General features: G+C 37.1%; 4 protein-coding genes and 2 long non-coding RNA genes across 6 annotated transcripts in view; 4 read left to right on the top strand and 2 right to left on the bottom strand.

Moving 5' to 3' along the window:
- Nucleotides 1-675, top strand: part of LOC129283489 (uncharacterized) — a 1,464-nt gene extending 789 nt beyond the window's left edge. Inside the window, exons 2-3 of the long non-coding RNA XR_010292738.1 lie at nt 123-197; nt 529-675. This is a non-coding gene — a long non-coding RNA (uncharacterized LOC129283489). The remainder of the gene's footprint in view (nt 1-122; nt 198-528) is intronic.
- A 6,127-nt stretch (nt 676-6,802) lies between these two features.
- LOC129254600 (ATP-binding cassette sub-family C member 10-like) lies at nt 6,803-25,578 on the top strand. Its single transcript, XM_064112507.1, has 19 exons — nt 6,803-6,983; nt 10,198-11,742; nt 12,265-12,390; nt 12,895-13,125; nt 13,517-13,673; nt 14,176-14,414; nt 14,576-14,827; nt 15,433-15,531; nt 15,764-15,953; nt 16,172-16,420; nt 17,447-17,594; nt 18,029-18,212; nt 18,700-18,915; nt 21,086-21,213; nt 21,707-21,876; nt 22,190-22,350; nt 22,925-23,178; nt 23,613-23,856; nt 24,379-25,578. The coding sequence occupies exons 2-19, from the start codon at nt 10,237-10,239 to the stop codon at nt 24,586-24,588; spliced, it is 4,764 nt and encodes a 1,587-aa protein (XP_063968577.1). The 5' UTR covers nt 6,803-6,983; nt 10,198-10,236; the 3' UTR covers nt 24,589-25,578.
- Nucleotides 25,579-29,036: 3,458 nt separating this feature from the next.
- Nucleotides 29,037-31,940, bottom strand: LOC129283477 (F-box only protein 39-like). Its single transcript, XM_054919276.2, has 3 exons — nt 31,650-31,940; nt 30,001-30,873; nt 29,037-29,408 (listed from the first exon to the last, which is right to left on the bottom strand). The coding sequence occupies exons 1-3, from the start codon at nt 31,938-31,940 to the stop codon at nt 29,037-29,039; spliced, it is 1,536 nt and encodes a 511-aa protein (XP_054775251.2).
- A 2,209-nt stretch (nt 31,941-34,149) lies between these two features.
- LOC129254599 (ester hydrolase C11orf54-like) lies at nt 34,150-53,166 on the top strand. The gene is made up of 8 exons (XM_054893101.2): nt 34,150-34,342; nt 37,806-37,904; nt 39,037-39,110; nt 43,062-43,163; nt 44,178-44,342; nt 45,797-45,949; nt 48,193-48,306; nt 50,386-53,166. Exons 1-8 carry the CDS (start codon nt 34,270-34,272, stop codon nt 50,557-50,559), a joined length of 954 nt encoding a protein of 317 aa, XP_054749076.2. The 5' UTR covers nt 34,150-34,269; the 3' UTR covers nt 50,560-53,166.
- Nucleotides 53,167-57,500: 4,334 nt separating this feature from the next.
- LOC129283463 (cytochrome P450 2C30-like) lies at nt 57,501-65,951 on the top strand. The gene is made up of 6 exons (XM_064112525.1): nt 57,501-58,328; nt 59,055-59,341; nt 59,650-60,009; nt 62,025-62,163; nt 63,071-63,280; nt 63,861-65,951. Exons 1-6 carry the CDS (start codon nt 57,872-57,874, stop codon nt 64,070-64,072), a joined length of 1,665 nt encoding a protein of 554 aa, XP_063968595.1. The 5' UTR covers nt 57,501-57,871; the 3' UTR covers nt 64,073-65,951.
- A 4,653-nt stretch (nt 65,952-70,604) lies between these two features.
- The window catches only part of LOC135157334 (uncharacterized), a 7,680-nt gene continuing 6,195 nt past the window's right edge, over nt 70,605-72,089 (bottom strand). The window contains exon 3 of the long non-coding RNA XR_010296341.1: nt 70,605-72,089. This exon is cut by the window's right edge and continues 2,085 nt beyond it. This is a non-coding gene — a long non-coding RNA (uncharacterized LOC135157334).

The raw sequence follows: 72,089 nt of genomic DNA on the forward strand, positions 1-72,089 counted from the left end.
CGAGCATTAGGTCCAAGTGCTCGTTTCAAAACAGAACATATTATTTCGGAATATTTAGAATACAGATAACTTTATTAACTTATTTTTTCCCTATCGTTCTTTGTCACTTTATTCATATGCAGAGAAGCAGCTGAGGGAGAAATTCGTTCTATCAAAGCACTGAACTGCCGCTTGAATATTGACATGCAAGTAAAATGGTATGATCATTCGAAGTTACTTTTGAAGATTTCGATCGAGGTCGGTTAATGCAATGATTTTGGATATATGCCACACTTGAATTATCATTAACAAAGAAAGTTATGATCATGTATAACTAAGTCACTGATAGGAAAACTACTCCTGATTTCTTCAAGCTTATTCTTACATGTATATTCATGCATTTTGAACACGTGATAGATTTATTTTTTCAATCATTTTTGTTAGAATACACATCACTGTTTTGTAATAAATGCTAATGGCAGAGAACAAATAATTTTATAAAATAAAAAATTAACAAATGAATGGAATTCATGACCATTATCTCACCAGCGATGCGCTTACCAACCAGAAAGCAGAATGCACTCGTCTCCAAACGGCTACATACGATCTGCAGCAGGTTAACTGGGATCTGAAACAGAAACTCGCGGATGTCAAGTATAAACTACAAACAGAGAAACAACTACGAAAACTACTCGAACAAAGGTGAGAGAAAGAGGGAGAGAGGGAGTTAAAAATTAATAGAGAAATAGGAATAACAGTTAGGGAAAGGGAGACAGAGCGTGAGAGAAAGTGAGGCGGAGAGATTTACAAAACTCCTTATTTTTCAAAGTGAATAAAAATAATAGATGTTTTATCGAAATGGGTGCATTATGTTTCTTTTGTTTGATGTGTCTAATTGCAGACATGATGACGAATTGAATGACATCAAGATGAAGTCAAGTTTACTGGAAGATCGGGAAAAGGACAGAGGAACGCTTCACAGGTATAGCCACTATATTTTCCTCCCCATATTAATGGAAACGATTTATTATGAAATGTGTTTTGATGATTGTGGAGTATGAATATATGAATAAGTAAATGTTGTTGTTTATAAAGTTCCATATGGGTTTGTTGATTATTTTATAAACTCTCAGATTTGCTATTCCCCTAGCATTTGATTTCTAATTTCTCTTTCTATTTAGCATTCTCCTTCGATGCATACTTTCAACTAAATTATTTGTAGCACCAAATACATTGAAGTCTTGGAACTACTCATTATATCTGTGTCTCCATATAAGTATTCTATAGTGTTTTATAATGATGTATTGATTAATCAGCATTACTAACAAATTCCCCATTTGTTCATAACCTCATAATGGATTCCACATTTTTTGCTGGAAAAAAGATATATACTTATGAAGAGACTAAATCCTAACGTTACTCTTTCTAACTCGCTTACTAATTTAAGCAAAGAGATTCAGAGAAAGCTATCCAGACTAGAGCAACGTCTTCAGAAACAAGAAGTTCAACCAGTTAATATATCTGACGATCAGAGACAGGTACGCTACGAATACAACTTACCAATAATTTGACTATACTGGTAACAATGTTATACCAGTTCATAAACCATGCAGGCAACATTTTTAAAGTGGCAACATTTTAGATGGTGGTGATTTAAAAAAACTGATTGCTAAGAAAGCATGAATACTTGTAAGCAAGCAACCAGAGGACCGACGTCTTAAAGTCCTTCCGGGGGGCCTGGTAATGAGGATTAATGCCTTACCAAAGGGCACTACACTGCAAATACTCCGGTGTTGATTTAACACCAGCCCGGAATCTATTATATTCCGGGCCGGTGTTAAATCTATACCAGAGTTTTTGCAGTGTACACTAAATATTGGGTAAAAATGACCCATGAGGGTAATTATGTGTCCAACCAACATTGGGCATTTCTTTTGGGCATTTTTATTTATCCAGTGTGATGAAAATTTTGCCCATTCTAAAGTAATTGCTGCTTGTTTTTTACCCTTACTGGACATGCTTTCCGCATTGGGTAAAATACTGCCCAAAATTGGTTGGACACAATACTCTCATGCTGGTTAAAATTTTACCCATTTTTTTATACAGTGTAGCGCACCAAGTGGGAATCGAACCCGGGTTCCCCGAATCTGGAACCCTCGCTCTACCTGTGATGTGATGAATTATTTCAGAAAACTTTGCGAGCGAGTGACACGATTGAAATTTTACCAGATTCTGATAAAAGAATTAATGATATTGATATTAATATATTACATGTATGTTATTTTTTCATAGTAACAGTATTAATGATTAGAAGGTCTCGTAAAGTGCTCATATGCTTGGTTTAAAAAGAGACTTTATAGGCCTGATATTCAAGAAAATCTTTGATGAGCTAACTTTTGGATGCATTGTTTGTAAAGAATGCATTCGAGTAAAACGAGAGTGCCCCCGAAACCTTGAGCTTTTAAGAACAAGATTGATGATCATGATCATTGTGATAATAATATTGTGCATTACGTTATATTTAACGTCATTATATCATTATTTCGTTCAATCTTAGATTAATGGTTTGAAGAGCGAGATTGATAAACTCGGCACCCTTCGTGATCTTGATCGTCAAGCCCTCGATGGACTCACCGCCGACCTAGGCGCCATTAAAAGTTTGATGGCCTCTGAAATCCATCTATCGACCAATCAAAACAGCTCAAACCAGTATGTTTGTGAATATTCATTATCAAATTCATTTGATACTCCCTTAATATAATGGTGTGATGTCTTATAATGATTACATAACATTTCCTTAATATCTAATTCCATGAATTATGTACAGTATGATTGCATTCAACTAAATTATCATGATTATGTTCACCTTAATATAGAACAAGCTATTATTTAAAAAAGGGAGAATGCTTTGAAATCACATATGCAGAAAGGAATTTTGCTAGATATTTCAGGCTTTTGTAAATCTGTAATATATAGATATTACTCCCAGTTTAACATGAATAATCTCTCATTAATTTACAATCAATCTTAGTCTATGATGAGATGGAATTTTTTTCATGAAATATTTCCCTATATTTCTTCTAAAATACATGACGATGAGTTATTGATATATTTGTTAAAACTACCACTATATTGACAGTTGCTCTTGTGAAAAGAATATCATTTGAAATACCATTTGATTATGCAGGCAGAGTCGTACCGAGTCTCGCGCCTCCCGTGTCCAGCAAGCGCTCAGGAAGGCGGAGCTTAGTGCAATCAGGATGACGTCATTTTCAACCACCCAATCAGACGTGCCTATTGGTAATCTGCTTGGACTCTCCGACGAATTAGCAGACGTTTCGAAATCGGACAGTTGATAACTTTGAGTCTTCGACGAACAATATTAAACTCTGTTCTAAAGACAAGATGCGAGCCCCCCCCCCAAAAAAAAAAAAGTAGCTTTTTTATTGCAAATAGCAGCAAAGGGGCAAACAAATTTTGAACCAAAACTGTTATCCGATGACATCGAATACTAAATATTCATAAACTTGTTACTTAGTACTGATAACTTCTATTTCGGTACAAGCTAAAACAGCAATTGTATCGTTTTACGATTTTGATAGATAAAGTGATTTATTTCAATACAGAAAATATGAATCATTGGAGATGATGAATATTCGGATACCTCTCTCGTGAAAACCGTTTCCTTTTTGCAGAGACAGAATATGGTCTGTGATGATGAATATATTTCCGAATCATTAAATGTAATTACTAGAAATGTTAAAGCTGAAGTTCAGCCCATTTCCCGGTGAACGTAATTATGCCGACCATGATTTATCAAATTTAAAAGCCTTGAAAAAGTAAATAGGTCCGAAAATGTGCCTTCTGTAGTATGGATGTACGAAGGTCTATTATATTTATTTCTATTAAAGTCTTAACACATTCATATCATCAATAAACTTCCGATTGAAATTCTAGCTTTATCATCTCCTGTGTGTTATTTTTTCTCCTAAGTTGCATTGATTTTTTTCTTTTTTTTTTCTTTCTCTCCAAACATTCCCCCTTTTGTCACTCACTACTTACACACATTTATTCTCTATTTGTTTTTGCCTAACTTGGGTTGTATTGTTCTTTTGCAGTGAAGGGAATGCCTACTTATTTTCGACAAGAGGGAACTATCGATTGTCTGTTCAAACTTTAGTTCAAGCAGTAGACCTATATGAATAGACTATCAAAATTTCAAAAAAAATCTTTATATAAAGGCAAGCGCATTTTGTTGGTAGATTGCTTCCGTGCATGCTCATCAGAAATTGTATATTCAAGAGAAATTAAAAGACATACGTATTGCAACATACACCCTTGCAAATACCAAATAAACGTAAAGCGGGGAAACTAGGGGGAAAATCGATGAAGAACGAAGTTGGGGGCATTTTTCTCTCTGTTTCGATATTTTTAACTCGTGTGTTTACGATTTCATGTTCTGTCTAGATATCTTGTGAATGTCTATTGTGTGTAATTATAATCCCACCGTAAAAACATACCATCATCAATATCTATATTCGTGGGGTTCATTATTCAACAGTACAATAATAGGGCTACTTATGAATAACATAAAATTCTAAAGATAAAGACCCGACGGCTCATTGACCGATCCAAGGCATTCAAATCCTATTCATTCATGAAGATCGAGACGGTGAGCGACCACTCCAGCCTGTTTTCCCAGGGACCTTTTGTTTTGGATGTTGCTACGAAAGCCCGAGCGATGATGTAATTGCCCAAATCGTATATGACTGGAGGTGCATTTGTGCGAGTGCTTTTAGTCGGGATTTTACATGTGCAATTCTTTCTATAGTAATTCTTAAATACTTGAAACACCCCGACCCATGCATGAATAACTGATACTGCAGCAGTCTTGTAAATTTAAGGTCCGTGGTTCAAATCCCCTTTCTGATCAGGTTGATGTAGCCATTGCTCTGCTCCCTTTAATTAAAGACATAAATTCCTTAAAGAGAACTTCAAAATTCGATTGTCTATCCAACATTAATAGGGTTTGATAACTAAGCAAATGAAAAAGATTGATTATTGTTCAAATATCCAGACTCTGTATAGTACATGCACATTTTCTCCTACCGTATACATTATATTTCTTCTTCGAGAAGGGAATGAACTGGTGATCGATATCGCGTTGATTTAATTTCTTTTCAATTTGAACGTACGAATCAATAATAATGGCAGTACAAATCAAGGAGCAAAAAAGAAAAATAAACGTATAATTAAAACGGACAGTGTTATTATTTGTAGGCCTATTTGTGATTCACAAAGTCAATACTATATAGATATTGTAATTATCATTCAACACGAATTGGAAGAGGTATAGGGGTACATTGGACACAAATAATATTCAGCTGTATTTGGTTCCAGGGGCCTAGTGTGTTTCTTGTTACTATACGGGTTGAAGCTATTCATGGGGTATGATGTAATCGTCCCATTGAGCATATTACGTTGTGTTCGATGTGAAGGAGAAAACTATCCCCAGAAAATTGTACGAATTTATTAATTTTTGTATCTAACAGATGTAAATTAGGCCAATTTACTGAAAGTATGTAAATGTTTTTTTCTGTGTCAATGTATTGGCAGCTAAATTTTGATAAAACGCTTAGAACTTGGGATAACATTCATCTCCGATTTTTTTTCCGACTAAACCCCTTCCCCCCTCTCTCACCTTCACTCATCTCTCTCCCACACACATTTCTCCACAATGTTGTTTCTTAGTATTCAAAACATTTTTTTTGTATGTCTACTCGATATTTCAAATAGAAAAAAAAAATCAGAGCAGAGTACGGAGAAGATGGGGGGGGGGGGGAACAGATCAAAGACTAAAGAAGGGGGATATAATATATGCCTATACACTCTAGATTTTAAGGGATCTAAGATAAATAGGGACCAGCCGAATATTGGATTTATTTCTAATCTTTATGATAAACTTATTAAAATCTTTTAGCCTTATATTTCAATCCACAAGTTTAAATATAAATCTAATATTCGAATTATAATATTATGCCTATACACTATAAATATGAAGATCCAGATCGGTTGTGAATAGGGACCAGCCGAATATTATTTTGATTCGTTTCTGATCTTTAGGATTAACTTATTCAAATCTTTTATTGAATCCACAAGGTTAAAATGTAGTATTCGAATTGTCCCTATTCACATATGGGGGCCGTTTCATAAAGCTGTTCTTAATTTAAGAGCGACTTTAAGAACGACTGGTGAACCCTTATACGCGCTAAACAATAGCCAATTCAATACCATGTACCACAATAAAGGATCACCAGTCGTTCTTAAAGTCGCTCTTAACTTACGAACAGCTTTATGAAACACCCACCCGATCTGGATTTATTTTAAATCTTCTAAATTACAGAGAGAGAGAGAGAGAGGAGAGGGGGGGTGTGGAGAGGGAGGGGAATATAAGACAAAGTTAAGCGGGGGGTCGAGGGAGGGGGTTTTGTGAAAGCGTTTTCTTAGTGTGAAGTCCCTGAAAGAGAACTCCGTAATATATTCGCGTAGATATCTGCCGCACACCACAAAAATAAAATAGTTCATCATACCCCCATTCATAATAACAAGGGGGGCATTCCCTTCACTTCTACGGTTCAGTGCTCCGGCGCGCGCCTCTTGTCGGCCGGCCGGTCTGGATTCCCGTGGCAACAGGGTAACACGGGGAGTGATTCACCTGATCATTGTCTGCAGTCGGAGGTATTACGTAATCGTATTTGAACTCCTCTCTGTGTCTCGAACTCGAGCTAAATTTGGGATCTCTCATCATCAGAGAAGCCCGGGAATCTCCAGCAAAATGGTGTTGATAGGTGGATATAAAAAAGAGGGCTGGTCCGGTGGATCGGAGATCACATTCCATTTCAACTTTTTCCTCATTGGTGATTCCAGCTGCTTGCTTGCATGGGCTTCACCGAAGAGTTTCAAATTTTATTGAAAACGGAACAGATTTTCATCGTTATATTTCGGTGAGTCACCTGTCCTTTCGTATTCCTGCTAGAATAAAATTACCTCTTGGATTAGTCAATCTTCTATTTATAAATATGCTTTTAGATATTAAAAAATCCGAAGCCGCTCAAAATGAAGATATGATCGTAATTATGAATAGGCTTACTTATCTATAGAGACTTTGAATTTGTTTTTCCATTTATTTAAAGTATATATCTCATAGTATACTTGACTTTTCTCTTATTCATCAGTATATTTCACGATTTGTCTGTTAATTTATTAATGTATTTTGAGACATACATTTTCAGGGGACAATTTCTACCTCAAATCAATTAACGTGATTTATCTATACTTATTTATTAATTTATCATTTGAATTATTTGTCTATCCTTTCGTTAATTTGCTCGTTCATTCATTCATTCATCCATCCATCCATCCATTCATTCTTTCTTTCATTCATTCATTCATTCATTCATTCATTCCGTTTATTCGTTTACAATCCTACCCATCATTATTTTATCTTGAAAGGAGTATTATTATATTGTAGTGATATTGGTAGTTGATGCAGAGACATCGATCTTAGGGACGGGGGGGGGGGGCAAAATATCTTATTATCCCAACTATCCTCTTAATATTCATTGGAAAGTGTGCCTTGATAATATTGCAAGTGATGTTTACTTTTGACAGTGGACAACAATTGCACTCTCAAATACACCATCTTATTTTCGTTCGCCACGAATTATATACCATAATAGCAACAACAAATTGTACATTCGGATGCATGAATGCAATTAGTCCTGTATCAATTGAATCCATTGTACTGGTATAGTGATATACTGCTATACCGGTATATTTCATTTTCTGTATATCTTTGGAGTTATTACAATTTTGAATAATTTCCTTCAACCTCTCCTCTCCGCTCTGTCGTGATTTCACAAATAAGCACAATTGATTCATATTCAATTTATTATTTAAACCCAAGTCATTTAACATTTTATGCGTAGACCCAATTTAAATGATAACGGAAGAAATTAATTGACAATGAATTTTGCAATTTGATATGTATAGAAGGCTATGTACATGTATATACATTTTGTAAACATTTACGAATTTTAGTGGAAAGTTGATGCATATTGCTATTAAGTAATAGAATCACTAAATATCTTCATGTTGTCTGCCCTCCGTAAATCATCTCAAGATTCTGAGTGTAATAAAATCTGGTGTTAAGTTCTCTTCAGTTAGGTTAAAGAGACGATGGATCAGATGTGGTAGGGAAAACTGAATTGAGCCCTATTTTTCTTTCTACAGTATTCCTACCTATAGTCAGAATATGCTCACGTTTTACGCCGTTTTTGTCTCACCTGCATAGCAGAGTGAGACTATAGGCGCCGCTTTTTTGACGGCGGCGGCGGCGTCAACACCAAATCTTAACCTAAGGTTAAGTTTTTGAAATGACAGCATAACTTAGAAAGTATATAGACCTAGTTCATGAAACTTTGCCATAAGGTTGATCAAGTATTACTGAACATCCTGCCTGAGTTTCAGGTCACATGACCAAAGTCAAAGGTCATTTAGGGTCAATGAACTTAGACCATGTTGGGGAATCAACATCAAAATCTTAACCTAAGGTTAAGTTTTTGAAATGTCATCATAACTTAGAAAATATATGGACCTAGTTAATGAAACTTGGACATAAAGTTAATCAAGTATTACTGAACATCCTGCTTGAGTTTCACGTCACATGACCAAGGTCAAAGGTCATTTAGGGTCAATGAACTTTGGCCAAATTGGGGGTATCTGTTGAATTACCATCATAACTTTAAAAGTTTATGGATCTGATTCATGAAACTTGGACATAAGAGTAATCAAGTATCGCTGAGCATCCTGTGCAAGTTTCAGGTCACATGATTAAGGTCAAATGTCATTTAAGGTCAATGAACTTTGGCCAATTTTTGTTTGTTTGTTGAATTACCATCATAACTTTGAAAGTTTATGGATCTGATTCATTAAACCTGGACATAAGAGTAATCAAGTATCACTGAACATCCTGTGCAAGTTTCGCGTCACATGATCAAGGTCAAAGGTCATGTAAGGTCATTGAACTTTGACCATTTTAGTGGGTAATTATTAGATTGATGTCATTACTTTCAAATTTTGTAGATATAGTGTATATATAAAATGTGGATATAGGGGTAATCAAGTTTCACTGACAAGTTTTAGGTCACATGATCAAGGTCAAATGTCAATGAACGTAGTATTTTTTCATTATATAAATGGTGTTTTTGTGAATAATTATTTGATAGTAGTTTTCAAAGTCAGCACTGCTGCTATATTGAATTGCGTGATGCAGGTGAGACCGCCAGAGGCATTCCACTTGTTAGTGCTATAAATCAACGTCTGTTGAAAGGGGAAGTTCACCCAGAAGAAAAGTCTTGTGTAAAAATTACCAGAAAAAGTAATAGTAAACATTGGTGAAGGTTTGAGGAAAATCCATCAGAGATTATAAGAAAGTTATTAGAATTTTAAGCTTTTGATTTGTAACGTCATGTACGAGGAGAGCTGCCCCATAAAATGTAATATAATGATGCAAAACAAAATCAATATTTTAGTAGTTCGTAATTTTGTTTGCTCTCAGGAGCGGGTGCGAAATAACTTGTCTGTTGATAACTAAATGTACCATCATCACCATCATGTATCAAACCATTTTCATTTTTTTAGTGAAAATAACATTTCCTTGATTTTTTTTTACCATATGATGTGTGGGGAAGCTTCCCACATAATGACATGCATGACGTCACAAATAAAAATTTCTAATCTTTGATGGCTTTTCTTCAAATCTTTACCATTTTTTAAATCATTATGTTTGGTGCTATTTTTTATAATAAACTTTTTTGTCAGGGTGAACTTCCCCTTTAAGATAATATTCAAGTGAAACTTGCGCTGATACAGGGTTCATAAAAAGGGACACATAAAAATGGGAAAAGCTTTTACTGAATTTTTTGGTGAGCAAAGAAACAGAAAGAGGAGTTCCCAATATCGAAAACCGACTTTTCATCCCACGTTACTAGTAATATAAAGGAAGGGGGCTCCTATCATTTTATAAAGGAACATTTCTCACGGAAAGGGTATTCCCAATTAAAGTACATGTTCCTGTGCCTCTGGATTGAACGATATGTAATTTGAATTATGACTATAATCATATTCATTTTGTTTTATTTCGCTTCATGATTCCAGTACCTGTAGGACCATCGGGCGTCACCAAGTGCCACCAAGATGGCTTCTCCAGTTGTGCTCTTCTGCTGGAGGAATATCAATAATGACACCCCATGGTATCAGAAAGAGAACCTTGGATACTGTTCGTACAACAGCATCAAGAGCGAGTGGATGTTCCATTTTGGCAGTCATGTCTTATTGGCACTTGTCAGTGCGCTGTACGTCTGTCTTGACCACACTGACCAAAAATCAACAAGCTCTACTCTAAAGAAGTCATCCATTCCGGATGTTCGCCTTGTCATTGCGGTCTTGTCTGTACTGGTGCATACCCTGGGTTTCCTGCGGATCACCTCAATCGCAAGATCAGGTCCAGATGACATGCTGCTCGATGGAACATCGGCTTTTGCCTGGCTTCAGTTGTCAATCTACACGTGGAAGCTAAGACAGCAGAGTGTTCGGCTGGCCCGGACACACAAACCGTTGGTATTGGTGTGGTCGTTGACGTTTGTATCCCAGTGCATGCGTCTTAGTATGGTGATCAAACAGCTTCTGAACAACACCTCGACTACCTTTGAGCAGGAAGGCGTAATTGTAGCATCAGGTATGCTTCAAGTTCTGTATCTCCTGAGCCTCCTGCCACCACCAAGGTACACTGTTTTATTTCAAGACAAAGTTGGACGTTCTACCGGTCAAAGCATCGACGATGACACTTATGAAGATACCAAGTCTTTGGAGAAGCCTTCGGCTGGTGCCGACCACCTTGGTATTGCTGCGGAGCATGCTGGTTTATTATCTAGGCTTACTTTCAGTTGGGTCCAGGATATAATGCGTAAAGGTGCTGCAGGTCAGCTCAAGAAAGCCAGCGATGTTTACAAGTTTCCAGAGGATCAAAGAGCTAGTCGAGTAGAGGATTATTTTTCTCGTTTCTACCAACAAGGGTCAACATCATTCGCTGAAGACGTTTTCGATTCTGAGGACTCGGTCAGTATCAAGGATCTCACAACGACCAAGAACGATTCGATCAGAAGCAGACGAGGTAATATACAAGCCCGTTCTGTGTTTCAGGAGAAAGCCGAAGATCACGAAATGCCACGTTTCGACAATGCAAAGAGAATCTCTCTTTGCCGGGCCATTCTGCGAGCTTTTTGGTTCCAGATTTTCACCCTTGGTATTTTCAAACTCGTGTCCAACACATGCAAGTTTGCCAGTCCTTTGCTGTTACACGCTCTCTTGTCCTTTCTTGAGAACTCGGATGAACCCGTCAAGAATGGATACTTCTATGCCTTTGGCCTGTGCGTCGCCACTGCACTTCAAACGATCGTTAATAGCCAATTTCACTACCGAATTATAGAACTTATGATGAAGCTGCGGGTAGCTGTGAAGACTTCGTTGTACCGGAAGACCCTTGCGGTTGGGGCCAGATCTTTGTCGACTTTCACCATGGGTCAGATCAACAACTTGATGAACGTGGATGCAAATAGGATCTCCCGGATCTCCCACTCCATTAATGATGCATGGAGCGTGCTCTTGGAAACAATCGTGACACTGTTCTTGCTCTACCAACAGGTACATGTTACCATGCCTTTGATTGAAGGAGAAAAATTGAACATTCCAGTCCAAATCCATGTTCCACTTCCAATTTTAGATTTTGAAATTGAAAATAATTAACGAAAATTTATAGGGGGTTTAACGGATATCTCCCATCGCGAAACCTCCACCGCGACCACGAGTGCACAATAAAGTTAGTTTATGATAATTGATCACGAATAGATTGACATAAACCAGATCATAAATATAACAAAAATGAATTAGGGGTGTTTGTAGTTGGTAGAGTTGTTATGCTGAAAAATGTTGTCTTATTAACAACAGAGTCCCTTCTCATGAATGCACTGTCCTATAATCTGCTAATACCAACAGTTTCGATCCAATAAAATCATTAATATTGGAAGATATGGTTAATCTTTAAAAACTCCCTCGGTAATCTGTGCATGTTTTGAATAAAAAATATTGATATCCTTGAAGTGGCAGGGGGTGGGAATGGGGGCAAGGTCGAGACATTTAATGTACTCTCTGTCTTTTTCTTTTCAGGTGGGCGTATCCTTCCTCATTGGAGTGGGGTGTTCCTTCTTAATCGTGCCTTTATCCAAGTTCATTTTGGCAAAGATCGTTCGGTACCACCGGAAACTGATGAAACAGAAGGATAGCAGAGTAAAGGTATACTGTTAAGAACGGGGGGTCCCAAAAATGTGCCTTTTGACAATTTCATTCACAAGCTTGGCTTCTTATGCTGTTAGGGGACCTAAAGCATTTCAAGTATACACTTATTATATCTGTACCATTTATTTATGGTATTTGTATTCATGTCTTTGGTTTTATTCAAATAAACATGAACTTGAACCTACAAGGTTATGACTACAAAATCGGTTAGTTCTCCTCCCCCAAATAGGGGAGAGATCTTTACTCCACTTTTAAGACTTCCTAGTCCCATTTTAATGCATTGTAGCTAGATTGTAGCTAATGTCGGTTTTAGTTGATTGGGGAGTGTTTTATGAAAAGCCTCCTTTACACTTATTAATATGTCATTAATCAGTCATTGATTAAGATGAAAGAATTTCACCATAGCTTGCAATTAAGTTGTCAGGAGGGATTACTGACAAGAATCTCTTTGAAACATGCATTTCTCCAAAATTCTACATTTTGTGTCGTGTGATTTTCTAGATGATGCACGAGATATTAAATGGAATGCGTGTCATCAAGTTCTTTGCCTGGGAAGGCCAGTTCAAGAAAGAGATCAATGGACTTCGTTCTGAAGAGCTTCGTAGTTTGAAGGGCATCAGGTACTTCTGTGCCTTGAATCATTATGTCTGCTCCACCTCACCGATCCTCATAGCTTTGCTGACTTTCACCTCCTACACGCTGCTTGATGGCAATGAACTTACCGCTGCGAAGGTGAGTTGGGAGAAAGTGGGTCAAAATGATATTTGGTACGGAGGTGATATGGTCTGTATTTATTTACATTATCTAGGGTATGTTTCATAAATCTGTTCTGAAAGTTACAAACGTCCTCCTATACATTTTCCCTGAAGGAAAAAAATATAGCTAAAATATAGGACCGTTGCTATTTTCCTTGCTTATCGAATCTTATGCAGCTAATTACCAAGCTAATCCCACTCACCCAGAAGAATTTGGCCTACGAAATATATTCATAATTATATACAAACACTTTGTGGTCATTCTATTTGTTCTTGTTATAATTTATTTCGTGATCATAACTCATAAAGTGAATTTACTCTATCTTAATTTGCTCTATCTATTAAACTATCCCTTTCTTGCCTTTCAGGTTTTTACAAGTCTTGCCCTCTTCTCAATGCTCCAAGGACCAGTCAATGAAATCCCATGGGTCTTGAATTGTCTTCTCGAAGCTTGGGTTTCCTTTAAACGAATCCAGAAGTACATGGACATAGAAGAGACAGATCTCACTTCTTATTACTTATCAGGTATGACGAGTTTCATTATTTCCGAAAGGAGCCAAGTCCACTTTTGTTTAAAAGTAAGATATCAGTTAGGCTTATAACTATTAGTTTTAAACTAATTATGCTCACACAATTAAAAAAATGTCAAAAATTTTCAGAGCATTAATGAATGCACCTCCTGATAAAACAATTCTACTAAACGCTTGTCGAAAATTGACGCGATATTCCATACCCGTGTCTATAGATTCGGTGTATATAACTTTTTTTTTATATTGATAATGGTAAAAAGAATCTTTTGATAATTATAATTGACATGTTTTCAGTAAAAAAAAAGTAATGAAAATAATGATGGGTTCACGGTTAGGAATGATATCCTTGCGTGTTACTCTAATTGGTTTTCATAGACGTGTCTAAGATTCTCTCGGAATGACTTTGTTCGTCGCGTACCATCCGACGTAAGGAAACAAGAATGCATTTAGTCTTTTTTTAGAGATCCTGGTAATGTTTCTCAATTTTTTCATTACAGGCAACAAACATTCATCAGAAAAGGACAAAGCAGCAGCTCTGAAAATCAAGGATGGATGTTTTTACTGGGAACATCCAATGAAGAAAGATGACGACAAGAAAGATGGAGAGAAAGGGAAGGATGAGAAAAGGGGCGATAAAGAAAATGAGACCAAGGATAGTGAAGGGAACGAAGGACATGACGTGGAAGAGCATCCCAACCCTGTCAAACTTCAGGAAATTGATTTAAATATCTCAAAGGTAAATAAAACGATACAGACTCCATAGAAGGGCCATATGTAGCGGGCTGGAATATTGGTGGGAAGGATGAATGTTCCTTTAAATTTTCAAGCCATGTATATACAAAAATGTAAACTATGCAACATATCTAGCTTTTCCCCTCGATTGCTCAAACCCCACAGGGCCAGTTAGTCGGTGTCATCGGTAAAGTTGGGTCAGGGAAGACCTCTCTGCTGTCCTCCATCCTTGCTGATATGGTGAAGGAAGGGGGCGACATCAGTGTGGCCGGGCTTCGGCAAGGGTTCGGGGTGGCAACCCAGGAACCATGGCTACAACATGCCACCGTGAAGGAGAACATTCTCTTTGGTCGAGAGTACAACCCTCAGAGATATCGCCAGGTGGTGGAGGCTTGCGCTCTCCTGGAAGATATCAAGGTAAGAGCAATAGCTAGAGCACACCTTGCGGAGAATATTCTGTATGGGGAGGAAAATAACCAGGGGAGTGTTTCTTCATATTATTTTATCGGACAAGTTGTCAGATCTGACAACTTTCCTTGATTTCGATTGGCTAAGAACCACTGTTACTATGGTAACTGTCGGATAAAATATTCAACAAGCCTTTTCATGAAACGCTCTCCTGGTGGTAGAGGCTTGCATGCGCTCTCCAGAGAGATAAAGTATACCTATAAGAGCCAGGGATACAACACTTCCCGGAGAACACAAAGGTCCTTGGGCTGGTTCATCTGTATGTTAATTCTAATTGAATGGAAATATTTCACAAAACCTAGTCACTCTTTAATATATTTATTCTCGGTGTGTTTGGAAAATTAGTTTGATTCCAATCTTAAAAAAAACGATCAAGCTTTGTAAAGGTACAAATTGGTGTCGAAAGAAGTTTTGCATCACTTAAATCTCAGAGTAATAATATCAACCCTCTCTCTTGATGCGCATGAATTTACTTTGCCTTGACCCCTGGCTATGCCATATGATAACTTCGATGACTGTGATGATTTCTTAGTTTTTAATTGTGTTTGATGTAGATACTGCCTGCTGGAGATGAGACAGAGATTGGTGAGAAAGGTATAACTCTCAGCGGAGGACAGAAAGCAAGGGTCGCTCTAGCCAGGGCAGTCTATCAGGTATGGTAGCACTGTTTAATATGTAAAAAGAAGTGGGCGTCTACCACCAAATGAGTGACGGTTATACCCAGAGAGGAGAGAAAGCGAGAGGGAGGGAGAGAGAGACTAAAAAGAAACAATATATGCCCCTTGAAACAACCTTCTATTGATAGGGAAATTATCAAGTGATTGGCAATGAAACTCTATGACTCGAGTCTTGTTAAAATCATTACGTTTTACCTCATATCTACAGGACAGTGAGATTTATCTCCTCGACGATCCGTTGGCTGCTGTGGATGCCCAAGTAGGACAACATATCTTTTCCAAGTGCATCATGGGACTGTTACGTCACAAGACAAGGGTTCTATGTACCCATCACACTCGTTTTCTGGTTGACGCCGACGTCGTCGTAGTCATGGAAGATTTCAAGATCCTAAAAAAGGGTAAGGATATCAAAACAGAAATTTATCCAATCCAATCCATGAATTTAAAAAAATCCATCTGTGGTGCATTGCTTACAAAGAATTCTAAGGCACATTCTTTGAAAAGGGCTATCTTCCGATACTGTCTCATTCTCATTTCATGGTAAAATTATTTCTAGGCACTTTTCAAAATTTACAGTGGGATAATAATGATCTATTCGTATTTTTTTTCTTTTCAGGACCTCCAAATGAGGTGTTTAACGATCCCAAATATTCCGGTCACCTGAAACACTGCAAACTGGAAACGAAAGGAGATGAAAAGGTATCTGAGTCTGAGGTCAAAGGTCGCAATGGTGATGGCAAGAAAGTGGTAGATGAGGAGGAGAAAGAGGAGGGCGTGGTCAAGTCAGAGGTTTACCAATGGTACTGGAATGCCGTGGGGAATACTCTAGCTTCTATCATCCTTGTGACACTTTTCCTTATGCAAGGTATGTATTACTACTACTGCTACTTATACTACTACTACTACAACAACTACTACTACTACTACTACTACTACTACTACTACTACTACTACTACTACTACTATTACTACTACTACTACTACTACTACTACTACTACTACTACTACTACGACTACGACTACTACGAGTATGACTACTTCTACTACTACTATACCACTAGAGCTACTCCTACTACTACTACTACTACTACTACTACTACTACTACTACTACTACTACTACTACTACTACTACTACTTCTACTACTAATATACTACTACAACTACTACTACTTCTTCTACTACTACTACTACTACTACTACTACTACTAATACTACTACTGCTCCGATCGAGAAATCGATGCAGAAAGTAACTATTACTACTACTACTACTACTACTACTACTACTACGACTACGACTACTACGAGTATGACTACTACGACTACTACTACTACTACTATACCACTAAAGCTACTCCTACTACTACTACTACTACTACTACTTCTTCTACTACTAATATACTACCACAACTACTACTACTTCTTCTACTACTACTACTACTACTACTACTACTACTACTACTACTACTACTACTACTACTACTACTACTACTACTACTACTACTACTGCTCCGATCGAGAAATCGATGCAGAAAGTAACCAAAAAGTGAAAAAGTATCTTACTACTTTTTACAAATATTTTCAAAATGACTATTTCAAACAATTCGCCCACTTTGCTTACCTATGGATATGATATCATGAAGCCTTACTGTTGAATCAGAAATCAGATAAACAAGCTAAAATAAGTAACTGAAGGCCCTTTGGTATGGAAGAGTATGTGCATGTGCGAGTGTGTGTGTGTTTGGATACATAATTGGATATGCCTCCAACTTATTTCAAATGACCCTACAAATTCCTCCCGGTGCTACTACTAAAAATCAATCTACACCAGTGCTATTATTATTATTACTACCCTGTCTAGCAAATTGATTTTTAAAATATGCATTTCTGCAGTGACTGGCAATATGAGTGATTGGTGGCTATCTCACTGGGTGACCCAGACGAAGAGTATTGAGGATACCGTATCGTCCGCGCATGCGCATCAGCCATCTACTACTCAGTACTTCAATATTTCTATGGAAATTGGATCGGAAGACCAATGGTAGGTGTAGTTTTCGGTGTACTGTTTCGAAAAATTAAGCATTTAAATCAATGGGTTATAACGCAGTGTTCTTACCTCAAATCCCGTGCTTGTCGGGAGTTTTCTCCTTCAATCATTGCAAGAGTGGAGGGGGGGGGGGTAGTAGGACATAAATATGTCCTTGTGATTAATTTGTACCTTTAACAGGTGTAACAAAACAAGTAAAGTTAAACGTAAATTATAACTTCTTGCCTACTGAATCGAATTTGAAGAGTAAAAATGTCGATATATAGGCGGCTATCCGTGGCATTTTCCGCAAACTCATTTGCAAATATACCGTATGCCATACTATTTTGTTTCAAAAGGATGTCACTTAAGGTTCACTCACTTCATTTTCTCTAACTGCCTGATCCGTTTGTATTCACTTGAATTTCATTGGATCCATCTTCTCTCAGGTTTCCGGATGCGACCAAGGACCAGAACGCTGTCACAGCAGCCTCATTATTCTATCTCAAAGTGTATGCTGGAGTAATCGGGACCACTTCTCTTTTCACTCTGCTGAGTACATTTCTCTTTGTTTATGGAGCTATTCGTGCTGCTACGACGATCCATGATGGGCTTCTCAACAGCATCCTTAGTGTAAGTGCAGTCCTTCGATGTGACCGTGATAATCATGACGATGACTGTCATTATCATGAATATCTTTAAATCCGAATGCATCACCACCGTCATTAACACCACCACAACTACATCATCATCATCAGCACCATCATCATTATTATCATTATCATCCTCATAATCGTCATCAACATCACCACCACAATCAATATCAGTGCAACCGTTATCATCATCATCATTACCATCATCATCATCGTCGTCGTCCTCCTCCTGCTCCTCATCATCATCGCCACCACCATTACCACAACCACAATCAATAACATCGTCATCATCATAATGATAACAATAATCATCATCATCATGAGCAACAGCAGCATAATATTCTCATCATCAACATCCTCTTCCTCCTCCTCTTACACCTCCTAAACACCATCACCATTACACAATTTTTGTATTATCATTTTTGATCGATGACATTCATTAATTATTATCTTTCCTATCTTTCCAGGCTCCCATATCGTTCTTCAACGCTACCCCAGTAGGTCGCATCATCCATCGTTTCACAGATGATGTCTTCACGATTGACTTTCACATGACCTTCGCCTTGCATCACCTCCTGACTGAGTTTCTGTCCTTTGTCGGAGCTGTTATCCTCACCGCATACAGTCTACCCTGGTTTATATTCTGTCTTATACCCCTTGCAGTCATATGCTACTACATGCAGGTAGGTTGATATGTTGTAGTTATACCCCATGCTTTTCAAGTGTTATTATTATCATTCTTTTTTATGTATTATCATCATCACTGAAAAAAAATCAATGTAATTATCATTAATATCAATATTACGGTCAGTGAGTTAATTTATCATTATCACTTTTCCTTTACAATGATGACGATACCTAATCACGTCAGTCAATGCATAATGGAAATTCAACTTTATCAAACTATAACCAATATTTATCTTAATTTTCAAGTCTTTCTAGCAATTTTGTTAACGTAATTGATATGACTGGTCCAGCATTGATTTGATATAATTATCAATATCATAACTTGCAGTAGGGGCAGTGGCGTACCGTGGGTCACGGCATTGGGGGGGCACCAGCAAAAAAATTGAGTCGCTCAGTGAGCGCGCAAAGCGCGCTCAATTACCAGGTATAGGCCTATTGACCTTATATAGAGACATTTTAAGGACTGTGCCATTAAACGGATATGTAATGTATCTCACTGATCAAATGATGCGAGCGCGAAGCGCGAGCTGAAAATTTTTGAAATTCATACCTAAAAAGGGTCAAAATAAGCTATCAAAAAAAAAAAAAATACGTATCCGTCTCGCTAAACAAACAATGCGAGCGCGAAGCGCGAGCTGAAATTTTTGTATTTATTGACCCCAAACAGAGACAGTTTAAGGACTATTTTTTAGAAATCAAAAAAAGAGTATACATATCTCACCATACTCATCTAATTTGAGTGCCAAGCGCTTGCTGATTTTGTAAGAAAACATGAAACACCTTTTGTAGTCATTGTTATCATGATTAAAATACGCATCTCACCAATCAAATATTGCGAGCGCGAAGCGCGAGCTAAAAATTTAGGAAATTCAGACCTGAAGAGAAGTATTCTAAGGCTTGTTTGTAGGAATTTACGAAGACCATACGTACTTCACGTACAAAATGATGCGAGCGCGAAGCGCGAGCTGAAAATTGTGTATATATTGACCCCAAACAGGGACATTTTAAGGACTATTTCTTTTTTTTAATCCATTAAGAGTATACATATCTCACCATAGTCATCCAATGCAAGTGCCAAGCGATTGCTGATTTTGTTAGAATCACATTCAAACACATGAAGAGCTTTTGTAGTCATAGTAATCATGATTATCATACGCATCTCAGTAGCGCAAAGTGCGAGCTGAAAATATAGGAAATTCAGATGTGAAGAGGGGCATTCTAAGGCTTGTTTGTAGGAATATACTATGACCATACGTATTTCACTAAACAAATGATGCGAGCGCGAAGCGCGAGCTGAAAATTTTTGATATTTACATTAGAAAAAGAGACTTTTAAGGACCGATTTCAGGAATTCATGAAGAGCAGACAAATCTCATCAATCCACTAATTCGAACGTAAGCACGAACACGAACAAGGATTTTTTTATATACAGACCTTAAAATGAGGCTATCACTTTAATTAGTCATGAAAAGAAGCATATGTCACTACATAAAACAATAATAACTCGAAGTGCGATGATATATATTTGGTGCATATTGACTTGAAAACAGGACGTTTTGGTACATCATGATTGTACATGTATATCTCGTTAAACAGACAATGCTATTACCAAGAATAATGAACAAATAGGCCCTGAGCACATTATGTTTCACAAAGTTATGAAAAAAAAATTCTTATGTAATATAACACAACATACAATATAATATAACATTATAATGTACAATAAATTCTTCTTTCCCACTACGTTTCTTTCTTCTCCCTCTTTTTCTCCCTTTTCTCACGTTTTTTTTTTTTTTTTTTTGGCCAGCCGATTGGGGGGGGGGGCACGTGCCCCCCCATGCCCCCCCGTAGTTACGCCACTGAGTAGGGGGATTAGTAGATAATAAAAAATATCAATAGTAGGGGCCTAATAGTAGGGCCTAGAAGGTTGTAAAAACTGTGATAATTCAGTTTTCAATAAATGAGTTGTAATCTTACCAAGCCTCTTCTTTTGTAAATTTGAAATCATTACTTGTGAAGTTTCTTTATCTCGATGTATGATATTGTTACCGTTATCCTCGAAACTCCACCCCTTTTTAATCTTTGAAATGATTTGCGTTCAATATCAGTACATATGTGTTTACCATTTTGAATTCAGGTTTTACTTGTGTAATTATTCCCCCTTAGGACTATTATCGGAAGACTTCAAGGGAGTTACGCCGCTTTTGCAGCATTTCCAACTCTGCAATTTGCAGTCATTTCTCCGAGACGTTATCCGGTCTTACAGTTATCAAAGGCATGAGAGCAACAGAGAGGTGAGCATTCTAAATATTCATTTTAAAGCAGAAATTGGTAGAATAAATGTCACATTCTATTTTACGTCGAATGATTGCGTCAATATGAGGATGTTTTATTTTGACATCATTATTTACGTTTTGCGGGCCACTAAATTAAAACATCACGACGTCATGTCTTTTATTATACGTTTTGATGTTCATTAGTTGACAATCCTTTGCGTCTTTCGGACGTCATCTAATCATCTCTAAACTTTAATTGCGAGTTGACCCAATAAAACTTTTTTTAGAATATAATAGAAATATTTTTGACAAAAACTACTAGATATGAGAAGTTTAGTCGTGATTGTTAATAAATCGAGTATTATCAAAGCAATTAATAGCCAGTAATGATTAAACAGTGACATACTTTTAAAAAATTAATCAGTTCCTTTTTTAAATACAGTATATAAAAAATATAATGAAAATATAAAATGTTGTTTTCAAATGACTCTTATCTGCGATTATCATACAGATTTCGTAAAGAGAACCGCTCTAGGCTAGAGCTTCATCAACGAGCCTGGTTCTGTTCTGATGCCGTCTCTCACTGGCTGTTCTTTAGGCTGAACATGCTTGGTGTTGCTATGGTAACAGTAGTTTCCGTCACGGCAGTCCTACAGCATCAGTTTCAGACTTCTGATCCAGGTTAGTATTTCCCTATATTATGATTATCAAAGATCTTATTCCCGCTATAAGCAGTCACATCGGCGAAACCAACTACAATTTCTTGTTATGTCAGTATGTAGGTTTCTAAATTATTTTGTTTAGAACTATTCTTATTAAAATAACAGTTATTTATCAACCAAGGTGTTGAAGGAAAGTTCAGTTTCGAGTTACTTTGTTGTTGAATCATACACTTCTTGTGTTTGTGACTGTTCGGTACTGTACATCATTTTTCTAATCAAACTCAAGAAACCACCACAATTAATTCCTTTTCCTTTTCCTTTTAACGATCTAGGTTTGGTCGGACTGGCTGTAACGTATGCACTGGCCAACACACATCGAATGATAGCTGTAATTAATACACTGACAGAGATTGAGAAACAGATGATCAGCACAGAGCGAGTACATAATTACACCACAGCTATCCCAAACGAACCACAGGGTGGAATGATTAAGGTGAGGGTGGTGGTAGTAGTGATTTTGATGGCTGTCGATATTGTTGTGGTGACGAAGGGGAAGAAGAAGAAGATGATGATGATAATGATGGTGATGGTGATGATGATGATGATGAGGATGATTATGATGATGACTATGATGATGATGATGTTGGTGATGATGATAATGACGATGTTGGTGATGATGATGGCAATATTGGGAGGAAGTAGTGATGCTCTTATTGTGATAGTGATGAACGACATATATTTAACTAAATTTTACTGACCAAGTATTAAAAAAAAAAACAATAACAATATGTATAATAAAATTAGATGGATCACCGCCCACGCAGGTGTTCTACCGCGGGATTGGGGGATTATAACGTTGTTAAAATGTACATTAATTGTCAATTTTGTCTCTATCCTAATCACTAGTGCCATGAAGGCCCTATGAGGCTAGAATGTACAATTTTTTTATGATGTGAAAGGAATAATCACGAAATCTTGAAGAATGCAATTAAATGACGCGAGTGACTGAAAATGGTGTTCACATTATTCATAAGGTGAACATAAATATTTCTTACATGACGTTACAGGCACCTCCAATTTGGCCTCAGCGTGGTGTGGTCAAGTTCAGCAATGTCCAATTCTCTTACCGTGAGGATCACCCCAAGGCCCTGAGTGGGGTCGACTTCGAGACCCGTCCAGGAGAGAAGGTTGGCATCGTGGGTAGGACTGGTTCAGGGAAGTCCACTCTATTCCTGGTCCTCTTTAGAATGGTCAAGATTCAGGAGGGTTCCGTGACCATTGATGGTGTAGACCTGTCTCAGTTGTCGCTAGAAGATGTCAGGTAGGTCCTATTACAGTGTCAGTGGCTTGTCCTCGTAAGGTTAATTTGCTTTGTACAATGGATACGAGTTGTTATAGCTATTTCATGGATTATGATGATTACTTGATTCAGCTTGATTTGTTCAGTACATAAGAGCACAACTTTCAGAAGTCATTTGATCTCCAAATAGATAGAAGGTGTTTGTAAAAGACTGGATATAATATTGTTTCACTTATACCTTAAAATATATTTAAAGATGCTTTAAAACTCTAACATACAAACAAATAAATAAAATAACTATTCCAAAGACAATGCATCAACTATAAATTTGGGTAGATATGAAATTAACATGGAACATCCTTGCCCATTTTGAGGCGATGTGCCTCCTGATAAGTAAGCCATGTTACCCGTTGTGGTTTGTTTAAGAATACCCCCTGGCCATTCTCTTTTTGTAGGTCCAAACTGGCCATCATACCCCAGGATCCTTTCCTCTTCAGTGCTTCCGTCCGAAAGAACCTCGACCCTGTTGGACAGTTCAGTGACTCAGAGCTTTGGAGTGTCCTCAAGAAGTGCCATCTTGAGGATGTAGTCTCCCGCATGGGAGGACTGGATGCGCAAGCGGGTGAAGGAGGAAAGCAGTTCTCCACTGGTCAGAAGCAGCTGGTCTGTCTGGCTAGAGCCATGCTCACAAGAGCACAGGTATACTTCTGCTTTCAAGGATATACCACTTTCCACATTGTTAGAATTGTTAGTGGCGGTCACACGAGAAACTGAGGACACAAAATATATGATTGTAATGATAACGAATTAAGAAATATCACGTAAAGTTAAAAATAGAAAGTTAGAAAATGGAGAAAATTTGGTGCAAATCGCATGTCTATATTCAAGTTCGATACATATATTATGTTGGAGATTACTTGAACATTCATTTGTGTGACGTACTTGACGTTCTTGTTTCAAGTGATTCATATCACAAGAAATAAGCGCTACATGAAATATAGCTACCATAGATCGGACACAAAATTATATATTAAAATATAGGAAGTTTAATCGATTTGTTATATGCAGTGTTTTTGTTATGATAGGCATTATCGACATACGCGTGCAGTACGCTTAAACACAATTATATTTCATTTCGGAACCACTTTCTGAAATTTACTATACTCAAAGGGCTAATATGCAAAAAAAATGATAGCATCATCTTTATCATCTATTAATCAGGTTCTGTGCATCGACGAAGCCACGGCAAGCGTCGACATGGCAACGGATGACCTACTCCAGCAAGCCATTAAGGAGCAATTTAAGGATAACACTATCCTGACCATTGCCCATCGTCTGAACACTCTGAAAGACAGCGATCGTATCCTAGTAATGGATGGAGGCAAGGTGGCCAAGTTTGAAAAGACCAACGTTACGACAGTAGAAATGTAGTCAAGTTATGATAACAGGCGTACAGATTAGGGGGAGGTGAACTTAGGGCACCCCCACTAACAAAAATCCATGAAAGAGAGAAGAAAAGAAAGGCCTTGATAAAATATGACACCCATTACGAAAATGTCCCGTTAAAAGCTCTCCGAGTTAGCCCTGGCAAACTCGGAATTGAAACATTGACTTCTCTGCAGCACCCACAAGAAACCTTATCATCCCCCAGACCGCAGAATGCCCTCGGGTGCGATAAGGGCTTGATAACCACAGAATATACAACTACTGAATTCCAACTGAGCTGCATGGTTGAATAGCTCGATGGTTGAATGAAACTCTCCTGTAACAAAAGTTGTCTGTTATAATGGAAAAGTTATTAACAAGAATTGGTATCCCAGAATAAGCTTTAAAGCATGTAAATTGAACTGGTAATAGATGAAATATACTCAAGAACCCTCTAAACACAGACATTATCAACTTGCATTTCGAAGGGAGTAGCCAAAATATGTTATTTACACAATAGTCATAGCCCATCACTGGTTCTTGGCTGTGGTTTTTAGTTTTACCGCAAGCTAGTGCTGATAAATCTGACTTGCTTGAAATTCTGGACATCATGATTCGTTTTCTTGTTAGTTATTTCATCTTCATTTTATGAATAGGACTTCTTAAATTGATAGCTATCCCAGATATAACTTTGAATGGCTGAAAAGGACCGAGTATAAGCCAAGATATGTTATATTCAGTGTATATGTCTCTCTGCTGAGCGTGCTAACACGTTTGGCCTCGTTTAAATTGAAACATTGACTTCCGAGTTTCCCATGTAGGCAATCTTCGGGAACTCGGAAGTCAGTGTTTCAATCTGAAAGACAGCAAACTCGTTATCATTGACTAGTCTAATTCATAGACCAGTATACTGTTCTATAAATGTATTTTTGGTTTGTTATGTAAATGAGAGTGGTGTAAATCACTTCACAACTTTTAATTAAATGATGGAATTATGAGGTTTAGCGTGGCAATGATAATACTGATAAATAATATTTCTTAAAGTATGAAAAATGAGATCGCAATAGATATTAATGAGTAAGCACTCATTAATTGCACAGATGGAAAGTGGAATCGATAGTGAAACAGATAGGAGAATGAGGAAGAAGGGGGAAGAAGGAGGATCTGAGTCAGAAGGGAAGAAGAATTAAGAAGCAGAAGAGGAAGCAGAGGGAGAGAGGAAGAGAGAGTATGTAGATGGGATGGGGAGAGCCCGGGGGAGAGATGACAGGTGGCAGCAAAGAGGGAGAGCTAGATGATAAATCGCGCCTACAAAATGTCTGAGTACCAGACTATCCAACCTATTAAATGGGTTTCATCGATGCGGTTAACTGTTGCCCACAAGGGACTACTTGTGTTTACTTTCTTCGATAAGCTTCTTGGAGTTGGAACTCTCCCCTCTTCCAAAGGCAATGACTCAAATTTTAAACGAGAGGTTTTCGTCATGCCGTTTTCTATATAATATCTAAAGATCTGTCACAAAATTAGATTTTTGCTTTAAAAAGTTAAGTGCTTTTGCACGCTTGCGACTCTTTAAAATTTATTCCCGTACGCCATGTTCCGCGATTTCCCTCTCCTCAAAAGTTTCATTCATTAAACGGTTAACTGCCGATTGGTCTTTTGCCAATTCGTCCAATCATCACATGGTCTACCTTTATTTAGTCTAATGCCATTTCTTCCAATAATCACTTTGTCTAATCACCAGTTCGTCTATGACCATTTCGTCTCGTAACCAGTTGGTCTAATACCAATTTTCTTTTAATTAATTTTGCCCAATTAACACTTCATCCAATAGACAAAATGGTAAATGGACTAAAAGGCTTTTGGATCAACTGGTTATTAGACCAAGTGGTGACGAAATGGCAATTAGATCATGTGGATAGTGGACGAACTGATGGTAGACCAAATGATAGTAGACGAGTTGGCATTGGACCAATTGGAAATAAACCCATTGACCCTTTGGTAGTGAGCGTGTCTCAGATGACAGTGTTGCTAATTATTAGGGAAATTCTATCTGAAGAAACTTTAAAAATATATTTACATTGTGATGGTTATCAGGGGGCCGTTTCATAAAGCTGTTCGTAAGTTAAGAGCGACTTTAAGAACGAGTGGTGATCCTTTCTCACATGCTTAATAATCACCAATGAAATTAATGGTGAATATCATTTACCAGAAGAAAGGATCACCAGTCGTTCTTAAAAGTCGCTCTTAACTTACGAACAGCTTTATGAAACACCCACCTTGTCTTTGTCAAGTTCGCAAATGATCTCATATAAATCAAGTAATATTTTACAGATTATGGCAAGATGGCCAAATCTTAGGAAAACGTATGCTGGTAAATTGAGCATCAGAGGAACCTGATCATTCCAATTCGGGAAATTTAGATTCGATTGCATATTGAAGGTTCATGTCCGCATTTTGAAGTGATGGATAATTTAATTTTATTTATTTTTTGTTAATGTATTACATACCTTTAAACATGTATAAAAATACAGTACACGAGTTGTGTTATGATATGTTTTCACTGCAAACAATTATGGTCAAAGGTACATTACTTCTTGTTTGGTAAAGGATGATTTTTTTTAATATAAAATCCGTTATGACGACTTTTTAAAAACAATTTAATACAATAAAACGAGGCTGGAACTCTTTAATTATTTTGAAATTGCTCAGGTAGCAATAAAAAATGAGGCTGGATCCTTATTAAGTCAAAATTCAACATTTACAGTTTATTTTAATTTTCATAGATCTTCTTTCATGCATAATAAAAAGTGTGGTTATATGAAAACTGTTATATTCTGTATCTAGGTTTAGGTCCTGGAGGGCATGTGCCTCTCTCTGGAAAAAAGGTTGTACTCTATTGTTTCCATTTATGAAGAGTATCCCATTTTGGGAGTGATATCCTTTCCCCTTTTCGTAGAGAAAAAGCAATTTATTTCATTACCGGAGTAAGAACAGTTTTGTGTCAAAAAGTTTTGAAAAACCTAACCTAATTGTTATACCCTAACCAATGATGCCATGAATTTACCCATGATATCGGTTTCTTTTTGTCTGATTCAACAATATAATCTATAGTCAAAATTTGCTGAAATTAAATCAGTAAGATTATTTTAAGATTTATCAGGTTCATTTTGAAAAAAAAATCACGGAGCTAAAGTTTAAAATAACAAATCAAAGGAATTGAAATAGAATTGTATGGAACTTTTATTGTAGTAACGACTAGACCTACTGAATGTGTTTATAAATTAATATTTTCAGAAGAAATAAATTATTGAAACACAATTTACTGCTTTTGTAATCTGATATTTCAGCGATTTCATTTTTTCTTCAATAATCAAAGAATAAAAGATGAATCATATTTCATTGTCATTTACATGAATGACAGTAAGCCTTGTATCATGTAAATAATTTCGATCATGATTCCTATAAATCAGTAATTTTGTGTTTTACGATTGATGTCGTATTAACCTACATCCTGGTTTGATGTTATAGATATTTTGTTTTTATCTTGAATAATGTATCAAAGTGTTCTTAGTTAAGTGGTTATTTTAATGAGCTGTTCGGAAAACGAATGTTTTTATATAAGAAAATTTATTACTGGTTAATAAATAATGGGATTTCAAATCTGGAAAACATAATGAAGACAGGCTCCTTTATTCTTTGTGTGAAAGGGAATTCAGACGATAGCAAATTGAAATCGCGGGAGAAACAGTGTGTGATGGATCTTGTAAAAATGAAGGGAAAACAAAGGGGAAAAATACGAATTAAAAGAGAAAAGAGAGAGGAAAAAAGGAGGACAAGGAGAAATAAGAGCGGGGATTTAGACAAGGACAATGCGAGAAGTAAAGATATAGAGACAGAGGGAGAGAGAGAGAGAGAGAGAGAGAGTATATTTGGGAGGAAGCGTGAGATGGGAGAAAGAAGGGGGGGGGGGGGGTAAGAGGGGAGAATGGAAGTAATACGGGGAGGAAATCTAAAATTAAAAGAATAAGGGACACCAACTGTTATGATTATGCTTGGGCATAACAGACTAATGAGACACATTTACCAAAGTAATCTAGAACGTGCATTACACTTTATTATCGGATAAGTGTAATCATATAGGTCTTCCCACGCCAAAAAAAGGTTACCACACCCCAATTGTCTAAATTTCTCTTCCGACAATCCAAAAATGTTAATCAATCTGTAACATATTTTTATGAACATAATTATACCTGATTTTACTTAGTCCATTCACATTCTGCTCTGTAAGGTCTTCTTGGTCGAAATTACCGACCAACCTAGTTTTGAATTGAGTACATTCTTCTTTAACTCTACTCTCTGTCACATTTACAAAGTAAAAGAGTGATACTATGGCCCTAATAATCTATCATAACTGTCCTTGTATTCTTTTAACTCTTCCCATAAAGACAGATTTAGTTGTGCACTCGACGAGGTTCACGAAATTCCAACGGCAGAGGGAAAAACATGGGTTCGATCACGAGCTCGTACATAAGATCGAATCTCGAGAACACCGGACGGTACTCTTCGATGACGAACGCCTCTTCTTCATAGGGCTCGATCGGCGTGCTCGTAACCAACATCCGTAATGTGGTTAACGGCGGACGAACTCCGCGACGGACGAAGTTGATGTCAAGAAACTCGAAGACATCGTGAATGACATGCCAACGAATGCGACCTCGAACCTCCAAGTGCCTGAGTCGAGGGCTGTCTCGAATTATGTCGATGAAGCCTCTGCCGTATAGTTTGTAGCACGGTGTCACGTCAATGACTACCTTTTCAACTGTCTGTGTATTTGGGAATGAAAATAACAGATAATAATAAAATGTAAATCGCATATAAAATTTGAGGAAAAAACTTCATAGGAGTAAACATTATACTGCCAAACATATGACTTCCAGTACAGTTAATCAATTTTTAAACAGCACTATTCCATGTAGTAATACTATTTTGCCAGGGTGGTGTCACGGAGACAGGGCCTAGGCCTTGGGTCTAGTTGGGGAACCGAGTGGCCTGCAATTTTAAAGACAATAATGAAAAGAAGAAAGAAAGGAGACGTCAGGGTCGTGTAACTCAATTTTTACCCTAATTGAAACATAAAATACATCTCATCTTACCCTGACGCTGCGCGCCTGTCCCTGCCATTGACAAAAATTCCATTCTTTTTTTTTTTACAATTGCTTTAATTATGATTCCCCCACATTAAAATAAGAAACGGCATCTTCTCTTGAAACAAACGTTTCAGTTATTACTGTTTGATTACAATTTTTGCATTCATTAAGATACAAATTAAACCGCTTATATTCAACGATATTGTCTAAAACGGGGATCATAATCTTTAACACCAAAATAACGAATAAAAAGATGAATTATACTCACGTTATTAAGATATCGTGAGATGTATTTCAGAGTCCTATCCGGTTGAAATGAATCATCGTTGTGTCCTACTACACTCAATATTTGAAGTGGCATCTGAGGTGTCAAAACACGCTGAATGTCGTTTAATCGAATGACCCCAATCAGAGAAAACTCTAGTTGACATTTCGACATCCTTCCGGAGAACGCCCTCCAAGCAGGTGTCCCTACGATGTGGTTGAGGTTTTCTCCTCGAATGCACCTCACATGGAAGAATTCCAACAGTCCGTTGCTCTCCCGGGCTAGGTTCCTCAGAAGTTCGTCCGACAGAGCGGAGTAATTCATGGTCAACTGCACAAGATTTACAAATCGCGGTAAGGTTTCTGCAAATTCCGAACTTTGGTGGACGGGTGCTCCGGGACGAAACAGTTCTTCGATGTCAAGGGCTTTGAGAACTCTGGATGATTTCTCGCTTGCTGCTTGAAGTAACGCTGTTCCTTCTTCGCAAGTCATACCGCCGTAATTTAGATCCAAGTAGCGAAGTTTCGCCTGCCTACCCAGGAAGCGACGTGCTGATCGAATGATCCCTTGACGCGCTCGCCCTCCAGGTACCCCGCGAAAATGGACATGAAATTTCAGCTCTGTCAGAGAGAGTTCCTTCAGTTGGACCCTCTGGCGGTACAGTTCGGCGAAGATGGCAGTGAAGGTGCGCTGGAATTTTCTTGCATGACGCAAGCTTCTTAGCCCACTTGATAGATGCAGACGGCTGAGAAAGCGACCAAGGATGCTCGCGTAGATGACATGGGAACGGTCTTTGAAGTTTCCCCGGAGTCTGATGATACGATGACGCCATAACCGTGGAGCCGCAAGAATCACTCGATTCCAGTTCTTGCAAACCTACAGATATGGAAACGAAAAAAATATATATATATAAATTAAAGGTTATACTGTCTTTCCCCAATGATGTGATTGTAGTACAGCATTTGATAGAATGTAGAAAGAACCCAAGATATGATTAGCAACAACAGATACAGGGGGGGGGGGGGCTGGTGGGTGGTATACTGTGCCCCTATGGATGGGATGATAATTTGCCACCTTTTTGGGGAAAATATTTTTTTTCCTTGAAACATTTTTTTGTTCCAGAGTGAAAATAAGATATATTTTGTATTAATTTTCTCTGTTGTCAGGTAATATTGCAGCGATTTTTCCCTCTTCTCATATTTGCCAAACAATTCCCCTGGAACATTAGACATTACATTAAAATCATGTAAAAGAATAAATAAAAAGCCTAACCAGTGTCAGTAAACGATTTGTTTTTCTTAAATTCGGCTTGACAATCAGAAAATAAATTAAGACTTATGTCCAATAGTTTGATATGATTTATTATAAATAATAAAAGTCACACATTGGACTCCGGATTGGACTTGTTTCGTAATATTTCTGAGATTTAAGACTTGAATGCCCAAAGAATTAGTGTTCATAAAATGGAAGGGTAGGAGGCACATATTTCAACTTGGATATATAAAAAAAATCTACCAATGAAGATCTCACTCTCAGTGCTCATTGAGTTCACGGCCACATCCTTTTTATTCTTCGACCTCTTAAATCTCTTAGAATGTCATTTTCTTTTAAGAAGATGCTGCTGAAAATGTTATTCATAAATTCAAAATTACCAGTGACATCTCGGATTTATCCCACTGCGTCAAGTAAGATGCTATTTTTGCCAAGACGACATCGGGTGTATGATCCCAAGGTATCCTGTCCTCTTCCTCATCCTCTTCATCCCCTCCATCATAAAACTGTTCTCCCAACAGTTCTACATTAACTTGTTGTTGTGATGTACCGGGAATGTCATTTCCTCTGCATTCAAAGTGAAATGATACATCGTTTATGCAGACATCGTTTATCGGTAACTCATCTTCTCCGAGATAGATTATGTCAGAATTTTGATCGGAGATTTCCATTGTTACATTATTAGGACTAATGGGCTCTTGATCATGATCATTGTTGTCCCTCAGATTATATTCTTCTTGGATATTTTGTGATATGGTTAGATCTATTTTCCCCTAATTAAAGTGGCATTTTCGCCGTTTACTGAAACTGTTGATGCCTTGTTTGATTATACACACAGGATGCTGGCACGGTCCGCAATACACCGGCACACGCCATTGGCTAAAAGTTACAGGTTGACATAGGAACGCTTCGCGACCATTGCTTCTTATTGGATAATCCGCGTTGGCCATTGTCGCGTCATAAACCTGTAGTGCGCATGTGCGAGTACGTCGAGTAGTATCAAAGGGAGTTACAGTAGCATCAGCGGCAACGTCGTGCATGCATGCACGCATGAGAGTGCATCCCAAGCTATACTAGCATCGTGCATCGCATCATTTCGCATGGGGATAAAACCGTGAAATAGACAAGTGAGCAGCCTACCAAGTGCATATAAGCTAGCCCATATTTTAAATCCCAAACCCCATGTTTGTACAGCCCTGTCTAAACCTATTTGAATTTTAAATGCCCATTAAATTTTAATTAAATCTACCCCCTGGACATCCACCCCCCGGACATCTACCACCCGGACATCTACCCCCCGGACATCTACCCCCCGGACAAGTACCCCCCGGACATCTACCCCACGGACATCTACCCCCCGGACATTTACCCCCCGTATCCAAAATATCCGTGAGTAGATGCCCGGGGGTAGCCTGTCGGGGGGGGGGGGGGTAAATGTCCGGGGGGTAGATGTCCGGGGGGTAAATGTCCGGGGGGTAGATGTCCGGGGGGTAGATGTCCGGGGGGTAGATGTCCGGGGGGTAGATGTCTGGGGGGTAGATGTCCGGGGGGTAGATGTCCGGGGGTAGATGTCCGGGGGGTAGATGTATCATGTACGGGGGGTAGATGTCCGGGGGGGTAGATGTCCGGGGCGGTAGATGTCCGGGGGGTACTTGTCCGGGGGTTAGATGTCCGGGGGGGGTAGATGTCCGGGGGGTACTTTTCCGGGGGGTAAATGTCCTAGGGGGTACTTGTCCTAGGGGGTAGATGTCCTAAGGGGGTGGATGTCCGGGGGGTGGATGTCCGGGTGGTAAATGTCCGGGGGGTAGATGTCCGGGGGGTAGATGTCCGGGGGGTAGATGTCCGGGGGGTAGATGTCCGGGGGGTAGATGTCTGGGGGGTAGATGTCCGGGGGGTAGATGTCCGGGGGTAGATGTCCGGGGGGTAGATGTATCATGTACGGGGGGTAGATGTCCGGGGGGGTAGATGTCCGGGGCGGTAGATGTCCGGGGGGTACTTGTCCGGGGGTTAGATGTCCGGGGGGGGGTAGATGTCCGGGGGGGTAGATGTCCGGGGGGTACTTTTCCGGGGGGTAAATGTCCTAGGGGGTACTTGTCCTACCTAGGGGGTAGATGTCCTAAGGGGGTGGATGTCCGGGGGGTGGATGTCCGGGTGGTGGATGTCCGGGGGTGGATGTCCAGGGGGTAGATGTCCGGATACGACTCCGGTAAGAAGAAGGACGTGACAAAAATAATTATCTGCCAAGCCAGTCACTTTTTAGAGTGCAGGGGGGGGGGCTTAGACAAAAAGTGGTATAATTTAAAAAAATCTATGTAGTTCCTCCTCTTCAATGATTCTTGATCTTTGATCCTTTTTTTCATCACCTCATGCCTATTTGTTTGTGTTCTCCTTTACCCCTCTCTTAATTTATTTCCCATGACCCCGTTCTTTCTTTTACTGCTTGAACAAAAAGAACAACAAAATCTTACGGGGGCAGTCCCTGCCCCCTGTATCACCGCCCCTTTTTATATATAAATGTATCAAACAACAAAAAGAGGCCTCGAACATATGTAAATCTGAGCTGAATCCAAAACAACATAAACTAACGAACCAAAGTATAAACGGGGTATAAACTAATTAGCCAAGACAAAGAGTATATAGATTGGCCCATTTGCTCCCATTGGCTTTTAGCTGTGTATATTTTTTCTTTCATTCATTTTCTGACTTACCTATTTCTGCCTAGAATGTTTCATATACTAAACGGAACCAATGAGTACCTGATGTTATAGGACTGCCATATAGTTGACCCATGACCCATGATCCATATTACAAAACAAAACAAAAACAAGTAATGAAATGTTTGCTGCTTCATCACGAGCCCAATTCATGAGCGCTAATGATATGCCTATACTTTTTAAGCCACTCCCCCTTTTGGCTTCTTGGCTAGGCTACAGGTAGTACAGTTGTCTCGACTCGGTTTCTTAATTCTTTGTCTAAAATTAACAAGATTTTACAAATAAAATGACAGCTAATACAAGATTGCCGGTAACTCGCAGAGCCCTGGTTGTTCCAGAATTAGATGAGCTTTCAAGAGGTGAGTTTGAAAATGATATTATATTTGTGAACTGTATCGAAATTGCCGATAAGCTTCATTTATCAGTCCCATACGTTGTAAATCTTGTTGGCACTTGTTAGGTCGATTACTATTAGACTTCTCAACAACAATACCAACATTTGCATTGTCATTGATTCGACAGGCAGTACTAACATGATCTATGTTTATTGCATGTATTTTTGTGTTAAATTCCTGTGTTGCGTGTGAAAGATGGGCCTATCAAAGTGTTATTTTGGACATGTGTTAATATGGGATTTTGCACGTAAGTAAAAGTAAGGGAAAATAAACAGCCTTTTTGCCCTAAATTTTGGCTTTGCCTTTGCCTTAATTTGGTCTAGACTCTAGTCTTGAGGACTCCATGATGATTACTATTTAGATATACTTCTTCATTATTTGAGTCTTAAACCCATGGTCATATATGTATAACTATTAAGAGACCCATGTAAACAAAGATGGATTTCCCTAGGAAATCCATCTTTTAATATAAGAGTCACGTAAAATGTGTTGATTTTATTAATTTCTACGCCTAATGCGTAGGAAGGTTTAAAAAAATGGTCACTAAAAATATTTCAAAAATGAAGGTTTCTTACCAGACTGATCTCGTGTAGATCCCTCGATCCACATGTACACAACGCAAATACAATAGTAGGGTGTCTGAAGCCACACTGAAAAGTGTCAGCATAAAACAGGCTGATTTAGGGGAAAATATGGCACATTTTTTCGGGGAAGTTCAGGCTACTAGAAAAATGTGATCTGAATTGATTATTAACTTGTGTTTGGCATGTATGGAAAGAGAAAATTCAGGGGCTTCTTTTGACAGTAAGGACAAGTTTATATGATCATTTTGAATAAGGATTTAGAGATAAATTGCAAACCCTTATTTTTGTGTGTGTTGAGATTGCCATTTCTTCATGCGTTTTCTATGGGAAAATGAAATTTCTATTTTGCACAATTTTTTTCACTTTGTCGCAAGTTTTCATTGTGATCTGGTTTACAAATCTTTATAAAAATCATACCATCGGATAGAGCATAAAAAATCCTATTGGACTCTTTATGGACAAGTTTTTGGCATTAATAATAAATTCATAGTTCAGCTCTCGGAAGCTAAAAATTTGGATTTGTGTGTGTCCATTTCTTAACTACACAGTCTATGGCAGAGAAATGCTGAAAATTGACCTAATTTCATTCTTCTTTTCTGCAGCCAATAATTTGATTTTTTTTCAAAAATGTTACATTTCTGTCAGTCTGAAGGTCATTTCTCTTCAAATTCACAAAGAAAATGTGATATTTTCTTGAAATAAGAAAAATAATTTTTTTCTCCAGACACCCTAACAATAGGGTCGACCCTTGAACCGCTTACATATGACATACATCCGGCTAGCGCGATGCCGTTCTGAAGAACAATTTATAGATAAAAATTATTTTTTCACAAATACTAAAATTTAATACGTGATTATAAATAATTAGAGTAGTATTATGCTAATTATTTATAATCACGTATCAAATTTTAGTATTTGTGAAATGACTCGCACTGATTACTGATTAAGCACTCTACTACTACTAGGGGGCATTGGGACCTCAGTAAGGTTGAAAAAAGCTACCAGAGTAGTCAGAATTTCAAGCACCATTGTACAAAATCCACAGATATTTTATAGGCCTAGGCTAGCCTTCACTTGAGGACTCCATGATGATGTTTTTTTAATATTTTGACATATACTTCTTCATCATGGAGCCTTGAACCGCCTGCCATATATGTATAAGAGACTCACCAAAACAAAGATGCATTTCCCTAGGAAATCCTTTTTTTAAGATAAAAGTCACGTAAATGGTGGTGATTTTATTTATTTTTACACCTTCATACGCCTAATGCGTATGAAGGTTTCCAAAATTGGTTAATGAAAAGGCGAAAAATTGAAGGTTTCTTACCAGACGGATCTCGTGTAGATCCCTCGATCCGTTTGTCAACAAAGCAAATACAATAGGTCTGACCCTTGAACCGCTTCGTTATGACGTAGCTACGATTAGCGATGTTACAAAATTCAGTTTTGAAGAACAATTTATAGATAAAAATTATTATTTAACAAATACTAAAATTTAATACGTAATTATGAATAATTATTATTATTATATTAATTATTCATAATCATGTATTAAATTTTAGCATTTGTTGAATAATAATTATAATTATTCATAATCACGTATTACATTTTAGTATTTGTTAAATAATAATTTTTATCTATTGTTCTTCAAAACGGCATATTGTAACATCGCTTATCGTAGCTACGTCATAACGAAGCGGTTCAAGGGTCAGACCTATTGTATTTGCTTTGTTGACAAACGGATCGAGGGATCTACATGAGATCGGTCTGGAAAGAAACCTTCAATTTTTCGCCTTTTCATTAACCAATTTTGGAAACTTTCATACGCATTAGGCGTATGAAGGTGTAAATATAAATAAAATCACCACCATTTACGTGATTTATATCTTAAAATATGGATTTCCTAGGGAAATCCATCTTTGTTTTGGTGAGTCTCTTATACATATATGGCAGGCAGTTCAAGGCTCCATGATGAAGAAGTATATGTCAAAATATAAAAAAAAACATCATCATGGAGTCCTCAAGGCTAGGCCTAGGCCCTAATGAATTTTTTATTTTTTTGATTTTTTTAAACTAATTTGTGATATCTAATCTGCATTAAAAAAATAATTAATTTCACTCAAAACTAACTAACATAACTAAAAGAAAAAAAAAATCACTTGACAATTCAGCCCGGGACTGGTCTTGTCGCCATCATTGTGTGAATTTGTGTGTTTCTGCGAGTGTCGACTTTCTACAAATGTAGCACTCTGTACATGTAGATGCGCTATTGCTGCCTATTATGTTTTGACCTCATTGCCATTGATAGTATGATACTAGGGCCCGTATTACGAAGACAGTTTAACTTAGAAACGTGGTCTAACTCTGTGCTAAAATTATGGGAAGCCAAAGATGTCAAAATTTTGTATTTTATTTCATGTTTTTCATGTTTACTGTGCTCCTCCCTAATTCTTTAAAGGTATTCTTTAAAGGTGAAGACAAATATCTTATTTGTCTTTCCCATACATTAAGAATGATTTGAGAGTCAATGAGCTGATACATTTGAACCTCTATTAAAGAATTATGCAACTATTGGCTATCCATAGTTAAACCACAACTTTAAACCAGAGTTTAGATTAAACCCCACTTCAGAAGATGAGTGTAATTAAGTAAAAATTTGCTGTTTATCACATTTGCTAAAAAAATAAAACATCTTTAGTTCAGATATTTTTCTTAAATTTTGCTACTTCATTCCTTTTGTTTGTCCTGCTTAATTTTGTCTTGTACTTATGATGCTTCTAGTATTATAGAACAATCTGACTAAAGACAAATTTTGGAAAGGAAATTTATTCTGTCTATTTCAGTTTTACAGGAGGGGCTGAAGATCTGTTTTGAGACGGCTGAGGTCAACGTAGTAGACTGTCCAGATTTGACCCAACAACCTTTCACCCTTGCAGCTCCAGGTGAGGAATATTTTGCGAGAATGGGAAAGACCGAACTTACATTGTGTGTAGTGTGCTAACCTTGCATTAGTGTGAGTGGGTACTAATGTGTAACCTGTGATTAGGATTTTAGGGTTTATAGCTCTAGATTATAAGGTTTAGGACAGAGTTTCAGATTTAATTGGAAGTTATATCTGGGTCTAGGTTATGGTATGTAAAATATATGTATTACACCAAAGTGAGGTTCCTACTAACCTTGTATTATGAATGTGTTCCCTGAGGTAGCACCTGTGCAAATTGAATTACTGTATCATAGAATTGTGATATCAACATTGAAAGTATGTGCTTTTGATATTGCACATGATAGTAATGGAAATTGTCTCCTGTGTATTTATGAGTATTTTGGTATACTAACCTTGCTTAAGTGTGAGTTTATTATCTCATCACTGACTATTTTAAGTTTTTGTCATAGTTTCCTAACATTTTCTCATACATTGAAAAAATTATGTTCTCATTGTTCTGTTCATATCAATTGCACAAAAATAAAACAGAATACGAACAGAAGGTGAAGCAGGCTCATAAATGTTCAGCTGAACATCTTGTACATGTAGCTGCTGGTGATGCTTTATTAGATGATGCTGCAATCTAGAATTCTTTCTTATTCTCGTTCAGTTTCATTTCACTTGTCTAATGATTAATTGATGCTTTGTGGAATGTTTGGATTAAATGCAAATAATTCTGGATCACTGGTGGATCCAGGGGGCACATCCAGCCCGTGCCCGCCCCCCTTTTGAGAGGCACAATTAAAATATGTAATGTAAAAATGCCGTTAAAACAGAAGTATGCCCCCCCCCCCTTTCGAAAGTGAAGACCTTTTTTTTGCTTGTCAAATTTTCCGTGGACAAAATCCCCCTAATTTTTGGTGGAAACCCTTTTTTTTGCTTGTCAAATTTTTCCTTGGGAAAATGTGCCCCTTTTGAAAAATCCTGGATCTGCCCCTGTTCTGGATGTCTTCTGCATAGATATGGTGTCAGGCCTGTTTATATTATTTGGCAGCCCTCTGATGAAATGTAGGGTATAGTTTAACTAAAATACAGTATAGTATTACCGAGTTTCACAATAATGTTGTATTGACTTTTTCTTATAATTTTAGGACTCTGTGGAAGTCCGCGGCTTGCTGATGTTGGGGGTGTACCTTACTTGGTTCCGTTGGCTCAGAAAGAAAAGGTAGGTTTTTTTTTAATTAAAAATTATAACAGCATTACAAAACTTGTAGAACCAATGGCAGCCATTGAACTTGAAACTTATTGTCCACACATAAACACGTAATTATCCTGGGTCATGTTGCACTAAAACTAAACATTGATAATTTCCATTATTAAAATCCATGTTTTTATTGGCTGTTGAGCTTTGTTACCATAGCAGTTACCAATGGATGGCACAGTTACCATAAAAGTAACCTATGTAACAGCTCCTTCAAATTCACCTGGTTGTAGGAAGCCTTATGAAATCCCTTGACTCACGTTTAAAGATAAGAGTCAATTTTCTTGGATTGAGGTTCTTTTGTTACTATTATATTCTTCCAACATGTACAATAAGATAAAAAAAATGAGCTGATAATAGTTGTTTTTTACTTTCCCTGTAACTTGATTTTTCCTTTAACCTAGCTTGGTAAACTTGATTTGTTGTCTTGAATATCAAACCTGGCATGCATAAAAAAGTATGTATGAATGAATGAATGAATCTTTATTTCGTTTCAATTCCGATATCAAGCAACAACAATAACAACAGTAGATTATTGGGATACAAGTACATAGCAAAGAACAAAAGTAAATAATTACAGGATAATATACATAATACATGCACTACTTTTTATGGAACATTAGTAACACCCATGAGAACAGACGGAAATGAAACGTGGTGACCTACTAAGAAGCTTAGCTTGTGGGCCATAGGCCACCAGAATGTTAAAAAATTATATTAGCAATCATTTTAAAACATCATAGAACAAGCAAACAAAAAATTTGAGTAAATAACCAAAGTACAGATATACATATTTACAAAAGATACACTAAAAAGTAACAAAAAGGTGAAATGCAGAATGCAAACATTCTATTAGACCTAAAGTATAAGAATCTAAAATTCAAAAAGAAGAAAGAAAAGAGGAAAATATAAAGAAAATAGGCAGAGCTCTATTTTTGCATAGATAATTGTGGGAAGAATACAATTTATAAAGTTAGACGAGATATAACAAGCAGGCATTCGTTTACTGATTTAAGTATTTCTTCAGTAAATCGGTCTTCAACTTGTTTCTAAAAACACTAAGGCTAACTGTTTTCTTCAATGAAGAAGGAAGGGAGTTCCATAATTTTGGCCCTGTATAAACGAATGTATTTAGCCGAAAACTAGTTTTGACCAATGGCAAGTGGAGAAAAGAAACTTGTCTTGTATAGTAAGAATGGATTTGGTCATTTCTAACACATAATGAATCAAGGGCAAGTGGAAGTTCTCTTTTATTTAATTGATACATAATGCAACCAAGGTTGAGATCAAATATGTCATGTAAATTAAGGAACTTGTTTTCATAAAACAAAATATTTGTGTGAGATCGTGAACTTACTCCACATACTAGTCTAATTACCCTTTTCTGGACTTTAAATAACCCATCTAAATGAACTTTAGCAGCGTTACCCCAGGCAAGGATGCAATAATTCAAGTAAGGCAAAATGAGAGTTGAGTACAACATGCATAAAATATTTTTTGGGAATATACTCTTCAATGAATTAATGACTTCTGAATTTCTGGAAAGAAGTTTACATAAATAAGATATGTGAACTTTCCAATTCAGCTTACTATCAATGTGTACCCTAAGGAATTTTGTACTCAAGACTTCAGTAATCTGAACATCACTGATTGTAATATTATCTGGCAATGTTGCTAGGGTGTTGCTGAATAACATGTAGTTTGTTTTAACAAGATTTAAGGAAAGCCTGTTAGCAATGATCCATTTGTTAACAGAAATCAATTCTGAATTGATAGTTTGCAATAAATTGCAGGGGTTCTTTTCAGAAAAAAATATGCTTGAGTCATCTGCAAACAGGATAAATGAAAGGATTTTTGAAGACTGAGGGAAATCATTAATATATATGAGAAATAAGATAGGTCCAAGGAGTGAACCTTGTGGCACTCCGCATGTAATTGACTGCATAGAAGACTTAAAGGGGAATCCAACCCAAATAAAAACTTGTTTTTATAAGAAAAAGATAAATCAGACAAGTTGATATGTGAAAGTTTGAACAATATTGAACAAACAACAAGAAAGTTATGAATTTTTAAAAGTTGTAAATATTGGTAATCACTATATCATGGAGACTTCAAATTGGCCACATATGGGATGTCATAGTGATGTAAGGCAAGGACTACTCTTCCATGTACTCCACTACATATTATGGCTAAAATGTCATTTTTCCGAAAAGTTTTAATTCCAATTACATTTTTCTTTCATGAGGACATTAAACAATATACTACCTGGGTTATATTTAGTTTACTGCCCCAGGGGAATGGGTACTGAGGAGAAAACCACAAAATCCTGATAATAAAGTACATGGCCTATGGGAAAGTTGTCCTTGCCCCTTGTCATAATTTACTTACCCAGTTGCCAATTTGAAATCTACATACTATTAGTGATCCCAATTTTTAAGCAGCTATAACTTTCTTATTGCTTGTCCGATTTCTTTCAAATTTTCACCATTCTGTTTAATTTATTTTTCTCCTTCCCAACACAACATTTTATGGCCAAGGCTGGATTCCCCTTTAACACCATTTAAAAAAACAAACTGTTTTCTATCAGAGAGGTAGCTCTTGAACCACTCCAAAACCTTACCCCGGAATCCATAGAAAGATAGTTTATACAAAAGGATGTCATGGTCAATTGTGTCGAAGGCTTTGGAGTAGTCTAGGAATATACCGACAGTATGTAGCCCATTATCTTTTGCGGAAGAAATTTTGTCAATAAAATGTAACAGAGCATGAGAGGTGGTATGTTTTTCACGAAAACCAAAATGTTCAGGAGCGAGAATATTATTAATTTTCAAAAAGTCATAACACGAACAGAAATTATCTTTTCAAGAATTTTAGAAAAACATGTAAGAAGAGAGATGGGCCGGTAATTTCCAATTTCCTGAGGGTTTCCCTTTTTGTAAATCGGCACAACTTTGGCTATCTTCATACTCAAAGGAACGATTCCATATACAATAGATAAATTGAATATATGAGTAATAGGAGAAACAATAACATCAATAACTTCTTTAATAAGCTTATTAGATAGGCCATCATACCCAGCAGCCTTATTTGTTTTCAAATTATGAACAATGTCAATCACTTCCTTTTCAACGACAGGAGTAAAGAAACATGAACAGGGAAGTCGATTACCAAGGTAATCATGGAAGAGTTTTTGACTTGCGGGAAGACTAGATGACAATTTATTTCCTATTGATGAGAAGAATTGATTACAAGCGTTACTCATTTGTACATGATCTTCAGTCAAAACCCCATCAACTAAAAGTTTAGAGGGACCCTGACTCTTTTGTTTTGAATTTAGCGTTTGTCTTATAATTTTCCAGGTTCCCTTCATATCTTTGAAGACTGACTTAAACTTTTCATCATAATATGATTTTTTAGCGTCTCGTAGTAAAGATGTTAAAATATTCCTATAGCAAGAGTATTTCTGCTTCGCTCCTAATGTTCTCCTTAGTTTAAACTTACAAAATAGTTTATTTTTCTTGTTGATACATTTCAATAAAGATTTTGATACCCAAGGCATCTGAGGATGTTTTCTTCTATCTTTTTGTTTCTTGCTTAGGAGAGGGAAATTCTTTTCATATAGAGTCGTCAACAATGAAATGGAAAGTAATTATGATTAATTCTGATTTTCTATTGCTTTATTCCAGAAAAGGCATGACATTATTACAAGTCTGTATTTTCTTTTGGTTTATACAGGATATAGGAAGTTATTTGTCCTCAGTTTATAAATAAATATCCTGTCTAATATCCTTTCACCAGCTTGATTGAAGGGAATCTCAGTAGTTGGAAAAATTAAAACAATGATTGTCAGGTTTCATCTTTCATCGTATCTCCATCACTTAATATATCTTTTGATATTCATTTTCCAATGAACAGAAATATAACTTGGATACAGTTGCTGAACATGTTGATCTTCCTGGAGCATTCATGCTTGGTGCTGGGGCTGGTCCCTTTGATACAATTGGTACAAATAGTGAGGTAAATGAACAGATGGTGTTTCACAAAACAGTTCTTAAGTTATGCACAACTTTATGCTTGGCAGTTACCTGTTCTTATGCTAAAAGAGATTACCCAAAATGTCCCTCGGGGAATATTTCATGAAAAATCTTGTCAATGAATTTCACTGACCAATTTGCTTAGAGCAAATAACAGATCTATGCTAGAATTTCAGTAGATTATACCAAGGAGGGTTCACTTAACCAAATAGTCAATGACAAGCACTTTTTGTTTATAATGAAATTCTACCTGTTCTTGTGTTAAAAAGAAGATACCCAAATTCCCCCCTGGATTTTCAATAAGTGTTACTGGTTTATCTGAGACCCTAATCGGAGTTTAGAAAATAATATACTGCATCCAGATGCCTGTTCAGAGCTAGAATTCAAGTCTACTGAGATCGGATTTCAACTTGAGCAAAGGGGAATCAAAATAATTGAGAATTTATTTTAGCACCAGAGAGCACGTTTTAATTATGTGTAAAGTTATGCATATGTTTCGAACAATTTACTTTAACACCCGCTCCCATCCATGGTCAAACGGACTTTTGAGGGATAGGGGTTATACCTCGTTTTCTGGACTTGTCTCATTCTTGAATTTCAAGGTCAAGACATCTTTGAGCATAAATTTGCCTAGTAAAGGGATAAGATAATTAGCCACCTATAGTTGACCACTGATCCAAACTACAGTTTTACTAAGTACATCCTGGCTTGTGAATTTAAAGCCTGGGTTTCAATTGAAAGGCTGATTTGTGTAAAAGAATAAAGGAATAGTTGCTGTTATATATTTCTGGTATTCATGACAGGAATATATTTGAGGGGTGAGATAGTAATTTGTTTAACAAAATCATAAGGTATGGATATTTTTAATAAATGGTGCTATTTAATGAGAATATTCTTTTTAAACCCGACACAAATGTGCCCGGACATTAGACTCCCAATCCTAATGTCTGATCCATTCAAACATTTGATATATCCATTTGACTTAATGTGATTACAGATGATAACGAATATCAGAACCAAGTCAGCTGACCAAGAGGGTGACAATCAGACTCGTATCTCATTGATCATTCCGGAAGATGGCTCCTTCTGTCTCAAGAACAGTCCATGTAGAGATTTCCAGCTCTTGGGGAACTTTCTGGCCACTGAAGGAAAACCAGGCAAGGTAAATATTGTCCACCTGTCGACGAAGACAAGAAAATGGATGTTTTACTTAAATTTTTGCATAGTTTAAATTCTGAGCTGATTTTGGTATCCAATTCATCAGTTGGTCACGTTAATTACGCATTATTTGGCAACAACATTGTTACATAACAATAATTCTCAGTAAGAATTTGGCTTATCTTTGGCTTACTTAATTTAACTAAATAGAAATTCCTTAATATTTCTTAGCCAAGTAAATACCTAAAAACACCTACACTTCATTTGAATATTGATTTGAATACCATAAAGTTTTGCATGACTTAATGAATGATTGGCGTATGAAGCACCTTATCTTGAGCCTGATGTTTTTTTCTCATATATGACTTTGATTAAGTTTTTTCATTAATGCTAAAAATATATGTTGTGCTGAAAATTTGTTTTGATAGTAAAATGTTAATATCTGCATTCTGCATATGTTCAGTGCCATACTTGCTGCCATTTTCAATAAACAGATTGAAGACATAACATATCAGTGACGCAACTTAGGTTAGAGTGGAGGCGTGATTCCTTGGTCGATAGAGCGCGGGTTTCGGATTCCAGTGCGCTGCGCTAATGCCCTTTGGTAAGGCCATTTATCATCATTATCAGGTCCCTCTGAGATGAACTTTAGTCCTTGGGTTGCTTGCTTGCTTACAAGTATTCATGCTTTCGTATTAATCAGGTAAAAATTACCACCAAGAATTGGGTATATCATCACTTGGCTGTGTTCATGAAAATGCTCTGTATCCATGATTTCATAGGCCTTTTGTTCAAACCACTAAGCCAAATTAGAAAGTTAGAAGGGAAACATGCACATCCCATAAACAAGTAAAATTAACAAAGCAGATTATTTTCGGGCGACTATTAGTGCATCTGTTTAACTTTTTATTTCATGTGAAACTGGAGTTTAGATTGGGTGCACTATTTTTGTTTATATGACACTTAGATAGATCCTAGTCATATGATTGCTTGGTCAATATCAGTCATTCAGCCCATTTTACAATGACGTCATCAAACATGCAATTTTAGATCCATTCATCATGCAATTTTGGATCCATACGATTTTGTCCATCGCACGCGCACACCCAGAATGCAGGCACCACTTGTGTTTGCAGTACGCCTGTTGTATGTACACGATAAACAACAGACCAAGCTCCTTGCACTGCATGAGCAAATTTTGCATCAAAATTCACAAATTTCATATGAAAAAGAATATTTCTAGGTGTCATATAAACCAAATAATGAATGTTCTTTTCATTCGTGCAATAGACAGAATGCTTCATTCAGTGAAAGATTAAATGAATGGATCATTTCATCTTTCACCTCATGAAATATTCTGTCCATCGCACTCATTAACATTCATTATTTGTATATTATACCATTTATCTTTTACAGTAGTATAGTAAGTAGTATGATTTTCATCCTATTTGATACCAGGTCCTGGAGGTGAAGTGCCAAGCTAGACGAGGCCCTGATAACTTTGTGTCCGTGATGAGATACATTCTCCACAAGCATTATGGGAAGGACAAGTTTCTTGGTTTAGGAGGTGTGTTTCTCATCGAAGAAGGAAAGGCCAAGATACATATAATGGTATGTGACATTTCATGGTACCAAATTTGAATATTGGATGGTCAAGACATGATATAGCTTTGCAATGCATTGTGCACTCATCAGATAATGATGCGCAAGAGGGGTAGTTTACAATTTTTCAAATAGTGGACAAACGTAGGAGAAAAAGAAAAAAGGGGAGAAGGAAAAATGTAGAGCATCAGAAAGAGAGGTATCGGCCTTGTAAACCTATATTACTGTTGTTATTTAATTGAGAGAAGAAATTATGTCACCTTTTAGTGGTCTTTCATATTTCATAAGATGTTCCACAGGGCTTTATAAATGATATGTTCACTCTCAGTTTTCATCGAAGATAAATGTTGCAGCCTTGAAAATCTTTCATTAAAAAGAAAAAAAAAATTATATGTTTGAAATATGTCAGAAGTCTGTGGCAAATCTATCCTACACTGAATGCATTACATCACAGTGAGGTTAAAGGAGAATGAAACCTTTAGAACAAGATAGCCTGCGTGAAAACAGAAAAATCTAAGAAACAGATCAACGAAAGTTTGAGAAAAATCGGAAAAATAATGAGAAAGTTATCAGCATTTGAATATTGTGATCACTAATGCTATGGAGATCCTCAAATTGGCAATGCGACAAATATGTGTGATGTCACTTGTGAACAACTCTCCCCATTACTTTAGTATATATTTCACTTAAATTGTCCCTTTTATCACATCTACCAGTAGACCATTGTGTTCTTTCTATAGGAGGGCATGTAATACAGATTTTCAAAGAATACATCATGGATAAAGAGTTTGTATCACCATGAGAAAAAGCAAAAAGAGACATTTTGAGGGTATTTTATAGTCCTTCGAAGGGAAAGTTGTTCACATGTGACATCACACATCCTTGTCGCATTGCCAATTGGAGGATCTCCATAGCATTAGTGATTGTAATATTGAAATGCTTATTACTTTCTCATTATTTGTCCGATTTTTCTCAAACTTTTTTTGTTCTTATTCTTTGATTTTTCTGTTTCAACACAAGCCTACTTGTTCCAAAGATTTCATTCCCCTTTAAGGACGGAATTCAGAGGTGGTTTGTAAAACCATCGGTTGAATCCATGGTTTAAAAAGACTTCCTGTATGAATTACGCTTATTTACCGTGTATATTAAAAAGATGTCCAATGCTGATACGCGATTTTGTCACAGTGCGCCAAATTGACGCCTAATGCCATAGTAAAGTATGCTATTTTATTCACGAGTCCACTGTTTGAAGAGTGGACTCATTCATTCAAAACAGTGGACTCATGAATGTATTAGCGTAAATAACCACGGCGACAGGCGTCAATTTGGCGCACTGTGACAAAAGCGCGCATAAGCGTTGGACATTTTTTAATATGCTCGGTAATTAGGTGTAATTTTATACTGTAAATCTGCAATAAACCATGCGTTCAACCGATGGTTTTAAAAACCACCTTTGTGAATTTGGGCCTAAATGTGTCGTACAAATACTAGTTCTTAATTTCTAAGGTTACAATTACCTTTCACCAGGGTCATGTATCACAATGCTTAGTGTCTGATTATGTGATTGAGTTTAATGATTGATTGCAGGTGATGGTAAATGCAATCAGTAATCAAAATTTGTTCTACAATCCATTGCTAAGCTTTTATTGTATGAGTCCCAGTACAGATTTTATAAGGAAGCACAATTACAGATACCGATCAACACACAACTCACTCCCGATGGTCTTTTGAACTGTTCCCCTATTTGCCTTTCACTTCAGCCACAAACTTATGGATATCTTAAAGTAATGTTAAACATAATGTACATGCAACTCAAGAGCATGGAGTATATGAATAATAATAATAACGTTTTATTCAGTAGCGGACCGTGACCCGGAGGAGACAAAGCATTTGAGGGGCACTGTATTGTTTGTGAACAATGTTGTGCCCCTCCAATGCTTTGTCTCCTCCGGGTCACGGTCCGCCACTGGTTTTATTTACCCAGGGTAGCCACTTCAGTTAGGAAACTGCTCTACCAGCGGGCCCTGCATAACGTAATATGTTACTATTACCCTTCTCCAATCTAAATGCTGAGTGCCTAGCAAGAAGGCAGAAGGTCCCATTTTTATATGTCTTTGGTATGACTTGGCCAAGGATCGAACCCACGACCTCCCGTTCATGAGGTGGACGCTCTACCAATGAGCCACCATGCCCGTTTTTGCAAATTCAAACCCTAATCAATCCTTTACTGATACTTGCTTTTCTCTGCTCAGCCTGACTTCTCAAAAACGCCCCTCAACTCTGAGGAAGATGTGAATAAATGGTTGAGGTTCTTTGAGTTTAACGCTCCTCTCATCTGTTGCAGTGTATTTGTCAGCCATGATCCGGTAAGTATGTGCTGTATTTACTGTATGAAAAAAAAATACCAGTTGATTCTGGTTGAAAAACCATAATTGCTGAAAATTGAGCAAATAAGCATAGCATTTCCACCAGGTGATTTGTCATCAAGGCAACAATGATATACATTGCAAACATGTGCTTATATATATTAGTGATTTTAATTATTATTGTTTTTCAGTTTTGATTGCTCTGTATTTCACAATGTCAGGTTTATGTAAACTTACTAAATCAAAATCTACATTGATCTGGTAATAATCAACGAACGTAGAGGGCAGCAACACACAAGCGTGTTGCTCTAAGGAAGGTCAACTCCGCTCGAATTTTGTGACCACTTTAAAAAATAAGGTGGGGTTTTGGGAAATTTGTCGAGTTGATTTTTTTTCATTTGTTAATTTCAAATATTTTTTAATGAACAATTATTAGATCGGTTATTCTAAATATAAATATTAAAAATATTACTTTTATTTTTAAAGAAAATATTTAGCTTAAATAATCATGATTTTGACATTTTTCCTCATTTTGGAATATTGAGCCTGTAACGAGGATACCTCATATCTTTTATTTTCTTCTGCTGAATTTCGCTGCACCACTAATAAATGCATAGACAACCACCGTAATAATCGAGGTCATTTTTCTGGCCTGGGTGCGCCGAGTCTGGGCCGGTCGCGCAGCTAGCTAGTGACGTTGATGATGCGCTGGGGCTTCAGGCGACTCGTCATAGATCTAGCAACTTAGACAATGACGTCTAATTTGCCTGGCCTGATTTGAAGTGTAATGGCTTCAGGGCTGATGTTTATCAACGATGATTGTTCAAGGTTAGATTTCAAATTTTAAATGTCATTTGACTTTTAAGTCTATAAATCTGAAATAAAGGCGCTGTATCCCCGAAATCCGGGTCTAAATTTCAACTCTGAGTCCGAGACCATGGCATGGACGGCGAAAAAACGACCCATGCATCGGATGCATTGCATTGGCTGCGCGCTGCGCTGCAGCTGCACTGTGATGATGGGTTCAGCGAAGAGCTCAGAGAAAATAAGGTGGTTATATTCAATCCCGAAATGCTTTGCGAGTGGTCACAAAATCGTCTCGACGCAAATCACCTAATACAGCCGTCTGGTGAAATCGCTGATAACAACAATCACCGATTTGGTAATGATTTTAGTTTCCTGAAACTTATATTTGTAAAGTTTTAAATATCAAAGTATGTTTTTATATGTAAGTATATTCCTCAACATATTTTTTAAGTTATCTTTTATATTGTTGTAGTCATATTCTTTCATATTCGTTTTTTGATCGCTACTAATTTGTTGTTGTATTGGATCGACATTTGATTTCGTTGGCATGAACAATAAAATACGCGCGCAGCTCAGCTGCATGCGCGTATCGAGTTGACCTTCCTTATAGCAACACGCTTGTGTGTTGCTGCCCTCTACGTTCGTTGGTAATAATCAACCTTGATTTTAAAGACTTTCTCATGAAATTATTGGTTGCTGCATTTGCTTGAGTTTAGTGTTAGTGATGAATACCTGTTCCACTGTTAAAGCCCATGTTCTATTTGCAACTCTTGCCATGAATTGCAAGTTTCTTGCTTTGGGCAGAAATAAAAATTTTCTTAGTGGTATCACATTATCACCTACAGATCTGTGTCAAGTTCTCTTCCTGTTTTTAGTGATACTGTAAAAGTACAGCAGGAATTATTTTACTATGCTCATGATGTGATGGCGTGTCATGTTGTTTACATGTCCTTCTACCCAATTGGCTTCCATTAGGATTTTAATGGATATGTGTACTAATTGATAAGATCAGCAAAAAAGAAATTTAATTTAAAATTTCTTCCCAATCTTCAAAATGTCACCTTTTATCCAGTCCTCTCAATGATGTTGCAAGCAATTCCTGATTTAAATTGATGCCTGCAGTACAGCTCTCCACTGCACTGATAGATCAAGAAATTATTTTTATTTTCATTATTATTATTATTATATCAACATCATCATCATCAACATCATCGTCATATTCATCATCATCATTATAATACTTGTTTATCTTTATATTTCTTTTATTCAAAGGGTATGGATCTGAGAATAGAGCACACGCATTGCTTTAGCCATCATGGCCAGGGAGGTCATTACCACTACGACGTGACCCCGAAGACTGTTTCCTACAGAGGTTATTTCGTACCAGCCGAGTGGATGTACAGGATAGATCCTCCACAAGAGACACATAACATTGGCCGAGACTAGATGGTCCATGACTTCAGTTGACAGATTACATGCCTATCAAGGAATATGTAGATAATTTCTGTTTTTTTTACAATGAATAGATATGACTTTGAATCTTTGATAAATTATTTATGATGAAAGCCATCTCTGGTTGTGCACACTGTACAGATGAAAAACTTAATAAACTATAAAGGGCTTTCAAGTAAACCATGTTTTACTCTTGATAGGGCTCCCTTGTTGAAATAATTGAGATGGATAGAAATATATAAATAAATAGGAATCCACCGAAGTATGTACTTAGTCTTGGTATCAGCTATGCCTTATGTGAGATCTTTTAGCTGTTCTCCGGATCCCTCATCATTTGCCTATGCAGAAAGTTGAGGTACACCAGCAAAATAAAAAGAAAAATAAGCTGAGTGGGATTATTGCTATTAGTCATGGCAAAAAGTGGCCGACACATTTTAAAGATGCCTTAAGTGAATATTTTCTCTTTCAGTACTGAAAGTATTGATTTACATTACTTAATATTTCAATATTAAATCTGTTTACAACTAAAGATTAGTTGTATCTGATTGTTTGCAACTACTTTTTGTCTTTTTCAGCTAGAATCATGAACACAAATTTGATTTAATTTTTAAGCCCCATCTTTTTCTTCTTCCTTGTGAGGCAACCATAATTAATTAGCTGATTATTATTTCAAGAAATTAGAGGGTAGTGTGTTTGAATCAGTGCTTTGATAAGTCAACTAGAAATTTAGCAATCTATAAACATCTTGATTAGATTGAATTTGATATTATTTTTTAATTTGAATGAGATATTTTGCAAGGTATAGATATATGTATTTAAAATTATGAATATGTTCTGAAACTTCACAATTTTGTCCATCATAATTATTACCTATGAGTACATATTGGTTAAATGTTCTGAACTTATTATCAAATCATGATTTCTTGTAACATGTTGCTAACCATTGATTTTCTGTCACAGTTCCTGGTCTCATAAAGCTTATCATTTGATGACTAATGTGCTCTCTACCAATCAGAATACACCATTTCAGTAGCTTATAACAGAAGCTTTTCATTTGTGGTGGATGAGAAATTTCATGAATAGGACCCAAAACCAGATGATATGTATATCTATATATTCATGTCATATGATATACTCCTTTGTAAACACACCAAAACTCGTAAGATAAATCCTATTAGGTTCCTCCATTGAATAGTATTGTGTGCTAGAATGTGATACATTTTAAAACTAAAATCAAGATGATGTTCTATCTTTCATAGAATGAATGGTGACATGCATGTTAAAATGTCAGGATTATTTTTTTTACCCCTAGGTTGCAGGCACTTCCCCAAGGTTTATGCATATTGCTGAGTCTGAATGTAGAGACTAGATTCACTCATTTACCATGGCTACTCAGTGAATTTTTGGTCTAGTCTCCATCCTACCATGGACCTATTACAATAGGTCCATGATCCTACACAATAATTTGTAACAGTGTCAAATTCTAGTCTGTGTTTGCAGACTAAAGTTGTAGCGTAGTAATCTTTGGATTATAATGTTTTTTTTTAATAATTTTATTGTTTTTGGTGATAATTGTTAGGAGTGAAAAATACTTCTTATTGAAATGAATATGTTTCTGATATGATTGCATTGTGTGTGGACCAAAGAGTGTGTAAATTGTATTCTATATTTTTCAAGATCTGTAAGATAAAAAGCATATTATTTTTGCATGAAAAAGTGACAATAGTGAATTTGATTCTCTAGATTTGTTACTGATTTTGTGTTTATTTTATTACTTTTGTGTTCCTTTTTTCTCAGAATTCATGGAATTAAGAAGATGACATTTTCTTCCATGTTCAAAGTCTATATTTTAATGGAGAGAAAAACAACATGTAATGTAGAATGTGTGAGGTTTTACATTTTATGATAGATTTTAGTGAAGATAACTTGTTTGAGATAATCATGACAAGATAACAGCAATTGTAAAGTGCAATGATGCCAGTAAAAATATTAAAGATGGGGGCATTCAAGTCTGCCTCTTTAGCCCCAAATTGGTATTGATTGGCATTGTGCCCCATCCCTGTTCTGTAAGGTTCAAATTTTTCTTTAAAAAAGGGCTCTATTTTATTGTCAGAAGATTTTTTTTAAATGCTCATAAGAAAAGCATGAAAAAATTACCCACTTTTTTAAAGATGAATGCCAGTTGTAACGATTTCAAAATGAGTTCGAACAGAATCCAATGAAATGACAACCAAAGTGTCCTTTTGCATAAATAAAAAAATATGTGCCAAAGGATTCTGGAAGAAATTCTGTAATTGCTGAGAAATTAGCAAAATAAGCACAGGATTCGTGTCAAAAATTTTCAAAGCAATAATAAAACACTGTCCCACATGTGCTTATTTGTGTTGGGGATCTTGAGTGGGAACATTTTTTTTTTAGCTTAGATTTCAGGATTTCACAAACTTCAGTTTATGTAACTGTACCAAAATCTAGATCCACGCTGATACAGTGACAATTAGGTTTGGTTTTGCAGACTTTCTCGTGAAATCAGTGTTTACTGCAACTGCCTTCATTTATCTTTAACAACAAACTTTAGTCTGGATTAAAAAAAAGCTATCTGAACCAAGTCTTCTCTTATTATTATGAAATCCTGACACAACCCCTGAATGATACAAAAGTATATAAAGTAAAATAGTGTGTGGATAGTTATAAAGTAACACAAATCTGCAATATACTGCACATATTGGCAAGATACACAACCAAATTTTTGGAGGAATACAAAAATGTGATCTTTCTCTCGCTTTGCAGGATTATTCCTAATGTAAATGAATCACAATGTGCCTTCTTCTAATCCATTGAATAACTTCAAAGAATTTGATTTTGTTGAAGTTTCCATAGTGTAAAGTACACACTTTATTTTTGTACCGTGATAATGATTAACACCCGGGGGGGCCACTTCCATTGACGAGTGGATACCATGCGCGACCATGTGGTCTCGAAAAGCACCCTAAACACGTAATTTCAATATTCTGAAAATGCACCCCTTAACAAGTATTGGCGTGTGAAACCCTACCCTTAACAAGTATTGGAAACAAAACGATAATCTTGGCAAATATTCCCTGAAATGAACCCCTAAACAAGTACAGGAATGTTTTATTGTTACGGGCCCTTCGGTCGTCGGCTTTACCTTATTTGGTTTAGTACGACCCCACCTTCTACACCTCGCGCAAATCGGACTCTAAACACGAAGTTTTGGGGCAAAATGGACATCCTTTATAATACATTTTAATTTTGTTTTATCATTCCCGCAAATTCGACCCTAAACACGTAATTTTCCTAGCGAAATAGACACCATTTTTTCATTATTTTTGTGTTTTTGACACCCTTATCACGTTACGTACGTAACGTGCCCTATCGTGAAAAGGACATCCTTTTTACGTGTTTTTTTGGTCGCGCATGGTATCCACTCGTCAATGTAAGTGGCCCCCCCCCGGGGATTAACAGTACAGAGCAATCGGTGATTCAGTAAATAGTCCAAGATAATTGTGGCCATGCACCACAGAACTTCGGAGGTCAGCTTTGCTTGGCCGTCCGTTTTCAGTTTTTATTCTTTTGACCCTTTGCGAAGAAGGTACAGTTGCACTTATGTAATTCAAACATGGACAGTCGAAATAGTGTTCTATGGGATTGTGTCAATAAAATGGGAACCAATTTATCACGATATCTTTGAGCAAATATTCAAATTGAAGCGCAGGGCTGTGGATGTCACTCTGTAACTATAGGGAAATGAAAACTTGTCAGTAGTGATAACTTTCAGGATAATGTCCCCAGACGGTGCTTCATGGAGCTTTAAAAAAAATATTACAAGGATTTTACATTCATTTTGAAAGATATAACATGATTGTGATTGCCAAAGATATCAGGACACACTATCATCAGAACCATTTGAATAGTCTGTTTAATGATCTATTCAGATTGAGTAATAGTTCTTCGGAGAAAAGTCTGGGTATTCTCCATTCTCGGTTGGTTAGGCAAATAATTTTGTGACAAGTTTTTCAAAAGTTGAAAACTCCTTACTGGACCGAACCTACTACTCACTGTTACAGTCACACCAATGAAGCGGACTCCAGACTGATCATAGCTGTTACATTATTTCCAATTGCATATCAATATTCAGATTGGAGTCAGCATGATTGGATTCACTGTAGCATGACTAACGCTTAACGAAACAATCTAAAATAGAATAGCCTGAATAGTACATCTTGATTTTTTTGGCCAACATGGGACTAATATGTCACACTAAGATTGATTAAAATATAATTCCTTGCCAAATGCCAAAACATTGAAGTGTACTACAGTATTCTTACTTTATTTGAAATTTGTTTCAATGTCATGCATTTGTTTTGTTTGAGAAGTTTAGGTAGGCATGGTAGATGGGGCAGGAGGGGTAAAACAGCTGAGAGAAAGAGGATGAGAAAAAGAAATGCAGACAATTAAAAAGAAGGAGAGGGGAAAAGAGATGCAGTAAACTTCTCTGCAAACTACCTTTGTTTTATTGTTTAATGAACACTTAAAGTATCAATGCTCGCGTTGATTTGGTATGAAGGGTATTTTGCAATGAAGTTTGACATTGTCACCATCGTTTACTCTAGCCACGAAACAAATACTCTGACAGAGTAGTAGGTCCATGCTCTGACTCCTGTAGGATTCTGTCTTCATGGACATCTGAATTCATTCATTGCAGTTATTGCCTTGACACAAATCAAAATTTGCCTAACAGCAACTACATGAATACGGTATCAAATTATTTTTGAAAAAAAAATCTTTCAGGAATTACATAAAAGTTGTGTTTATGACGTATTTTTTCATGAAATTGGCATTTTGTAGGTCTATTTTTTCTATTTTTATTGGTAGAGTGGGCAAGAGAAAAGGGGATCGGTGAGAGAGAGAGAAGGGAGAAGGATGGAGAATGAATGTGGGTATAGATTGTTTCAAAATTATTGGAAGGAGGTTTTTCATACTGCCACGAAAGTAACCATTTTCAAATCACTTTGATCTTCACTTTCTTCATGATGTAACTAGGGCATACAGGCCTATATGCGCGAAATATATATTTTTTATAATAACAGCCAAAATTACAATTGAAAAAATAGATTGGGGGGGGGGGGGTGGGGGGTGACTACTCATTCCAGACGATGAATGACCCACGAATCAAGAATATTGTTAGCAAATGAATTAGTGGTACGAAACTGGGGCACAGCCCACTAGCGTACCTACGGGGGGGGGGGGGCAGAGGGGGCAGTCTGCCCCCCTGACGAGCCACAACCCATGCAAGGGACGTATCCCTGCCCCCCTGACGAGCTTGAAGACCTTTATTGCCCCCCTGACGAGTTTGAAGCTTTTTTTTTTTTTTTTTTTTGCTTGTCAAATTTTTTTCTGGTACGAAATCCTTCATTTGAGATTGAAGACCTTTTTTTTTTTTTTTTTTTTTTTTTTGCTTGTCAAATTTTTGGCCGGACGGTTTTGCCCCCCCCCCCCTGTGGAAAATCCTAGGTACGCCTGTGGCACAGCCCTCTCGCTAACCCACGTGGGAGTGACGTCAATGCAACGTAGCAGATAAATCAACAATTAAAAAGGGAAACATTCGGGTGATTACTCGTTTATCTCTTGTAAATTGTCGTCAAATAAACCAGATAATCTACCAAGTTCTGATATAATAAGCCATTCTCAAAATGAAAACCGCAATCCGGAACTGATATTCACCAACTTACATTATTTGTGTGATTTCTCTGATTATTTTCAATAATTTAAAAACAGAAATTGTAATTTATTCGCTTTTTTGTATCATTTTGTCATCTTCCTCATTTAACTTATCTCGGTAAGTGAGACAATGGGAAGGAAAGGACTTGTTTGATTTTAATAGTTGCTCTGCAGTTACACACTTATGCTTCTCAGCCAAACCGAAATCAAGGACAGTTGTCAGGTCTTTCTCGTCTGGCAAAATGTTTAAATCTGGTTTTGACGAAAAGCTCTCCTTGGCCCAGAACAGTGGCCTGTCCATAATGGTTTAAAACAACAATAACTCATGAAATTTGGATCTAGCATAGACCTAAACCGTCGATCTCTCACCAGCTATTTCATTACATCTCATTAACATAAGATTTCATTACCTTCTCATTGGTAATTAGCTAGATTACTTTACAATGTGATTTCTAATATCGTAAATATCCATATTATCACATTTGTGTCCTGGTCAAATTTACCTAGATATCAGTCCGTTGATGTTAGACTCCGCTTTGTTTCAAAGTCACCAGGAAAAGGGCCATGCAGATCTAACAAAAAAGGGATCAGATCTGAGCACTTATGGAATTAATGTGATCTTTTTCCTGGTCTTTTTTAAAAACTCTAATCGGAGAATAATCCCAACGAAATGATGTTTGGAGCATGCTGACCGTATGGTAAAAACACAAAGAGATTGAATGTTAAAGCACAAAACGAATGAAGTGAAACAAATATAAAGTAAGAAAATGTATTGAATGAAACGAATTAAAACTCAATTTCATATTTTCAACTTAAATAAATTATGAAATAATCAAGGATTTTTGAACAAACACTATGAAGTATTGTTACGATACTGCAACAAATAACAATGGAAATTTAGTTTTAAATTTGATTTCCTTTTGATTTCCAATCAATCGCTGAAAGGTGATAAAATGTCTTAATAGTGAATGGTCCATGCAGTATATATGAATAGAAATCCTTAGAAATGTTTATATGAATTGTAGTCAGAGTTCTTAGTTATAAAACTTATCGATATAGAGAAGGCCAATCTATCCACATCGTTTCCTTTGCTTTCATGGAAGAGGATTACTGTTCATCTTAGAATTTATGACGTCACTGTGGTGAATAATACTCCTCTCCTATCATATTTACTCGAGACCTTAACCGCTATGCTCACAGTGAATAACAAGGTAGAGATAGTAGTACACAAAATTATTCAACTTAATCATGGATTATCATCCAATCTAGGAAGAAAACGTTGTTAATTAGTGCAGTTAATCATAAACTTAATTCCCTTCTTGCTCAAAACGCTACCATACTGGTTATGCAATGAATGAGGCGGCTGAGAATTGGATATAAAGCCGGGTCATTTTCAAGGATAATTCTGTAATGGGATAAAGTCGTGATAAGTTTTCAGAGACTCTTGTTTTCATAAGACAGAAACATTTGCATTACCAGTGAATTTTGCGAATACTATAAGAATAATATCTTTAAACTTTTAGCACAATTATCCATTATTGTTCCATAGATTAATGGTACTAGATAAATGGTATCGGAAAAGATGACATCTTTGTCTGCGGCATCGAACCTCGTTGGGCCTCCTAACGCCATGTCGCTTTTGAGATTCCTTCTTCAAATCTCGACAAAGGCCAACCGTCAGACAGCGTTCCTAACCGTCACCAGCATCTTCCTCGTCATCCTCACCGCCTACCGACACATGATGTCGAGAATGAAACACGACCGCCGACGTCGACGGTTACCACCGGGTCCCACCAACTACCCAATCGTTGGTATCTTACCGTTCCTTGGCACAGCAGACCCCGGGAAGTCGGTCCTAGAACTCTCTAAGAAGTACGGACCTGTATTTTATGGGCGTTTGGGGAGCTTTGATGCCATTTTTCTGAACGATTATGAAAGTGTGAGAGAAGCCTTTGCGAAGTCCGGGGATGCATTCAGTGATCGACCTCGGGTGACAGCCTTTGAAACATATGGACAAGGAAGAGGTGGGTAATACAATTATACAAACACATTCCATTGAAAGATTTTGATTTAAGCCATAGGCAAGCCGATTTCGTGATATGTTTTATCATTAGCGGGTAGTGGGAGGGGGTGACGATTCCCCCCCCCCCGATTGCTTTACTCCTATACAAAATTCTATTTTTTGTGAGGGGTTGGACGTCTCCCCGATGCTTCCGGTCGTGGGGGGGGGGGGAGGTACGTATATACCACTTTGATTCAACTCTCTTCCAGAAGCTACAACGGGAGGAATACATTTTTAGACCTAATTATTTTCGCTTTGGTGATCATTATGATTGCGCATTTGAAATATATGAGAATCTCTCTGAGAGTCATGACAACTAGAAAGAACATTCTAAGGGCCACACTGTAAATGACGAAACTGAGTAGCATGAAAAACAACATTAGATTGATTTGAACCTAGCCAATGGTCATATCTTAAGCATGAACTTAGTTGGAGAAGATAAAGGGTTATTTAATTGCGATTAAACTGTTAAAGGGGAAAAAAATCAAGATGGCGTTGATTAGTGAAAATTCAGTGTTTATGAAACTAAACATAACAGTAAAAAAAAAAAAAAAAAAAAAACACATATTTCATGAATACAAGACAATAGCTATAATGAGCAGGTGCTCGATGGCGATTGCAGCATCAATAGAAATATGTTGATTTTTATAACATAAATAATCAAGAACAAATCCCCAATTTATTTCAGGAGTGGCCTGCTGTTACTACCAGAACCAGTGGAAGGAACAAAGACGGTTCCTGCTCAAACTCCTCCGTAACCTCGGGATGGGGCGAGCCAGTAACAGTCTCGAAGACAGGATCCTACAGGAAGCCGTACTCTTGACGAAGAGCTTCGAGGAGTCACACGGAGAGAGTTTCGATCCAAGGACCCTCATGACCATGGCGGTGTCGAACATCATCTGCGGCCTTACCTTTGGAAAACGGTTCCACTATGATAACAAAGAATTCGAGAAATTCATTTGGACTCTAGGAAAGGTATGCCAAAGTCTTTTTTATTGCATTCATTCATTTCGTAAAGTAAATCCATTGCGCAACAAAGGGAAATGAGTACAATCATAGACAAATAACAATAATAGTAATAAACGGTGTTGTTATAAAAGACCTCATTTAAAAATTATGAAAAACAAATGTTCATCAATTTGTAATTTTTGTGAAAATACTTAGTAATTTTAGTTTGATGATTCTGTATTTGATACTGTCAATTGGGCATCTTTGTCGTTTAAAGCATCTACCATTAAGTCATTATCTTTATCTGGTTCTTTGTCATTTTCACTCTCAAATAGTTATTTGAAGGAGCAGATGTCGCTGGACCAACGAACTATTTCACTTTCATGAAGTACGTACCCTTCAGTTCCTTCAAAAAGATGGGCTCGTTCGCCAGGAGTTTAGAACGTGGCCTCTTCACCCGCGAAAAGGATGCACATAAGCTTATACTCGACCCAAATGATTGCAAGGATATGATCGATTTCTTTTTGAAAGAAATGTATGAGGCTGAGTCTAAGGAAGGACGCGGGGAAGAATCGAATTCACCTTTCAGGGAGGAGTTTTTGCCATCGTTGATTGGGGATATCTTTGCAGCAGGCACAGACACAACGGCGTGTGCAATGTATTGGGTGATGCTTTTCACTATCAAATACCCAAAGGTAAGTCACTTTTGAGAAAAAGTCAATCAAATTGCTTGTCAATTCCAAATTAAACTTAATTCATCATATTTATGACTTATATGTTCGTGATCAGATTTTGTAAGCGCAAAGGGATTTCCCCCATGACACTTCGCCTAACAATCAAGATTATGATACAGACAAAAGTGGAAGAAAGAATCTATCGAACGGATTTCAACAACCCCTCACACACTCCTTAGAACCCATCCTCACTCACATCCCTTACAGCCCATACACACCCTCTTTCCCCATCTCTGATACACCTACACACCATTACATATACCCCCCACACACACATACACCCCCCACAATTCAAACAACTCACCCACACAATTCCAACAACTCACCCACACACAGACACACCCTCAACCATCACATCGCAAACCCTTCTGTCCTTCTCTCTCACACCCACACCCGCATTCTCGCCCCCACACACGCATACACACCCTCTCACACAGCTACCTCAACTTCTCCTTCTCTTTCTCACCCTCCCCCCCCCCCCCCGCACACCCAAACACATTCATCAAACATGCACATATCCTTTACATACAGCCACATATCACCTCTGGCCCTGAACTTAGCAACATAGGACCTACTAAGAGGTAGATATACTTGGGAAAATCATTCTTAACAACTCACTGAGGTGACGGGGGTCTGAGGTTCAATCTCTAGCATAAAGTGATCAAGAAAACCATGGAATCGTATTTTCATTTGGATCTCCCATCCAAAACTATTTTTAATAACAAGAATGGATTCGCTTTGACAAATGCCCAAGTAGGCGGGCGTTGGTTATGTGTTAATTCTTTATTCCATTATAGAAGTTTAGCATCTTTATTTTCATTGATACTGTTATCTGAAAATCACCATGATGGTAGCAATAATCCCACCCACTAAATCTAAGTCCGTTAGGTAAATGTTGTCATTTTCGATATAGTTTTTAGACCTACGTAGCCCATCATATCAAAATCTACTCAAGGGCCAGCCCTCCTAAAAATAACCGTTAAATAAGCAAATGTTCATCTATAATTAAACCAAGTTTGCCAGAAATAGGTACAAATCAAACACGGTGGTAGAAAAATCGTTTCTGTATATATTTTCCGAAAGATAGCAGTAATCTTTTAACTATTAAGAGTCACCGTAAACAAAAAAATAAGGAATTATTGAAGAATTCAGTCAACAAGAGAGCGATATCTAATTACCGGTTGACGTTTAGGTGATCTTGATGATAAATGTTGTTATAAAAGCCACGTTGCCATGACTGTGATGACAACACGACTTACGGAATATCGCTGATACTAGAAGGAAACTAATCGCATGTTGTTGATAAACGCGAGAAAATCAGAAGGAATAAAATAAATCTTAGCTCTGTAAACCAGAAGCTATTAACATAATAGTTTTTTGAAATTATAAAAATGTTAACTATATTTACCCGATTTTTCAATTTTTTTAGGCGAATATTTTTTTTAACAAAACGGGGATGAATAAAGCCTGTTTAGGTCGGCATCATCATCCGAAAATAGCTGTCATAAAACGACAAATATACAAATCTTAGTTGGTAGTAGAAGTAATAGTAGTAGTAGTAGTGGTAGTAGTAGTAGTAGTAGTAGTAGTAGTAGTAGTAGTAGTAGTAGTAGTAGTAGTAGAAGAAGTAGTATTAGTAGTAGTAGTAGTATCAGTAGTAGTAGTAGTAGTAGTAGTAGTAGTAGTAGTAGTATAGTAGTAGTAGTAGTAGCAGTAGTAGTAGTAGTAGTAGTAGTAGTAGTAGTAGTAGTAGTAGTAGTAGCAGCAGCAGCAGCAGCAGTAGTGGTAGTAGTATAGTAGTAGTAAAAGTAGTAGTAGTAGTAGTAGTAGTAGTAGTAGTAGTAGTAGTAGTGACAGTGGCAGTATAAACAATGATAAGAACATTATTATTTCATCTACTATAGTCAGTTTGATATGTTCAGGCCTTTCAGTTTTAGTTGTCATAAAGAATTGTTTGATTCTAATCACATTTTCAGTATCAAAGACGGGTCCAAGAGGAATTGGATAGGGTTGTTGGGAGACATCGCCTTCCGACACAATCCGACCGACCGAACTTGCCATTCGTTGTTGCGATGTTAGCCGAAAGTCTCCGATGTTCTGCAGGGGGTCCATTTGGTAAATATTACGACATAAAATGATATTTTTTAAAAACATATAATCATACTTGTGTAATATTGATATCATTAATTTCTTGGTTCTGATAATGTAGATTGCATTAAGAGGGAGTTTGAATCGTGGTCTTTTACCAAAATTTATAAATTGGCAGCTAAATAACAAATATGAAAGCTCGGATTCCTATTATATCAACTCCTTATTTTACATCATTTAAATCATCATTTATATTTGCTGTATTTTATGTGCATTTTAAATATGGATATAAAGTTAGAAGTATGAACTTCATATATCGAAACATAAATCCACGATTCAGTATTTGAAATACAGCTTATTCATAAAAAAATAATACTTCTGAATTTTTACAATTTAGAAAATGGGTCCAATGCCAAGTTTCAAATTTAGAATAATCAAATCTGCGCTTGAAAATCGAATTTTAGTTTCGGATTTCACATAAATGAAGTCAATTTCCATATTTCCATATTTTGAATATTAATTTCAGATTTTCTTATTAAGTCTGGAAATTCAAAATGTTTGATATCTTTATAACTATTTGATGTTTGTCTTATTTTTTTCTTCAATATCTTGATAGTTGTAAGATTGTTTAAAACATCATTTTATAGGTTTGAGGCAATTGTCTTGGACCTCGCTGAAGATAAAATGGACTAGGTATAGTTAATCTGAATCGGGTTATACCAACGATATAATTTTCCTAAGAATATCTTAGTTACATTCAAATATTCGTACATAATTCTTCGATTATACATGCATTGTTGTAGCCAGAATGTGTTTTTTTTTTCAAAAAACCAAAACGAACCAAGTTCATCTTTTTTAATGCCTTCCCTTATAGATTTAGAATATATTTCTTCATTTTTCAAAAGTAAACTATAATCGATGCATCTACCATCAGGTGTACCCCATGCGGCGGTGGAGGATACCACATTCCGGGGTTATTTTGTTCCGAAGGGAACCATCATGGTGGCCAACCACTACGCTCTCCTGTATGACGAAGAGGTGTTCGGTGTCGAGCCCGATGTCTTCAACCCTGATCGTTTCTTCGATGTCGACGGGACTCTCGTCAAGAGCATGGTGGATAGGGTTTGCAGCCAATTTGGAATAGGTAACTTTCAATCAATCAATCAATCAATCAATCAATCAATCAATCAATCAATCAATCAATCAATCAATCAACCAATCAATCAACCAATCAATCAATCATTAAAAAATCAATAAAAATTAAGGTACCATATCCGAGCGGTCTAATGCGCCTGAATTGACAGTTGACACATGAAAATCTGGGTTTTGATCTCAGGCCAAGGTTCTTAAAAGCCCTCGAGTAAGGCATTTAGTCAACACTGCTATTTCATCTTACATTTAAACAAATGGAAATGCTATAAAAAATATTGATAACAGTGTGGGCACATTTTAAATCATTAATCCATCCATCCATTATAATGAATCAATCAATAGGGCCTATATACATAAACTAATTAATCGATCAATCTTTTTGCCCACTTTTTCCTATGCAGTTTACATTGAAATAAACATAGATATGCTCATAAATGTAAGCTATATCAGAACATAAGGTTAGTATGGACCAAAATTATTCACAAGACAATAAAGAAGATAATAGATTCTGTAATAAAGAAAGAAGAAAGACAAATATTCCGTGTGTACCCGTTCTGCTTTTTTACTTGTAGGCCGACGAGCGTGCCCCGGTGAGCAGTTAGCCCAGAGCGAGCGTTTCATCTTCTACTCTCATCTCGTTCATCAATTCAACTTTACTGCACCCGATGGTCCCGATTCGGTTAGCCTCGGCTCTCACTTCGGATTGAGTCGGTCGCCGTTTCCGTACAAACTGCGAGCCGAACGAAGGCTGATCGACACTCGGATGCCTGATATAACCTTATGAATTTTGCAAGAATAAGATCATGGCAGCTTATAGAAATCATCGTATGTTATCTGAAATTTTGAAACATTCATGTCCCAAAACATTATTAGGTAATTTTTTTTATAGAACACTAAACGCTCTCAAAAAATATTGGGTAAAAGTGCTCCATTAGGGTAATCATGTGTCCAACCAACATTGGGCATTACTTTTGGGCATTTTTTTTTATCCAGTGTGATGAAAATTTTGCGCATTCTAAAGTAATTGCTGCTTATTTTTAACCTTACTGGGCAGTATGCTTCCCGCATTGGGAGAAAATACTGCCCAAAATTGGTTGGACACATAATTATCCTCGTGCTGGCTAAAATTTTACCCAATATTTTTTAAAGTGTATTCCTTCATTTACATGTCTCTTCTTACTTTCATAGTTTGTACATCGAAAAGGGAAATGTTAATATTCAATTTAGCCGTAAACATCACCGAGTAGTAATTAAAACTGTTACCTTCATTCATTAATTTATTTATTTGTATGATATTATGTATATATTAATTGTACTTTTATATTGTGGCATAAGATTACAGATGTCAATATACACAATTCGTGGTTTTATAGTTGATATTATTTGCATAAACTTTCTTTCAGTATAATCATCGTGAACAAATAAACCTGAAAAAATGATCTATTGATAAGGATTTAGTTATTAATCTATTTGATCTATTTGATCAATTATGATCTTTTGAGCTATAGTATATGAATGAGTTTTATTTTGTATGCGCTCGTTTTATACTCTTTTGACATGGATATTATTGTGCAACATCTAGTAAATAAACTGACTAGTGTGGGGCCTACATAAATGATCGATGTGCTTATTAAAGGGATGGCCCGGGCTGAAAATATTTATATCTGAATAAATAGAGTAAAATCCACAGAGCAAAATGCTAAAAAATTTCATCAAAATTGGATAACAAATAATGAAGTTATTGAATTTTAAAGTTTATCAATATTTTGTGAAAACAGCTACATGCACATCTTCATGAATATTCATTTGGTGGGCTAATGATGTTACATCCCCACTTTCTTTTTTCTTATGTTATTACATGAAATCAAAAATGTTTAATTTTTTCATACATGTGTAAATGATGTGTCTCCATTATGATGAAATAAGTTGCGGCAATAAATAAACAATGCAGTTAATCAGTTGTCAATCCAATTGTTTTAGTTCTTGGTAGAATTTTTTTGAATAAACCTAATTTCATATAATAAAATACAAAAGAACAAGTGGAGATATGACATCATCAGCCCACCTAATGAATATTCATAAAGACATGCTTAGAACTGTTTCACCGGAATAAGGCAAATCTTTAAAATTCAATAACTTTGTTATTATCCGATTTTGATCAAATTTTCAGCAATTTGCTTTGTGAATTTTACTCTATTTATTGACATATAAATATTTCCAGCCTGGACTATCCCTTTAATGCAAACATGAAAATTAAAGCCTCGAAATCTCCCCTTCAAATCGCGTATGTGCAAGACTGCCCTTTGAAACTTTCACAATACCACTGGACTGAATGTTATTTTTACACAAAATCCGTTCACGTCTTTCGTGTAGGCCTATACATCAAATCAGGTTTAGTATGGTTTAATACTTACTTTACTTCACTTTAATCCAACGATGCTTGTAGGACTATGCCTGTTCATCGGTCCAAGTGAATAAACTGTATGCTCCACACTATCAATTTCAATATGTGGCAAGTAATTGCATGTGGGAAGACAGAAAATCCATTGGACTTGATAGTGCAGTAGTAGGCCAAATACATTAGATTAGGGAGAGTAACATTTTGTTGCTTGGGTGTCCTGTTGATATATTGTTATAGTAATAAATGACTTTAATAAAAGGAACGAACGTGTTATACCATGTGATTTAGGATTGCCAAACCGATTAAAACACACATAAAATTGTGAAAAGATCTATGGGAAAATATTATAAATTATAAAATGTATAAGATACGAGATAAAGACAATGACAGATAATGAGAGAAAGAGAGAGAGAGAGGGGGGGGGGGCGATAGGGGAGAGAGAGTGGGAGGGGGCGATGGGGGGGGGGGAGATAGAGTGTGTGTGTGTTTGTGAGAAGGTGTGGGTGTGCGACTGCGTGTGTGAGCGCGAGAGAGAATGATTGGACCAAAGACCTTATTGTGACTCGACACACCGAAATGAGAGACAAGTCGGAATGTTCCAAATCCAATTTTTTTAGTGATTATTATTCCCCGTTTCTTTACCTTTAATTTGATATATCACTCGACCCTTAAAAGTAAATATTAGTAGAGATATTAGCCTTAGAATGCAAGAAGAATTGGGCTCTTGAAAATAAAAATCAAGAGAAAAACGCCTTCGAAGTTTGACTTCCGTTTTGACCCTGCTCCTGTGCTCCATGAAAAAATCTATTTTGCCATAGCCTCTTGTCGAGGCCCTGTCGGCTGCTTTCCGAGCGAACATGGCAAAGCAAGGGAGAGAGTAGCCTCTTGTCGAGGCCCTGTCGGCTGCTTTCCGAGCGAACATGGCAAAGCACGGGAGAGAGCGGAGCAGAGCGCCGCGAGACAGGGCCTCTGGACATCTGTACCGAATTTCACCGACTTTCTTTTGTTTTTTATTGTTTTTACCAATTCACCGACCAAAAACTGGTCGGTGAAAATCATCCAATGAGAGCGCGAGCTGCTATGACGTCATATTAAATATTCATGAGCTCATTTTGAATGGCGACCCTTGGATTCTCGGCGAAGAGTGACGACGAAATATCAAATAGCACTGAATATGCCTCTAAAACGCTGAATATTGACCGATTTAAGGATTTGCAAGTCGATGAAATTAACTCTGCACTGAAAGGACGAGATGTCTTTGTAAATCTACCAACAGGATATGGAAAAAATGTAATATTTCATGCGATTCCACCGGTCGATCCGGGGCGTCGATTATCGATCTCCGCTGTGCAGTGCAGTGAGGGAAGCTGGGGTGGAGTTGCTGGGAGTTGACTCGAGTCTGACCAGCGGCTGACCGGGGCGGCTGAGCAGTATCTCCCGGGAAGTTTCGGGGCGGTGATGGGTCTGTTACGACCCAGTAGTAATAGTAGTAGTAGTAGTACCACTACTTGTAGCATTTTGCTGGTTATATCCCCTCTAGTGTCCCGCAAGTAAATGAATCCCCTGCAGAATAGTGGACTACTATTGATATAGTATTCCGAACCCAAGATAGACGAAACAGCTCTGACATTTCATTGGTTTACTCGGTGACCGGTAATATCATGACTCATGTATATTCATTAGGAAGACGTTCCTCATGAATATATAATTCAGTTCAGATGTCAAGAGGCCCTGGCTCGCGCCAGGTCTAATTCGCTTCGCGAATTAGGAAAGCCCTCGCTTCGCTCGGGAAGCAGCCGCCAGGGCCTCGACAAGAGGCTAGGGAGAGAGCGAAGCAGAGCGCCGCGAGACAGGGCCTCTGGACATCTGACCCGAATTTCACCGACTTTCTTTTGTTTTTCATTGTTTTTACCAATTCACCGACCAAAAACTGGTCGGTGAAAATCATCCAATGAGAGCGCGGGCTGCTATGACGTCATATTGAATATTCATGAGCTCATCTTGAATGGCGACCCGTGGATTCTTGGCGAAGAATGACGACGAAATATCAAAGAGCATTGAATATGCCTCTAAAATGCTGAATATTGACCGATTTAAGGATTTGCAAGTCGATAAAATTAACTCTGCACTGAAAGGACGAGATGATTTTGTAAATCTACCCACAGGATATGGAAAAAATGTTATCTTTCATGCGATTCCACCGGTCGAACCGGGGCGTCGATTATCGATCTCCGCTGTGCAGTGCAGTGAGGGAAGCTGGGGTGGAGTTGCTGGGAGTTGACTCGAGTCTGACCAGCGGCTGAGCAGTATCTCCCGGGAAGTTTCGGGGCGGTGATGGGTCTGTTACGGCCAGTAGTAGTAGTAGTAGTAGTAGTAGTAGTACCGCTACTTGTAGCATTTTGCAGGTTATATCCCCTTTAGTGTCCCGCAATTAAATGAATCCCCTGCAGAATAAGAGACTACTATACTATATAGTATTCCGAACCCAAAACGAAACAGCTCTGACATTTCATTGGTTTACTCGGTGACCAGTAATATCATGACTCATGTATATTCATTAGGAAGACGTTCCTCATGAATATATAATTCAGTTCAGATGTCAAGAGGCCCTGGCTCGCGCCAGGCCTAATTCGCTTCGCGAATTAGGCAATCCCTCGCTTCGCGCGGGAAGCAGCCGCCAGGGCCTCGACGAGAGGCTAATTTTGCCACCGCCGAGCTAACCGAAATGCCCTAGTAACCGCTTGCCAAAAAAGGCGAAACGATTAACCAATGAGGAGGCTGCTTTGAGAACAATAGTCAACTTGCAAGTCACGCGCGACTGCAAGACGAAACAACGTTCCATGTCAATCAATTATCTTCTACACATCAGTGGTTAAACCGGGGTTTTATAATAATCTTCGTGAAAGAAAAAGAATGCCATGATATAAAAGGTTGGACCTAAAACCACGGAGGAGTATTCCAATTGTGCCATCGGCTTGTTTGAATGTCGATGGCGTTTACTCTCACCCGGACTCTTGACATGTAATCTATCAAGCGAGTCATTATGACCTGAACTTTAACCGCATGTAAAAAAAACAACTATCCCTTGTAAAAATAACGGTAACATGGGCCTTCGAAATAATTTGTACCTCACCTTTACTAATGGCTCGTGTGCTCATGTTTTATTAATGCTTATGTTAGATTGAGACAGTGAGAACAAAAACGCGAATAATTTGTTCAATATCGTCTATTACCGATCATTGGGGGGGGGGGTATAATTTACAGCATTGGAATGATTTGAAATTAGTACAAAATACATAAAGGCATATTAATGAAAAAAGGCAATAGAAAAAGGTTTATAATGATTCTAAAAGTGGTGCAGAAAAAAAACATTGACATAAACGTCTTAATTCTACAACAAAAAGAGCGAGGAGGTACCCTGAGTAAAGTCCCGTTATAATTATTTCCAACAGAGGATAGATTAGGGGAGATACGCTTTTTATTTTTTTAAACAAACAAGTGCACACCTAGTTACAAATAATGCGTAAAGCATTTCCATTTATCTGAATGAAGGATATAAGAGCAAAGGTGTCGTAGCCGCGGGGATTGATCCCGGACTCTCCATGTATAGCCAGGCACCTTAGACCACTCGGCCACGGCACCTCCAACATGAATGCTGATTCGGATCGATATCAAGCACAACCAATATTTTATTCTAACACAGTAACAGATAAAGAATTAGAACATGCAAATGCCTTGTGCAACAAGTCTTTGTAAGATTGAATGATTAAATTTGGAGGAGAGAGAACCCCCCTAAAAAGAGGAAAAAACATACCCTTACAAAAAATTCCTGTAGTACTCTGTGATATGTACTGCAGGAAGTATCGCAGGAAAGTACTGCAGGAATTACGTGCACGTAATTTGGGACGGTACTACAGAAATGTACAACAGGAGTACAACAGGTCCGTGTCCTGTGATACTTCCTGTGGTAATAACCGCATAAGTATGGCAGGAAGTATGACAGGACACGATCACCACAACCGCTACAACCGCTACAACCACTACCACACTACTATTAGTACTACAGGACAGTATCACAGGATAGTATCACAGGATAGTATCACATGATAGTATGACAGGACAGTATGACAGGATAGTATGACAGGACAGTATGACAGGACAGTACTACAGGAATACCGCAGACCAGTATCACAGGGAAGTACTACAGAACAGTATCGCAGGACAGTACTACAGGAGTACCGCAGGCTTCTGGTACTGTGTCCTGTAGTACTGTCCTGTGATACTGGTCTGGTATTCCTGTAGTACTGTCCTGTGATACTGGTCTGGTATTCCTGTAGTACTGTCCTGTGATACTGGTCTGGTATTCCTGTAGTACTGTCCTGTGATACTGGTCTGGTATTCCTGTAGTACTGTCCTGTGATACTGGTCTGGTATTCCTGTAGTACTGTCCTGTGATACTATTCTGTGGTGATAAATAGTATCACAGGACAGTATGACAGGACAGTACTTTAGGAATTCCGCAGACCAGTATCACAGGAAAGTACTACAGAACAGTACTACAGGACAGTACTGCAGGAATACCAAGAGACCTTACCGCAGGACAATTCCTGCAGTACTGTCCTGTGGTATTCCTGTGATACTGATCTTTGATATCTTCTGTGGCATTATTGGTCTCATCCTGCAGCCTTCTTGTGATACTTTACTGTGGTAATCCTGCAGGGGTATTCTTGTTGATTTCCTGTGACAATCCTATGGTATTGTCCTGTAGTAGTCTGTGCGATTTTCTCACGACACCGTCCTGCACTGGTTTGTTAGGCGTAGTAGTTTGTAAGAATTTCCTGTGATCCAGCACAACAACTTTGACATCTTGACTAATGAAAAGAGGCGTGAAAAAACCCACAAATTTGCAAAGACGTTAAAAGCATATTCACATACCTTTATTATGTATGAGCTGTACTATGCACAGTATAGAACATCTTTGATATCATAAATGACTGCTAGAATAATGCAGTAACATTTCATCTTTAGGATAAGACATGTACAAAGATTTATATCCATGAACATTGAGAAGCCACATGAACTACTTTCACTATTCATACATTGCTGCCATTTTGAGATCACATAAAGAAAGCTAGATTCGACCCAGAATCCTTCCCTCTAACACAACAATAAGCGATTATTATTAATACCTTGGTCACATTCCTTGACCGGTTGCCTTACGGCGAGACAAAATCAGCAGTTTTAGGTATTCCTGTACAAACCACCCACGTGTAGCTGGTAGTAGCTGGTACAAGGATGATTAAGACTGTTAATTTTGACTCGACGTAAGGCCACGAGCCGGCGAATGTAACCAAGGCTTAACCAGTATTATGGTTGCAAAAAAAACTGTAATAGCTGAGCAATTGCATTTTCCCCTTCTTGTCAACACCCGATTGGCTTAATACTAAAAGCAGAACATCCTTTACTCAACCATGTTATGAAACAATGGATAACCACTTCTGCATGTACAGATAATGCATGGTGCACATACAGTAAGGGATGAAATTATGATGTGTTGATCACCAGTATAAACTTAAAGTACATGAACGTAATCATAATCACTTCATTTTGCTCAGAATTCACTCAAGTCCATAAATACTGAAAGATATTTTTGAATGAATTTCACATGATTTAGAACGTTCACCATAGGTTAGAAAAAATATTTACATAAGATTACTTTGCCAAAACGTAGATCAAATCTATTGAGACATTAACCTTTTTGACATTGAATAGGCATATCATTTTACACAGTCTTCTTGTCTAAGAATTGCTCCAACTACGTATTGAAGGGTTATATATGAATGTAAGCATGAGCCCATCATAAACACGAAATTGCGGCATGTAATTTGATTTGCTACATGTCATAATTGATAACTAAATGACGTTCAATACTTGATGTTGCTACATAAAATAATTAAGGTCATGTGGCAATGTGAATTCATACCTACTCGAGTCATTTAGTAATTTCAATTAGTATATGACCTAATTAATTATGACATATAGCTCAAAATTGACTTGAATAATTATGACCAATTTGATTGACCTCAATTATTTGAAGTAGCAACATCAATTATTTAACATAAGCACTCTCAATCGAGGTGGAGTAACTCTTCTTTAGGTCATGTTACTATTCGAATTGGAACATGTCATTGTTTAGGTCATGCAGCAATTCAAATTACTTGCTCAAGTAAACAATTACAATTGTAATATCACGCAAAATGAATTAGCTGTACATGACATAATTCTGTTCTTTGATGCTTCCATATATTAAGTAAATGGCTTTAATTCTTAATGATTATCCAAAAATTCATATACATAAAATAAACCAATATGAAGAGCATCATATCCAAAGTGATCACCA

This window comes from Lytechinus pictus, chromosome 2 (assembly GCF_037042905.1).
Source record: "Lytechinus pictus isolate F3 Inbred chromosome 2, Lp3.0, whole genome shotgun sequence".
Classification (NCBI taxonomy): domain Eukaryota; kingdom Metazoa; phylum Echinodermata; class Echinoidea; order Temnopleuroida; family Toxopneustidae; genus Lytechinus; species Lytechinus pictus.

What these genes read in the sequence shown, in the direction of transcription:
- LOC129254600 (XM_064112507.1), top strand. Translation starts at nt 10,237, where the DNA reads ATGGCTTCTCCAGTTGTGCTCTTCTGCTGGAGGAATATCAATAATGAC. An exon ending in TTCTCAACAGCATCCTTAGT is followed by an intron (nt 18,213 to 18,699) that starts GTAAGTGCAGTC and finishes CTATCTTTCCAG; the next exon opens with GCTCCCATATCGTTCTTCAA. An exon ending in TCATATGCTACTACATGCAG is followed by an intron (nt 18,916 to 21,085) that starts GTAGGTTGATAT and finishes ATTCCCCCTTAG; the next exon opens with GACTATTATCGGAAGACTTC.
- LOC129283477 (XM_054919276.2), bottom strand. Translation starts at nt 31,940, where the DNA reads ATGGAAATCTCCGATCAAAATTCTGACATAATCTATCTCGGAGAAGAT. An exon ending in ATAAATCCGAGATGTCACTG is followed by an intron (nt 30,874 to 31,649) that starts GTAATTTTGAAT and finishes CCATATCTGTAG; the next exon opens with GTTTGCAAGAACTGGAATCG. An exon ending in TCTCACGATATCTTAATAAC is followed by an intron (nt 29,409 to 30,000) that starts GTGAGTATAATT and finishes CCAAATACACAG; the next exon opens with ACAGTTGAAAAGGTAGTCAT.
- LOC129254599 (XM_054893101.2), top strand. Translation starts at nt 34,270, where the DNA reads ATGACAGCTAATACAAGATTGCCGGTAACTCGCAGAGCCCTGGTTGTT. An exon ending in CTGAAGGAAAACCAGGCAAG is followed by an intron (nt 44,343 to 45,796) that starts GTAAATATTGTC and finishes ATTTGATACCAG; the next exon opens with GTCCTGGAGGTGAAGTGCCA. An exon ending in TATTTGTCAGCCATGATCCG is followed by an intron (nt 48,307 to 50,385) that starts GTAAGTATGTGC and finishes TTTTATTCAAAG; the next exon opens with GGTATGGATCTGAGAATAGA.
- LOC129283463 (XM_064112525.1), top strand. Translation starts at nt 57,872, where the DNA reads ATGGTATCGGAAAAGATGACATCTTTGTCTGCGGCATCGAACCTCGTT. An exon ending in AACATATGGACAAGGAAGAG is followed by an intron (nt 58,329 to 59,054) that starts GTGGGTAATACA and finishes AATTTATTTCAG; the next exon opens with GAGTGGCCTGCTGTTACTAC. An exon ending in TTGCAGCCAATTTGGAATAG is followed by an intron (nt 63,281 to 63,860) that starts GTAACTTTCAAT and finishes TTTTACTTGTAG; the next exon opens with GCCGACGAGCGTGCCCCGGT.